Source organism: Raphanus sativus, chromosome 8 (assembly GCF_000801105.2).
Source record: "Raphanus sativus cultivar WK10039 chromosome 8, ASM80110v3, whole genome shotgun sequence".
Classification (NCBI taxonomy): domain Eukaryota; kingdom Viridiplantae; phylum Streptophyta; class Magnoliopsida; order Brassicales; family Brassicaceae; genus Raphanus; species Raphanus sativus.
Genome location: NC_079518.1, coordinates 25,270,599 through 25,339,885, shown reverse-complemented (window position 1 = coordinate 25,339,885; position 69,287 = coordinate 25,270,599). Strand labels below are relative to the sequence as shown.

General features: G+C 33.5%; 10 protein-coding genes and 1 long non-coding RNA gene across 17 annotated transcripts; 7 read left to right on the top strand and 4 right to left on the bottom strand.

The window, feature by feature from the left end:
• Nucleotides 1-3,744: 3,744 nt before the first annotated feature.
• LOC108821395 (uncharacterized) lies at nt 3,745-4,893 on the top strand. The gene is made up of 3 exons (XR_001944540.2): nt 3,745-3,927; nt 4,027-4,112; nt 4,423-4,893. It is a non-coding gene; the product is annotated as an uncharacterized LOC108821395 (long non-coding RNA).
• A 15,504-nt stretch (nt 4,894-20,397) lies between these two features.
• Nucleotides 20,398-23,096, bottom strand: LOC108822857 (protein indeterminate-domain 7). 2 transcript variants are annotated; one of them, XM_018596044.2, is made up of 4 exons: nt 22,938-23,096; nt 22,245-22,479; nt 21,710-22,109; nt 20,398-21,239 (listed from the first exon to the last, which is right to left on the bottom strand). In XM_018596044.2, exons 2-4 carry the CDS (start codon nt 22,465-22,467, stop codon nt 20,498-20,500), a joined length of 1,365 nt encoding a protein of 454 aa, XP_018451546.1. In that variant the 5' UTR covers nt 22,468-22,479; nt 22,938-23,096; the 3' UTR covers nt 20,398-20,497. The 2 variants fall into 2 exon arrangements, with proteins under 2 accessions (XP_018451546.1, XP_056848676.1); XM_056992696.1 differs by having other exon boundaries at nt 22,245-22,428; nt 22,938-23,045.
• A 3,179-nt stretch (nt 23,097-26,275) lies between these two features.
• On the bottom strand, nt 26,276-28,458 carry LOC108819603 (uncharacterized). Of its 2 annotated transcripts, none has more exons than XM_018592661.2 (6): nt 28,223-28,458; nt 28,015-28,127; nt 27,048-27,137; nt 26,847-26,899; nt 26,628-26,730; nt 26,276-26,542 (listed from the first exon to the last, which is right to left on the bottom strand). In XM_018592661.2, exons 1-6 carry the CDS (start codon nt 28,428-28,430, stop codon nt 26,414-26,416), a joined length of 696 nt encoding a protein of 231 aa, XP_018448163.2. In that variant the 5' UTR covers nt 28,431-28,458; the 3' UTR covers nt 26,276-26,413. The 2 variants fall into 2 exon arrangements, with proteins under 2 accessions (XP_018448163.2, XP_018448162.2); XM_018592660.2 differs by having other exon boundaries at nt 26,315-26,542; nt 28,015-28,130; nt 28,223-28,456.
• Nucleotides 28,459-28,553: 95 nt separating this feature from the next.
• On the top strand, nt 28,554-31,845 carry LOC108818844 (DEAD-box ATP-dependent RNA helicase 20). The gene is made up of 10 exons (XM_018591789.2): nt 28,554-28,715; nt 28,842-29,098; nt 29,800-29,979; nt 30,055-30,216; nt 30,308-30,462; nt 30,555-30,647; nt 30,733-30,818; nt 30,917-31,143; nt 31,219-31,452; nt 31,580-31,845. The coding sequence occupies exons 1-10, from the start codon at nt 28,660-28,662 to the stop codon at nt 31,624-31,626; spliced, it is 1,497 nt and encodes a 498-aa protein (XP_018447291.1). The 5' UTR covers nt 28,554-28,659; the 3' UTR covers nt 31,627-31,845.
• Nucleotides 31,846-34,396: 2,551 nt separating this feature from the next.
• Nucleotides 34,397-36,024, top strand: LOC108819187 (uncharacterized). Its single transcript, XM_018592182.2, has 3 exons — nt 34,397-34,556; nt 34,634-34,834; nt 35,585-36,024. The coding sequence occupies exons 1-3, from the start codon at nt 34,505-34,507 to the stop codon at nt 35,896-35,898; spliced, it is 567 nt and encodes a 188-aa protein (XP_018447684.1). The 5' UTR covers nt 34,397-34,504; the 3' UTR covers nt 35,899-36,024.
• Nucleotides 36,025-40,223: 4,199 nt separating this feature from the next.
• Nucleotides 40,224-48,377, top strand: LOC108822104 (uncharacterized). 5 transcript variants are annotated; one of them, XM_056992598.1, is made up of 11 exons: nt 40,226-40,385; nt 40,501-40,599; nt 41,076-41,311; nt 41,931-42,262; nt 42,389-42,476; nt 42,610-42,674; nt 42,751-42,802; nt 45,774-45,811; nt 46,069-46,107; nt 47,816-47,889; nt 48,030-48,377. In XM_056992598.1, exons 4-10 carry the CDS (start codon nt 42,216-42,218, stop codon nt 47,817-47,819), a joined length of 333 nt encoding a protein of 110 aa, XP_056848578.1. In that variant the 5' UTR covers nt 40,226-40,385; nt 40,501-40,599; nt 41,076-41,311; nt 41,931-42,215; the 3' UTR covers nt 47,820-47,889; nt 48,030-48,377. The 5 variants fall into 5 exon arrangements, with proteins under 5 accessions (XP_056848581.1, XP_056848578.1, XP_056848577.1 ...); XM_056992597.1 differs by having other exon boundaries at nt 40,226-40,599; XM_056992599.1 differs by lacking the exons at nt 40,226-40,385; nt 40,501-40,599; nt 41,076-41,311 and adding an exon at nt 41,662-41,786.
• Nucleotides 48,378-48,916: 539 nt separating this feature from the next.
• LOC108822103 (PRA1 family protein F2) lies at nt 48,917-50,033 on the top strand. Its single transcript, XM_018595124.2, has one exon. The coding sequence runs from the start codon at nt 49,121-49,123 to the stop codon at nt 49,688-49,690; it is 570 nt and encodes a 189-aa protein (XP_018450626.2). The 5' UTR covers nt 48,917-49,120; the 3' UTR covers nt 49,691-50,033.
• A 154-nt stretch (nt 50,034-50,187) lies between these two features.
• LOC108822105 (inactive protein kinase SELMODRAFT_444075) lies at nt 50,188-53,371 on the bottom strand. The gene is made up of 9 exons (XM_018595125.2): nt 52,605-53,371; nt 52,368-52,522; nt 52,184-52,278; nt 51,329-52,101; nt 51,096-51,256; nt 50,943-51,019; nt 50,719-50,866; nt 50,492-50,641; nt 50,188-50,390 (listed from the first exon to the last, which is right to left on the bottom strand). Exons 1-9 carry the CDS (start codon nt 52,777-52,779, stop codon nt 50,301-50,303), a joined length of 1,824 nt encoding a protein of 607 aa, XP_018450627.2. The 5' UTR covers nt 52,780-53,371; the 3' UTR covers nt 50,188-50,300.
• A 2,916-nt stretch (nt 53,372-56,287) lies between these two features.
• LOC108822106 (protein NONRESPONDING TO OXYLIPINS 2, mitochondrial) lies at nt 56,288-57,547 on the top strand. Its single transcript, XM_018595126.2, has 3 exons — nt 56,288-56,513; nt 56,775-56,893; nt 57,295-57,547. The coding sequence occupies exons 1-3, from the start codon at nt 56,356-56,358 to the stop codon at nt 57,312-57,314; spliced, it is 297 nt and encodes a 98-aa protein (XP_018450628.1). The 5' UTR covers nt 56,288-56,355; the 3' UTR covers nt 57,315-57,547.
• A 1,455-nt stretch (nt 57,548-59,002) lies between these two features.
• LOC108822107 (dirigent protein 20-like) lies at nt 59,003-59,780 on the bottom strand. Its single transcript, XM_018595127.2, has one exon. The coding sequence runs from the start codon at nt 59,737-59,739 to the stop codon at nt 59,170-59,172; it is 570 nt and encodes a 189-aa protein (XP_018450629.2). The 5' UTR covers nt 59,740-59,780; the 3' UTR covers nt 59,003-59,169.
• Nucleotides 59,781-66,353: 6,573 nt separating this feature from the next.
• LOC108822108 (uncharacterized protein At1g65710) lies at nt 66,354-67,904 on the top strand. Its single transcript, XM_018595128.2, has one exon. It carries the CDS (start codon nt 66,475-66,477, stop codon nt 67,759-67,761), a length of 1,287 nt encoding a protein of 428 aa, XP_018450630.2. The 5' UTR covers nt 66,354-66,474; the 3' UTR covers nt 67,762-67,904.
• The last annotated feature ends 1,383 nt before the right edge of the window (nt 67,905-69,287 follow it).

The following is a 69,287-nucleotide window of genomic DNA, read 5'->3' as shown; positions in this document are numbered from 1 at the left end:
GAACCGTACCGAACCGAACCGTACCGAACCGAACCGAACCAAAATAGACAATGTGGTTTGGATTTGGTATATACCATACAAACCGAATGGATGTAATTTTCTAAAAACCGCAGGATTTGGATATGGTTTGGTATATAACCAATAAAATCGAATAAACCGAATAAAACCGATCAAAAATAGAAACATGTAAATATGTATATATTTTATAACGACGTATGAAAATCATAAGTTAATTTGTTTGCTAATGACTATTACCATATTTTTTACAGTAATAAAGAAGTAATGATTTGTAAAACATTTGAAGTATAATTAAATAACAATTCATCGCAACCGATGCTTCTTATTTTTTAGACTTCTTTTTGATTTTTTGCTTTATTTTAGCATTGACTAAATTGAAATAAAGATTATAAATCTGATGGACAATAATTAGTAGAAATTCTTCACAATTTTTTTTAATCTATAAATGAACAGAGATTCGTGTTCAATCGAAGAAACATGAATTTGATGAACGCTAAATATGGAAGAATAGAAAAACTTTCTTTAGTGCTTTGTGCTTCTGTTTTGTTTTTAGTTTTTTACTTTTATTCAAAATTTTGAGCTTTGATTTTAATTCTAGATTTGATTATTTTATTAGATGGTATAAGCTTTTTTTATTTTTTTTGTTCTTTTATTTAAACATATAATATTTTTTAATAAATGATTGTGTTGACAACATGACTCTAAAATTCATATAATATGATCACAAAAATAAAGAATTATGTTTTTTGGTATAAAACTGAATAAACCGAAAACCGACAGTATATAAACCGAACCGAACCGAAGTAAATATGGATTTAGAATGGTACTTGTATTTTACTAACCGAAATACCGAAAAACCGAAAAACCGAAAAAACCGAACCGAAACCGAACCGATATCCGGATTGAACACCCCTACTTTTATTAGTTGAAATCAAATGACTAGTAGTGGGCATATGTCTTCTCTCTCGTTAATTTTTTTTTTCAGATATTTTTTTCAATTGTAACTTCCCATGTCTGACTCCCATCTTTCCCTCTTTTTTTCCTTCGTCTTTTTTCTCTTTCATTCTCTATTTTTTTAGAAAATTTAAATCTGATTCTTAAATTTTTTTTCTCAAATTTTTTTTTATGAAATCGTTTTCTCCATCACTCGATCTATCTTTTGAGATCTGTGAAGGTGTATCTCCGATGTTGGTGTACACCTTATTTAATGTACACATGTTATTTTGTGTACGCTTTTGACATATAAACATATACATTCAAAATGAACCAATATATATGAAAAGTTGTACACATAAGGTAAACTGGTGGTTACTTACTAAAAAAATACCAAACTACATAACAATAGGTGTACATATGGTTTTGTGTGTTATTCATATCTAATGATTTTTAGCTTTGATTTTAGTTCATTTAATTTATTTTCAAATACATTTTATTAGCTTTGAAATTTTGGAGGTAAAAATGAAAGCAATAAAAATAAGGATCATCGTGTAATTATGAAGAAGTACTAGAATGAGTAATTAAGGAGTTTGTTGATTATTTTGTGTATACTGTGTGGCATGTACATGTGTACTTCGGAAATGGACCAATATATGTGAAGAAGTTGTACACGAGTAGGTGGATTGACGGTTGCTTACTAAAAAACCAAAATATAATAAAATAGATCAAGTCAAACTGAATATAGTGTACATGAAAATAGGTGTACACATGAGTTGTGCATTTTGTAAAACTTGTAATATAAAACCACCATTTTGATGTGCAATAAGCATGTTTCGAATATATGTGTACATAAATAATATATAATATTGTACATAACCGCGGTTGTACATATGTACATAACCACGGATGTACACGTGTACACGACCACGATTGTACACATTTACACATATGTTACATAGAGAAAGTAAAAAATATAATATCAATAGAGCTTGATTGAAATGGAAGAACGTGGTGGAAGAGCTGCCCAGAAAATTCCATGTTGACGAGACGCGACAAAGAGAAACAACCACCGGTGGACGACATCTAACATCGACGACATCTTATTTCTAAGTCAAAGTAGATCACCGACCTTTAATGTACACATGTACACTAACGAATGTACACAATTTTACAATATGTTGGACATCTAATATATATTTGAGAACTATACTTTCACAGATTTCAGAAGATAGATTGAATAATAAATATACTGATTATAAACTTATTTTCTGAAAAAAAAAGTTCTGGAAAAACAACATTCACTTTACAACGAGAGTTTTTTCTCTCTCCTCCAACTTTTATCCTTCGTAAACCAAAACGCCTCCTGCTGTAGCTCCGACGTCGGTACCGCGTGCGAGCGCGTGAAGACGTCGGAGGCGTCCGACTTTAGCATATCTCCATCTTTTCTTTGCTGCTACTCGATCCCCACCTTCTCTTCCGATATGCTTGCGTTCTCTGGATTTAGGGTTTTGCTATGGTGACCGCTCCGCTCGCGGTGAGGATCTCCGGTGGTGTCTCCTCCTCTTCTGGTATCGTGGCGAGGTTGTAGAGGTGATGATTCGTAGTGGTGGTCGGATTTTAGAGTTTTGTGAGGATATCGTTTTCTCGTTTGATCTCCTTAGTTTGTTTCGATGTTGGGGAGCAAGGTCTAGAAACAGTTTCTACCCTCTGTTTCTTCTCTGGTACAAGCAGTAGGGCCATTGAAGAGGGGTGCGTGAGGTTTAGCTGCGGATGTGGCTTGGCGTCTTGCTCGGGAGAGGGAGGGTTGCCTCTGTTCATTGGAGTCAACTCCCGTGGATGTTGATACTTGATGGTCAGAATCTTTTGCAATCTCAACCTTTGGTTTGAGAGGATCAGAAGGAGTTATTTGGTTATGGAAGCGTCTGCTTCATTGTTCGATTGCCGCCTATTTGATCGTGATAAGTTCTGGATTTGGAGTGGTTTTTATCCAGTTACCGGCTGTGAATAAGACGTGTTCGGGAAGCTGTTATAGGCTTCGCCGTGGGGTAATGGTGCGTATAAGGCGCATAGAGAACCCATTCAAGGTCCAATGGCGAGACTTAGTTGGGATTGAAGGGTGTGTTCAGCGACGGTTAAGGATTTCTAACCTCTTTCGGTTCAGTTTATGTTATGTTTTGGTGATGTTCGTGTACTTCTAGGCTCTCTCCTTGGTCTTCTTATCTGGTGCTATTTGTGGATGAGTTCCCGTTAGGTAAGCTCGTCTTTGAGTGCAAGGTTGAGCACTCCTCCTCTCTTGAAGTTTCTATCTTCTATTCTGCCTCTCGACGTTTTTATTTGTCTTTGTTAGCTTTAAAAGTTTGTGTTATGTCTGTTTCATGGCTCCTGGTGGTATATATTACCTCGCCGGCTCTTGGCTCTGTTTAGGGTATGCAAATCCGATGTGTAAAATGTTGTTGGATCTATTATTAATCTACCAGATGACAAAAAAACAACAACATTCACTTTACAAAAAGAAAAATAAAGAACTGAATAAGAAAAAAATGAAGAACAAAGTACATGAGATCCATTTTATTTTATTTAATATATATATGTGAATCATTGTCGCCAGAAATCAGATGTTAAATTGGTTAACAAATAATTAGTTGCAAACTGATTAGTTCATTTAGAAAAAAAAAGAGAAACACTTAGAAGAAACTACTTTGGTAGCATAAACCGTCTCGTTATAATGAAAAACTTAAAACTTTCATGTAATGAAAATAACTTTTTATTATTTTGCTAAGCCATATCATTAAGAACATTTATGTAAAACTGCCATTAATCCAATCATGTAACAGTTAGGTATAATCACAGTCAAGCAGGAGACTGAAATCGTCATTGACCTTCCCAATTTGTTAAAGCTTGAAAATTCCGCCGTTAACAAGCCGTTCAATTCAACCAACAAGAGATCTGGAAACTGTTATCTTAACCGCCGAGGTTCTAGCTTCATCAATTTTATAGTTATCCTATTCTCATTTATCATGTCTAAAGAACCTAACTTATACTTTCATTCGGTCTTATGTTGGTTTGTTTTAGGTTAATGAATTGGCTGAGAAGTATCTGAGAGTTTTGACTTTAAGGAGTGTTGTTTTGTCTCATGCGAGTTGGATGGCCATTGCTTGGTGAGTCTGGAAATTTTCTGCTTCTTTGATCTCTGTCTGCAAGTGTTATGGGCCTTGATCATGACGAACTCTTGAACTTTTGTGGCATGTTTAGTATCTGATATACCATATTCCATCTAGGAAAACAGATAAAGACTTATCAACATGTTTCTTAAGTTATTAGACGCTATCTTCAGCCTTCCAAGATATACAACATTTATGTTCTTGCCAAAAAAACTTACACCTAGATTGTAATGAATCTCTTAGCTTATAGACATTATCTTGGGTACAAACTTTTGAAACGTCTAGCTTTTGATGTTTGATGGATTAGGTAACTTGGTAGAAGGGGACAATGAGAATAACAACACTATGGAAGAAAAAAACATTGGGTTGTGATGATGAATCAGTGGTGTCCAAGAGACTCCCGTTGGCTCCTTTTGGCTTAGTTACCTACAAATGCAAGGAGGTTTGTGGGAGAAACAACATTATGTTGACCAGTAACAGTTAGTTTATCTTGGAAATGCAGCGAAGTCATGGCTGAAGCAGCTTAATGTACATGATCACCATGACTACAGCCTTTTCTCTGTGAACAAGAGCTTGTAGAGGTCCAAGTGACAAGACTCTGTTTTTGGCTCTGTTTTTAGTTGTTTTTTAGATACATATTGCAGAGGTTTCTTGCCCATGTGTTGCAGCCATGGAAAATAAAGAACATGGGTTTAGGTTTTGAGTTTACAAATGATGAGATAAACAATGGTCTTATTATTTGACCTTTGAGAGACATACACATAGAAATGAACCTTATGAGTGGTTTCACTTCTGTCTTCTGTCTAACGATTAAAACAAGCCTACAACAACTAATAAAATTTAACAATTTATGATAGTGCACAAGAATCTACAGTGAAAGAAGCTATCTCAAGAATCTTAGTCCACAAGATACTGTATAATCATAGTTTTTTTTTTTTATTTTATAAAACATTTGATCTTATATTTTTGTGGTACCTTAAGTTTGAAATTGATTTGTCTGCTTGTAAAATTTTAATTTTAAAAATACTTGGTCATGACTTTTTAAATATTATAATATCAACTATTCTTTCTGTTTCAAAAAATATTATCCACGTTTAAAAAGATTTATAAATAAGATTTTTATATTTTTAATACATACAATAATGATTAATTGTAGAATTTAAAAATAATAACTACATTTATTGAATTTTGTTGATAAAAATTGTAGAAAACAGCTAACCACAAAAAGTGCATATATATACAAAATTTAACATTTTTAATATGTGTGAAAATTCTAAAAGATATGATTAGCCTTTGAACTTTATATTGAACTTTAACATCTAATATGTATAGTATAATTTAATAAAATCCACAAATATACTTAAAACTCAGTTTTAATATATTAGATAATTAAAAATATATATAATAAGAAAAAACAAATTTTGATAAAAAAATATTTTCAAAATTATTTTATAATAAAAATAAAATTTAAAAATTATTTAATATAAATTTTCAAGAAAATTTATTTTTAAAAAAATCCTAAAGAAAATATTATTTGTAAAATAATTTATTTAATATCAAATTTTCTTTTCTATAATATTAAAGAAAATATATTGTAAAAGACTATTTGATAGTAGTTTTTCTCTTAAACCATTTATAAATGTTTAAAAATAATTTATCAAACATTTATAGAGATTTATAAACAAAATATCACCCCTAAAATAATAATTAAATTTTAAATCTAAATGATTGGGTATTTTAAATGACTGTATTTTTAAAAGTAGTAGTCAATTTATGGTATTTCAAAAAATTTCCCAATTTTAAATTATTAATTTCATAATTTTATTTTTGAACTCAAATGTTCATCCAATTTGGATCTTATAACATTTTCATCGATTAAACAACAATACTTATTTAATAAATATCTTATTTAACAATATTAAGTTTTTGAGAAATTGTTTGAAATATAGTAATTTGGATGTCAATTTTCAAAAATATATTCAATTAAAAATATACAAGATTTTAATCTCAATGTCCGTAGGGTATGTTTTAATTTTATAAAAATATAACTTTGATATTAGCATATACATTTTAAATAAATGATTCACATTTAGTACTATATACTGTGCAACTCTATAATCATATTGTATAGGTTACTTATTCGACATTATATTAATATATGGGAATTCGGTTAAAAAAATCCTCAACTTTTCAGGAATTGCCAAAAGAAATATGAACTTTAGGGCTAACAAAAAAAAAACACAAACTTTTCATTGACTTTATAATTAATTAACAATGTTTTCGTTGACTTGCCAATTTAGCACGCCGTCAGCAAATTTAACAGAAAAAAATAACATCGTTAAAAGTTGGCAAATTTAACAGAAAAAAATAACATCGTTAAAAGTTGGTGTTAAGTGAAACGACGTCGTTTTGAAATGAGATGAAACGACGTCGTTTTACATGATTTGAAAATAAAATAAAGTAGACCACTGGGTTCGAACCCAGGTTATTTAGATAAAATAGCAAGGTAAATTACCACTAGGCTAGTGGAACATTCATTGTATGTACTAACACATTTACTTTTATTTGGTACTGATTTTGAATATAAAAAAAATTATCTAAAAACTTAAAAAGATCTTTAAAATTTCTAAAATTGAAAAAATAATTCCAAAAAGGAAAATTTTCATTTTTTCGGATTATGAAAGAAATTAAAAAAAAATAAAAAAAAATCGAAAAAATATCCCAAAAAGTTATAAAATATTTCGAATCTGAAAACATATAATCAGAAGATATATATATATATATATATATATATATATATAATTTATTACTATTTTTAAATGTTTTTTATAGTTTCTGATTATATGTTTTCAAATTTGAAAATTTTTATCCCTTTTTCTTTGAAATTTTCTTTTTTCGAATTTTGTTTTTCAATTTTTCTTTTTATAATTTGAAAAATGAAAAATTTTCTTTTTTGGCATTTTTTATAAAAAAAATAAAAAAAAACTTTTAATAAATTCTGATTATTTTCAGATTCGAATTTTTATAACTTTTTGATATTTTTCGATTTTGTTTTATTTTTTCGATTTTTTGTCTGAAAAATGAAAATTTTCTTTTTTTTAAGGAAAATAAAATTTTATTTTTACTTTTAGTTTCAAAATTAATTTCATAAAAAATTTCTTTATTTTCATATTTTTGGAATTTTAAAGACCTTTTAAATTTTTAGAGATTTTTTATTGGCCAGGCAAGTGTATAGGATTCTTTTGGCAATTTCAGAAAAGTTCAGGATTTTTTTGGCAGAATTCCCATTAATATATAGTGATATGTTTTATACATTGTATATTTTTATTAATTGTTATTGCATACGATATTTTTTGCAAATCAATTAGTTATATTATAGAAAGGATACTTGCTTAGGATATTTTATACTTTTCATTTTGTGTTGAAGAATATAATTTAACATCTATTATTTTAGTTTTTTTGTAGGCTTTTATAAGCAAATAAATTGTTTTGCTTAAATAATAGTATAACCGTATTATTCTAGAAAATTTTAGACATACATGCATTGATCGTATTATTTTAGTAATTTATCAATATATGATATTATGAATGTTATGATATGAAGTTTTCTTATTTTTTATTAAATTCTGATTTCAAAATATTATTTTTACAATATTATTTGTTTTTAGTATTCCATTTCATAAAATTATACTTTAGCATGTATGATATTAAGAAAAATATTTAAAATTACACAGATATTTTGAGTTTACAAAATTAGATGACTTTTGAATATTTTGTTACTAAATTAATTCATTATTTTATAAAAAAATATTCAAATTTGTGGTAAATTTTAAATATTTTTCAACAGACTTTGTTTTAACTAAACTAAATATTAAATTTATAATTAAATTTGATTTGTCATTAATATATTTAATGAATTATTAAAATTTCAAAATTTTATAATAGCATATGTTTTAAAAATAATACATCAACTAGAGGTTAGTTATATAATATTAAATTTTGTATATAATAATTTTAGATAATACATTGTTGTGAGTTTTTTAAAAAAATACATAGATTGTAAATATAAAGTTTAATATATGTTAATAATTTAATGTTTTGTAGAAAAAATAATTTACCAATTTAATATAATTTTATCATATTTAATTCATATAGTATTCCTGTTTTAATATAAAAAATCACGAAATTTTCATTTTATATAACTTTGATAATCATATTACACTACTATTTACGAAAATAATTAATGCATTATTAGAAAAATAATTTAAAACTTTTAGTAGGAATTTGTTAATTTTTTCTTAACAGATTTTGATATAACTAAAAATAAAAATCAGATTTGTAATTAAGATATTTTGATTTATTATTATATACTTATTGATTAGCACATTTGTAGAAATGTTATATATTTTGAGATTTTATTGGATGAGTATTAGAATCTCATCAGTCACTTTTTCTTTATTAGCAACTAATCATCTTTTGAGAACCCCTCCTTATACTGTTGATGGAGTTGCTCTTATGACTTTTTAACAATACATAAAAATATTGATTCTATTTTAATAGAATAAATTAACATTTGTGTTTAGGATTTAGTGATTGTTTTTTATTAGTTAATATTTAATGGATGAAATTAGATTTATAAGCTTCTATATACAATTCTTAAACAAGTATAAATATTTTAAGAGGATTATTTTTTATTTTAAAATAAATTTAAGATATTTATAAAAAAATAATTATCATTTAAAGGTAAATTTTGGAGATGATATTAAATGTGATGTAAAGTTAGAATTTCCCTTTTTGAGAAAAAATAATACCATAACAAAACATTTAGAAGATTATCCTTTTGAGATCTGAACACAATCTAATTTTTTTTATAATTTGGCCAAATACACTGACCATGATTTAGATGAAATTCAAATTAATATAGTAAAATATAATACATATCTAAAATATGTAATTGCATCTTATAATTTCTCAAAATACTTATATTACATATAATAAATATTAGTGAGATAAAACTTCTTCTAAATATAAACTGTAAAATAATTTAAGATTATTTATTTAAATTATTCCATATTTTATTAAATTAATTTGAAATCCATGAAGTTTATGTACAGTATATAGTATACAATGTTTTGACCCATTAATTTAGAAAGAAATTTCAAGACAATGAACAAATTAGATACTAAACATGACCCATCTACTGCCTCTCTCGTGTACTTATAGGCATGTTCTTTTCTTTTACTTCCTTCACACCAAGAACCAAAAAATACTGAATCATATCATTGAAATTTTACATCATACCAACAAAATTGTATAACTAAAGAAAAATCTTTCTGAACACAATCTAATTTTTTTTTATAATTTGGCCAAATACACTGACCATGATTTAGATGAAATTCAAATTAATATAGTAAAATATAATACATATCTAAAATATGTAATTGCATCTTATAATTTCTCAAAATACTTATATTACATATAATAAATATTAGTGAGATAAAACTTCTTCTAAATATAAACTGTAAAATAATTTAAGATTATTTATTTAAATTATTCCATATTTTATTAAATTAATTTGAAATCCATGAAGTTTATGTACAGTATATAGTATACCATGTTTTGACCCATTAATTTAGAAAGAAATTTCAAGACAATGAACAAATTAGATACTAAACATGACCCATCCACTGCCTCTCTCGTGTACTTATAGGCATGTTCTTTTCTTTTACTTCCTTCACACCAAGAACCAAAAAATACTGAATCATATCATTGAAATTTTACATCATACCAACAAAATGGCATTATCAAAGCTTCAATCTGTAGTCATAATCGTTATATGTTCTCTCCTAGTGACTTCCCAGTCAAAAGGTATTACGTGTATATATATATATTCTAATCAAAAATCATATTTGAATTTTGTCGAATTTTTTTTAAAGTTTATTGTTTAACAATGGTAATTAACAGGTGTAAGAGAGAATGATGAGCATCGTTCAGATTGTGTTTACAAAGGTCCGTGTAAGAGCAATCAAGACTGCAAGCGTCAGTGTGGACCGCCTAACTTCCCACCAACGACCATTGGCTTATGTCAAGCCAGTCCTAGAGGTCACGGCAGCATTTGTTGTTGTGCCAAAGATTAATTTTCTCCCAACAACTATAAACCATATGTAATTTTCTTACCTGCTTCTATATAATTAAATGTTACAGAAGTTTACTAAATTTTTGGATTAAAAAATTCAAATATATATATATAAACTTAGTCTTATGTAAAGTGGATCTTTGTTATTCACTGTTCTATAAAATAATTGAGTTCTCAAGTGACTGTTATGAATGTTATAATGAAGTTAATCTAATAAGGGATATGGATTAAGATGGACAAATCCATGAACTGATAAACGGAATTTTGAGTTAACCATTAAAGACATTTTTAATAGTCTAACTGGTAACCATCGTAGAATCATCAGGAATGAGTAGGGAAAAAATACGCAGAGTAATAAAATTATATGAATGAAAAAAAATTATTTCTTATAAATTTTTGTGAGGAACAATTTTTTTTATATATTTATCTAAAATAACATGAATGAAAAAGAATGGAAAAGAAAAAAATATTTCTCACAAATGGTAAAATAAATTAGGAATAGTAAAAAAATGCATTATTTTCTTTCATTCTTTGGTCATCCGCTAGAACATTAAATGTAATTAGTATGTTTTTGGTAATTAGTATGTTAAATCTACAATTATTTTATAATTCGTTATACGAATGTTGAAAATAGATCATCTAATGAAATATTTTAATCATATATAAATTTTTGTATGAAACTTATATTTGCTTAAATATGTGAGAGAGTTACATAAAAGGACATATTGTGATTTTTCTTTTCATTCAAAGACACATTATAGACTTGAGACACTTTCTGTATACAGCTGCCTTTTTTTAGACAAAAATGACATTGACTTGTTTTAAGGAAGTAACTAGAATTATCTTTAGTCAAACATTTAAATGTTGTTAGCTTTAAATGCCTAACTAGGTGCGTGGATTAAATGGTCAAATACATCGAAATTTTATTATTGTACACACCGATTTAGTTTTTTTTTTAACTTTGTTTTTTTTCATGTGTTAATGGTGACTACTAGTCTTCGTTGATTTCTTTACCTATGTATTCACATCCACCACCACAGCATACACTAACACGGCATCCTCCACAATTTCTTTTTTCTAAATGTTTTTCATCTCTGTATCCACATCCACCACCACAACATCCACCACCATCTCCTCCTCCTCACGTCTTTCACTTTCATATCCACATCCACAACTACGGCATGCATCCACCACCTCTTTCTTCTCATGTCTTTCACCTCCGTATCCACATCCACCGCATCCTCCTCCTCTTCCTCATGTCTTCCACTTTCGTATCCACATCCATCATCATAGCTTCCACCATTATGGCATCCACCACCACCTTTTTCTCCTCACGTTTTTTACCTCCGTATCCACATTCACCACCATGCCCTACACCACCACATTTTTCTCTTCACATTTTTCATCTACGTATCCACATCCACCACCATGACTTCCACTACCACGGCATCCATCAAAAATGCCACCCGAGATCGTGTTACAGAGAAGAAAAATCAGGAAAAAGAGATTTATGTAGTAAATTGTGTTTCTACCTTTTGATCGAGGAGAAGAAAGAAAGCGAGAGATTAGGGTTAATGATTGTGGACAGAAGATGGGAAACAACAACGGCGGCAAGAAAATACGGTGGCGGAGGGGAACAGTAAACGAAACGGAACAAACCTTTCATTTGATGTTTGTTTGTCAGCGGTGGAGCGGAAAATAGAGCAGAGCAGAACGCGGTGTCGGTAATCGGAGGGCAAGACCAAATAGATGTCGGAGAAAATGACGATTTCAAGAGAATAGATTTGATTTTTCGGTGGATTCAGTTTCTGGATCTCGAAAATATCCGGGGGGGGGGGAGATATTAGGGTTTGTCACTTCGAAATTAAAAAAAAATAGAGAAAGAGGTCAGTTGTCGACTCACTATGAGATCTCTCCAACATAACTAAAAAAATATTAATTGTTTTATGGATAGTGCATTTAATCTGGTTTGGTCATTAGTTAGAGAAGTTGTCTATAAGTTATCTAGTTAGGAAATGTAAGAGTTTGGTTAGGAAAATTTCACAAACACTTTTACGACAAGAGTGAGGGTTATGCTGGACATTTCATTAAGAGAAAGTGTGTGATGAGACTAAAGTGTCTGTGAGCGTAATTGACAACTTGGAATCACTACAAGATTTCTGGTCTATAACATCGTTTAATTCGTGTCACTAATAGTACTGATGTCCTGATACGTCAGATATGAGCAAATGATGCCTTTCATATAGTTTAACGTCGTTTATTTTATATGATGCGATTTTCAATAATATATCATCGTTTTTCATCCATGTGATAGGAACATATCTTTTTTTTGTATCGAACCATGTAAACGATTCCATTTTTAATTATTTGTATCACATAAAAACCGACTTATTGTTATATCATTTTTCTAAGTGATGCCAAAAAATGTTTTTGATTTTTTAAACATAAAATACAATTTGGATCACTTATAAACTGATTTTGATTATCATCACTTGTTGTACTGATCCAAATTTATAATATGGGTATTTACTTATATTATTTGAAGCCCATAACACACATAAGCCCATATATTATCATCTGTAATGTACAGATTGAACCAAAAAAACACTCCTCCGCGTATAGCTCGAGCTCCTTCGCTAGCTCCACCGACAATCAAGTAGACCACCTGAAGTAATAAAAAAAAAATTCTGTTTGGTCGGTAAAAATTTACTGTTCTGATTGGTGTCTTTGAGTCGACAATGACAATTCGAGTGTCCATCAGTCCCAGTTTCATTCTTGTAAGCTTCGATCTATGGCCGAGTTTGAGCTTAATGGAGTCTTCTCAATCTGCCCAAGTTTCGGTCTTTATCACTCAGTATATGAAGATAAGTTCAACGCCTCCTTATGCTTTATATTGCAATTTGAAATTGGTGAAATGATGATTTATAATTTTTGCTCTGAAATCCCTAGGTGTAGTCAAATTGGGGGTTTTCTCCAATCGATGTTTCTGAGCTCAAATCCTCTCTGATATCATACTTCTGTAGCTTTGGAATCTTGGAACTGTGTTGCTTTGGAGATTGAGTATGAAGCTTCATTGTTTACGGTTCATTAGAAGACAATAAGCTAAGTATCACATATCCATCTAAATGATCTATATGATTCTTATAGTTAAATAATATTAGTAAATCATATATAGTATAGTAAAATGTTTTCGTAATTGAGTTACAAAGGGATAGAAATATTTCGGTTAAGTTGATCTTATATATGAATGTTATAATATATAGACCCAAAATATTGATTTTTTGTCAACTTACCTGTTTAGATCGTGTGTTAGATTTACTAAGTATCAAACGGTTATTTTATTTATATATATATTTGTTTTCCCGCAATTCCTATTCCCAAGCGGGATTGTTATCAAAATATTTACTACAGTTTATATATATATCAAGGGATTTTTTCATTGTAGGGTTTTTGCGTTCAAAGAAAGGAGGTTAAGGAAGCAAGCTATCGAGACTTACATCAATCATCATCTCCCCCAAAAGGTAAATACAATTATTGATGCTTGCTTGGCTATACCTCTTTCAGCGTTAGTTAGATCTAATCTAAATGATTCGAATATAAAGTCACGCATGATTGTTTGTGTAGTGTCGTTTGATCTTCAATTTTTTTTAAGTGTTTGAAACATAATTAGAAACTGAAACAATAATATGTCACAATATTTGTTAAATCTTACTTAGGTTGTAATGGATAAGTCTGGGATTTACAAACCACGGTTATCTGAAGCATATACTGACGGGGTCGATGCTTTCTTAGAGTTTGCTTTTGGTAACATTCAAGTGGAGAAGTTAAAATGTCCGTGTAACCGGTTCGCTCTACACACCTAGGACCAGAATAGAGATTAGGGATCATCTTATCTGTTATGGATTTATGAAATCATACACTAACTGGGTCCTACATGGTGAGGAAATTGAGCTACCTGAAATTAATAATCAACTCGGTGGTGAGATACACACCAATCCAATTTCAAGAGACGAGTCTATGACACATCTCTTGAATGACTTGTTCCCTAACATCACTAACCATTCTACCAATGGAAAAGTGCCACCAGTAGACGTAGATGAGCCTGTAAACAACAACACCTATGAGCCTGTAAACAACAACACCGATGAGCCTTCTACAGCTAATCATGGAGTAAAGTTTGATGAAAAGCTAGGTGAGTATTGTGAAGAACTTTACCCTGGGTGTACAAAGTTCACAAGGCTCTCATTTATCTTAAAGCTCTACCATATTAAGTGTCTTTGTGGGATCAGCGATAAGGGGATATCAATGGTGGTTGAGTTGATAAAAGAAGCTTTTCCAGTTGCGAAATTACCAGACACCTTCAGAGACATGAAGAAGGTCATTCATAACATAGGTCTATCATAACAGTCCATAGACGTTTGTCCAAACGTCCAAACCATTGTATGCTTTACTGGGAAGAGAATGCTAGTAGGGAGAAGTGTGATGTGTGTCAGTTGTCAAGATGGAAAGAAAGTACAACAGGAAAAAAGGCTGGAGGTGATGTACCAGATACTTCAGGAGTACCAGCTGGAGGTGATGTACCAGAGTCATCTGCATCAGTTAGTCAGAAAAAGGAGAAGAAAAAGAGAAAGATACCAGCAATGATCTTAAGATATTTTCCTTTGAAGCCACGTTTGCAACAACTTTTTATGTCCTCCAAGACCGCTTCTGACATGACTTGGCATTCAACGGCTGCTAATACTGATGGTAAAATTAGGCATCCTAAGGATGGAAAGGCTTGGAAGTCATTTGATTCACGCTTTCCTGATTTCGCAGCAGATCCTAGAAATGTCAGACTAGGATTAGCATCAGATGGTTTCAATCCCTTCGGTTCTATGAGTTCAAGTTACAGTATATGGCCAGTAGTCTTGTTCGCTTAGAATCTTCCTCCTTGGATATCAGTGAACCAGACCTCTATGATTATGTCCATGCTAATTCCTGGAAAAAGGTCCTGGGAATGATATAGATGTCTTTTTACAACCTCTCATCAAGGAGTTGAAAGAGTTATGGTCTGATGGAGTCAGCACTTTAGGCGCTTCAACGAAAGAAACATTTAATATGCGTGCTGCTGTGATGTGGACTGTGAATGATTTCCCGGCGTTTGGAGCATTGTCTGGCTGGAATACGTACACCACTTTGGCATGCCCCTCCTGTAACTACGACTCAGTAGAACATAGGTTACGATTTGGTGGGAAAAATTGTTTCATGGGCCATCGGAGATATTTGCCATTAAGTCATAGATTCCGCCAAAGTAAAGAAGCATTCGACGGAACAGTGGAAACTAGAACTCCACCACCTACACCATCGGGATCTACCATTAAAAGACAACAAGAAAATGTTAATGTTACATTCGGGAAGAAAGTAGATGCAGCTGGAAAAAAAAGAAGCAGAGCTGAGATGGAAAACTCAAATGATCAACAATGGAAGAAGAAAAGCATTTTTTTGAGTTGCCTTATTGGGAGTTTCATCACCTGCGTCACAATTTGGACGTAATGGACATTGAGAAGAATGTGTTTGACAATATTGTCTACACATTACTAGATGATAAGGATAGGTCGAAAGACAATTTGAAGGCTAGAAAAGATCTCCGTGAAATGGGTATACGAGCAGAGCAATGGCCTGATGCTGACGGCAAGTATGCAGCTGGAAGGTTCACTTTTGACAACAAGGGAAAAACATTGTTCTTAAGTGTTTTTAAAAATGTAAAGCTCCCAGATGGTTATGCGTCTAATGTATCAAGGTGTATCAATGTGCAGACGCGAAAGATATCAGGACTTAAAAGTCATGACAGTCGTGTCATAATGAGAGATTTGTTGCCAATAGATGTTCGTAATTTGTTGCCAGAGGATGTAGTATCTGCAATCATTGACCTTTGTAGATTTTTCCGAGATATATCCTAAAGAGTTCTTGATGACAGTGAGCTAGATAAGTTGCAAGAGTCGATTGTACTGACTTTGTGCCAGTTGGAGATGATTTTTCCTCCTTCCTTTTTCACGGTTATAGTGCATCTAACTGTCCATCTCGTTGAAGAAGCAAGAGAAGGTGGGCCTGTCGTTTATCGTTGGATGTATCCTATAGAAAGGCCAGTATCGTATAACCATAGATGAACTTTAGTACATAGTTTTAGTAGTGGGAAATCTTTGTTTGAATTATGTGCAGAACATTAGGATATTTCAAGTCCTATGTGAGGAACCGAGCCAAACCAGAAGGGTCGATATGTGAGCAATATTTGGCCGACGAGTGTGTGACATTTTGTTCTATGTATCTTGAAGACATAGAGACCAGATTTAATAGAGTTGGACGAGTAGATGATCGTCCTACAGTGGATGAGAACAAGAGACCAGACTCAGAACTACAAAGGAGTTTCCCACTAATAGGTAGATTTGTTGGTGATGGTGATGTTAGGACATTATCTCCTGTTGAAAGGGTACAAGCACATAGGTTCATTTTGATGAACTGTAGCCTACTAGACAATCTCAGAGAGTAAGTTTAAATACAAGTTTAAACACAATATAGGGTATGACTAAACTAGTAATCATCTAACACTAGTTTTTTATTTGTTTAGACGGTACAGAAATGAGCTATCCAGGAGACAAAATCGCCAAAGAAAAAGAAATATAATTCTTGATATTGACAGAGAGATGCATCTCAACTTTGGGAAATGGTTTAAGGAGAAAGTAGACAAGAATGACATTGTAGGAGTCACTGATGATTTAAGATGCTTAGCCGTAGGTCCATCAAATAGAGTAGTTAAGTACTCAGCCTACAATGTAAATGGAAACAAGTTTAGAGCAGTAGCCAGAGATGATGATAGGAAAACACAAAACAGTGGTGTTTATGTTTCAGCTGATACTATTAGTTATGCTAGTAGTCGTGACCAGAACCCAATATCAGGCGAGTTGGCTTACTATGGCAAGTTAGTAGAAGTTCTTGAGGTTAACTACTATGATAGGTTTAAAGCTGTTCTTTTCAAATGTCAATGGGCTGATACTAGGTATAACAGAGGGTTCAAACAAGATAGATATGGTCACAGCTTGGTGAATTTTTCTCGTCTGTTACACACTGGTCTTGATGAAGAAGATGAACCTTACATCTTGGCTTCTCAAGCGGAAATGGTTTACTATGTAGAAGATCAATGCGAGAATGGATGGCATGTTGCTGTAAAAGTCAAACCTAGAGACTTATATGAAATGGGTGAACAGAATGTATAGAAAATGAGATATTTGGTCGAATTAGTTACATGTATAGAACATATGTTTTATTTATCTATATTTCTGTACATTTTGTAATTTTTGGTTAAACTAATAATTTATTTTCTTCTTTTACAGAGTGATGGACATGACATTTGACTCAGATGAAACTCAATATCCAGATGACATATTACATCCAAATTTTGATCCAGCATGGCAGACAACTCCAGAACTTGCACCTGAATGTAACAGTTACAAATGGAAAATTAAGGTCATAGGTAAGTAATATTCCAGAGGGTTGTTATTTGTTTAGAATATGAACTAATGATATATGTTACATACCTGATAGATGGCTCTGGAGAAATACTTGATCAAACGATGACAACCAAAGATGTGTGGAAGTTACAAAACCGCAAGGTCATTGTACATTTTGATGAAGAAACTGGCCAACCAGATGTTGGTTCTGCAGGGCTGTTTGGCTCTTGGTTGGGGCAACTGAGCACGGACGTGGGTCTTCTGCCAATCGACTACACAGACTGGAGGGTCTATCCAAATCACCGTAAAGAAGCTGCTTGGAATCTCATTAAGGTAAGCATGTCTATGAGAATGTACATTCATTTAAACAGTGGTATTATACTATCATTAGTACTTGCTTTGTTGTCATTGAAATGCAGAAAAAAATCAGCTTTGATGACCCAGAGAAAAGAAGGAAATATGCGATAAGTGTCTTAGATAGCAGATGCAAGGATCTTAAAGTCCGGATTTGGAAGACATGCAAGCGATCAAGTAGAAATGAAACTCTAGCAAACCGTCCCTCCACCATTCCTCATGATCAGTGGCAAAACTTTGTGAATGACAGATATGGAGAGAAATGGAAGGTAAGTGATCATACGATTTCTGTTTTTGTGGCCACAAAACACTGATTCACTATCACTTCTTCATGATAGAAACTTCAAGAACAGAACATAAAGAATCAGAAAAAGAATGTGTTGCCACATTCATGTGGAAGAAAGAGCTTCGCAAGAAAGCAAAAGGATATTGTAAGTTTTTTATATTATACTTTCTTCATTTTGTTTATGAGTTCATTGATGTTACATTGAACTTTGCCTGTAGTTTAAAGAAACTGGGAAGAAGTTTAGTAGAGCTGAGTTTTTCATTCAGAGTTGCAAGAAACAAGATGGTACTTTTGTCAATGAAGAGGCAAAAGAACGAGATGTAAGTTTAGTAAAAATTATATTATATGTTGCTTTGTTTCTCTGAACTTATACAACTCTAATAATTTCAAAAATCATTACTGGAAATGACAGGAACAACTCACTGAGTTGATAAGTCAGAATCCAACGAGTAGAAGTGCAAACATTGCTGCAACATTAGATGATGACATTGCTACGGTTTTTGGACCGGAAAGATCCGGACGAATCCGGTGTCTTGGACGAGGACCTACTGCTTCACAATTGCAGAAACATTCTCCTAGTCAGTTCCAAATACAAGAACAGGATAATGCAGTTGTGGATCAGCTGAGGTCTCAAGTTACAGGGTTAACGTCACAAGTTCAAATTTTGACTGGTATTGTTCAACAGTTTCTTGGTGGTACTACAGTTCAGGTAACTCTTTCATACATACACATAGTACTGTGTTTAGAGTCTGATTTAATATGCGTGTGGACTTTTTATTTAGCCAAATGCACTCATCAACAATTTGGGAGCTCTTGGTACAATTTTCCCAACTACTCTGCCAAGTCTTGGAGCTCCAGCTGCAACTCTATCCACGCTGCCAAACTTTACAGCAATGTTGTCAACTCTGCCAAATTTGGGAGCTTTCAGTGCATACGACCAGGTAATGACTATCATCATTTGAAGAAAATTGAAATGCATGTCTAATTCCAAATAACTTAAACATCATTGTAGGCTCTACAGGATAGTCAAAATGGAGCTCATCATGAAGGCAGTCCTCATTCTTAAGCTTGGGCATTAAGTTATTTGTTTTCGTATCTCAAACTGTAGGAACTATACTTTGGTATTCTATCTTGGATGAATTTATCTACATTTGCTTCATATACAATTTGTATTTTTTACATTTTAAGATTTTCAGTTTATATTAAATATTTATTTCATTTAAATATTTAAAATGAATTTATAATGATATTTAACATAAAGAATCGATTACTATAAGTGATACTAATTCTTTATTTATTTTTTTAAAAACCGACATTAATGTTTAAATCACCTATTTTAATGATACAAACATGCATTTAAATTATGCAAATCATTGCATCGATTGTGCGAGATGATGGAAAGATACTATCATTTAAACAAAACTGATGGAAATATAGTGTCAGTTAAACTATATGATGTCAATATATTGGTGTCGCTTAAAACATCTGATGGCAAATATTGTCCCGTTTAGCTAACCGATAGAAAATGATACCATCACTTATAATGAACGACTTTAGATGCACGTCGATTATTAGGAACGATTCCAATTTGCATCATTTACCCAAACCGATGATAATATTATTATCACTTATATTAAGTGACACAATGCTTTGCATCAGACATAGTTACATCACATAATCTATTGATGGTAAGTCATTTGCATCAGTCAATAACCGAGCCAAACATGAGTAAAAAACGATGCTTTACATCCGAATTTTTGTAGTGAATGTGTTCGTGGGAGTAATATTCTCTAAGTATAAGTATGTGAATACCAAAAAAAAATCATTTCAACTCAATAATATTACGATGAAGTATTCCTATACGTGGCCTCCTTTGGTGCGGACTGCGGAGGGGCGAGAAATAATATGTTGACTTCACTTTGACCATTTTATTCACCAATCACCATATAATACGCAGAGTTCTCTGATGTATTTTTGCATGTGTAACCACACTCATTAATTAACAGTCAGACGATCATGAAATAGAATTATAAAAACCTTATATGAAAATTATATTTCGAGAACACTAATAAATTTTTAAAACTATATAAATATCTCTATACATATGCTAGCGACCTAGTACCTAATCTTGATGGCTGAATCGCTGTTGCTGCTCTGAAGCAGAAGTGTTGATACAGTTACCAAGATTATTAGCGAAACTTAGAATCTCATTATGAGACATTAACGATCTTAACCCCAAGAAATCTCTAGTCTCTCCTCCACCGTCGTCCCCCACATCGTTCTTCTCGTCTCCGGCGATAAAACCACCGTTGAAAGCTTCTCCAACGCCGTGGTGATGATGAGGATGATGATTCATCATATAGTAGTCTTGAAACCCGAATCCATGTTCTGATGGTGACGTCATCATCGATGCAGCCATTGTTGTTGTAGTCATCAACGACGCTGCCCTCTCTTCTTCTTCCTCTGGTGTAGTTGTTGGCTTTGAGTGACCCATTTGAGCTGCTTTCTGGAGCAAAGCTGTGGCTGACATTGCCGGAGATGAGTGGTGGAAGCTTGCAGAAGAAGAAGCAAGCGGGAAGTAATTAGCGTTATTGCCACTAGGGTTAGGGTTTGATGAGATGAGCCAAGGAGGGATGTTGTGGAACTGATGATGTGGCTCTTCTTGCTTCGTAGGAAGTTCATGAGCATGGATATTGTTGTTGTTGCTGGTGATGTTTTGCGAGGAAGAAGAGAAGTTGATGTTGTGTTGAGTTTGATGATCATGAGGAGATGAAGATTGGATGAGAATAGGGTTTGGTATGGCTCTTGCACTCTCTTCTGCTAAGGCATCACAGAATGCTCTATGAGTTATGAAGCTATCCCTCCTGCACATATTCCACAATAAAAAAAAATTAAAACTAAAATTACTTACAAATTATTCAAATAAACAATACGACTTTGAAAGTCATGTAGGTCCATGTAAAGTTGTTGTATTATTTGTGTGTCACGTGTGAATAATAGGATGATAGAACAATAGGCGATAAATGTAAAAACCGTATGAAGATTTTTTTCATGAATATAATAAAGTTAAATAAATAATAAGTACCACAGTAATAAATAGTTGTTTAAATGAGATTCTTTGAGCTACTTAAGTTAATTATTACGTTTGTCCTGTTCAAAATTAAATGAAACTACTCATATACTATGTGTCACTCATTTTCACATTACACCACACATCTTTGTCTTCTTCCTTGTAGATAACCTTAGACTTAAATATGAATGCACAAGTTTCATCAAATGCATCTTTGATAAAATAAGAAAAAACATATGAAATTAAATGTTGGTTTAATTTTACCTAGAAAAGAGAGTACCACAGTCGCATTTGTATTCTTTAGTGCCACAAGTCTTAGCATGAGCCTTCCAATCTGATTGCACCGCATACTTCTTCGAACACTTATCGCATTTCCATTTTTTCTCGCCATGTTTTCTGAAAAAATGCTTCTTGATTCCTGTTAAGTCTCCTAGAGCTCTTGATGGATGATGATGGACACAGCTTGGCTCAGGACACACATAGACTTTCTTCCTTATAACGTCTTTGTTTGATCTTTGTTTAAGCTTCCATGGTAGATTGTGTCCTCTCTTGTGAAGCTGCAAGTTCTGGTCTCTTTGGAACCCTTTGTTACAGATTTCGCATATGAATCTGTTTGTTGCCATTAGTGTTTTTGGTGATAAAGCCATCACTTCTGCATCTGGGTCTGATTAAAAAAAAATCAAAAAATTAACACCACCGAAAATGAATTATTGAACGAGAAAGAAAACAAAATTCAAAAGGGTACAAAGAATATACTTTTCTTTTTGTTAAATTTATAGAGTAAATACAAAAAAACTACCTGGATTGCCAGGTTGGTTTCTCTTCTTCTTTTGTGGAGCAGGACACTGTTCTTCTTGTTGCTGATTTGGATTAATGTTGTACTGAAAGTTGGAGCCACTAGTTTCAGTTCTGTTTCCTGAGGACACACTTGCTTGATCTCCTGAAGCTGATGTTAGATTGGACATGTTTTCCTCCACTTGTTGCTGTTGATGATGAAATAACATATCTTTGTTCATCATCATCAGTATGAAAGCCTTAACAAATATTAAAAACAAAACTTTTCAGATCTATGTGTATGTATTAAGTAAAAAGCAGACAAAGAGTAGTGGGAAAACTAGCAAAAAGAAGACTCGAGCAGAAACATCCAAGAAATTCTTGAAACCCATGTATAGAGTTATATAACTATTTAAATTAAGCTTTCTTGGTTGGCTTCGACCCAAGAGACAAGCTTTTGCTTATGGGAAAATCAAAAATAATAATAAGACCCGAAGTCCAAGATATGTCAAGAGAGAAAGTTTGTTTGAAAGCTGAACATTAGAACCAGACTTTTGTTCTTGTTCGTTTCAAACATGAACAAGAAAGCTTTTAAGGCTTTGCTTTTTACTAACAACACTCCAAAAGAACATTAACAAACAACAAGAGCACACAACAATCAATAACAAAATAAGAAGAAAAAGAAAAAAGAAGGAAGAAGGAAGTAAATCCACAGTACCTAGAAGAAGAGGGGAGAGAGGTTGTGGACAAGAGAAGAAGAAACTCTACTATCTTTCTCTCTTTGTGTGATATTTGAAGCTTATAAATTCAGAATTTAAAAGAAAGTAAAGTAATAATAATAATGAAAAACAAGAAAAATATAAATAATAATTTATAACTTACACAGAAGCACAGAGCAGTCTGTCCTTTTAAATTATTATCACCGTTTTTCATACAATATGTTTTTTATAATCTTTTTTGTTTTGTTTTGATAAACAAATGTGGGCCAAATTTTAAATACTTTCGCACAGTTGTGTGAAAAGCTTGCAGAAAGAGGAGATTATAAGTTTGTACGTTTCTCGAGATAGTGAGAAGCCATGTTTGAATTCGCTTTCGTGCATGCACTCACTATTAATAAATTTTTATTATTTCAGTTTTCATAATTGTACTGTATTTTGTTTGATCAGAATCTGTAATTTATTGGTTTCTACTTTTGTGACAACATTGTCAAATCTAAATTATAATCAACAGAGTATGTTTTGAATTTTATAATCAACAAATTAAAGTGTGTTGTAGAAAATGACGAGCAAAATTTTCACTCCTATGCTTAAATATATATTTTATCAACTGGACAATACTTGAAAATACTATCTCTGTTTCGAAAATTATATATATTTTAAGTTGTTAAAAATTGTTATTTAGCAATATAAAATATTTATAGTAATTTTATTTTATTTTTATTATATGTGAATTTGAAAATATTATGAATTTAAAATATAAAGAGTAAATAATATGCAAAGTAAACTTTAGACCCTTTGCTATAACCCACGGAAAAGACTTTTTTTTTTGTAAATTACAGTACTATACATGATTGATTCATTGATTAAAAGGGATAAAGCTTCACTTTTCATTCTTTGAATTGGGTTTTGAGGCTTTTCATGTTAAAGAGAAAAGATTAACTATGGTTCAGTGGACGAAAAAATATTATCAGTGACACATGCCCTAACCTACTTTATATACATCGAGCTATGGACAAATCATTGACATTTTTTGCATTTAAAAAAAAAAATATAAACTATAATTCATGCGTAGACCATGGTCGGTCCAAGGGCGTAGACTAGACACCACTACACTCCTTATCTTATCGACATTTTAAATGAAAACAAATACTGATCAATTTCTTCAAAAAAAAAAAACAAATACTGATCAAAACTTATTGATTATCATTAATCAATGCTGTTATGGTGTCCTTATACGAACCTCGTTTGTCAACCATTTTACGAATTTGGTTCATCTTTTATACACGGTTGTTAATGTCATAAGTGAGCTATATATAGAAAATGAAATCAAATTCGTTTTCTTGATGTAAGAAGCGGCATTCTATTTCGTGACAACTATGCATCCATAATTATGCGAACTTCTGATCATATGTCTAATTCTATTTGTAAATTGTAATTAGACATTATACATAAGAGGTTGACAAAAAGAGAAGTTATACATAAGAGATCGATTTGAAAACAATATACAGAGATTAAAATATACCATCATTTTAACAAGATTTTTTTTTGTTTGCATTAGACAAAATAATATATTACATCGCTTTTGTTTCCAAACTTCGCTTTAGATCGTATTTTTATAAGAAAGGTCCAGAGTACTTATGTTAGTTATCTATAAAATGTGTGTTTTAGTTATATATTATCTATAACATGCATGCTTTTGTACCAATATAATGTTGTTAACCAACATGGAATGGAAATTTCCAAACTCCTTTTTTTTAGCAACAAATGTCCAAACTCCAAACATTCATATAAGGTGGTATTGAACCCAATACCGAAATATGCAAAGTCATCGATAAAACATGGTTTATTTATTCACAAAACACAATTTTTTTCAATTTCACGAAACACAATTCACTAGTACTAACCAAAAGGTTCATCAATATCGAGGCATGATTAATCAAGATTCGAAAATCCATAGGTCAAAAAGGATTTACAAGTCAATGTCTCCACGTCAACAACGCGTGGCTCCGCATTTTAAAATCTTGACATCTCGACCTATGAAGAAAACTATACATTATAAAACAAAACCTAAATTTTTTTATTTTATTTTCTTAAATCAAGAAAACCCATCATGTTGGTTTATAACAAATGTAGGTTATCTTTATATAATCACTTGGGGTTTGATAAATAATTACGGTTAAAATGTTTATCAAATTCAAAAGGTATGTGAGAAATAGGGCCTATTGAGAAATAAGAATAGGTAAATAATACACAAGCTTATATAGCTAGGAAGACAGAGTGGACCCCCGCACATGCAACGGAAGTAAAATTATAGGTCCTTTTAATTTATCAAATTAAACTTCATAATTAACTTTAAAAACTATTTTTATTTTTTCCATAGCGCCTAATTTTTCTTCGACGTCATTTTCGGCCTTTAATCATAGACTTATAATAGTCATAATAATTATTCTGAAGTTTGAATTCCTTTTTCTTTTTCCCTAGTGATAATTTTGAATTTTGATTAAGACAAATGGAAAACTAAGGTACACATGTTAATAATGTTATATACTTCTACTTTTTAATGATATTTTCTCTTTTATATTTTTATATATTTATAAATAATACGTTTAAGTTCTGATATATGTTGACAAAAAAAAAGTTCTGATATACTATAATTATAGTAATGTGAATACAAAATTCTTACTTGTAATGGTATGACATGATTCACTGCAACCATGGAGAGGAATCTCATCATACAGACATAAGTGAAAGCGACAGGTCGGTGAAGCCGTAGAAGACCAAAAGGACACTTGTCACTTTGTAATTGGATTGTACCCGTTAAGCAAAGAGTCATGATTGGCTTTGACTCTTCTCTTCTAATTCACACAAGCGGTCAGGCGACCTTTCGGACACCCGTTCCCAATGTTTCTGTTTCTGGTCTTCGCTCTTGGTCCCACTACCATAACCGGTTTTAGTAACCCGAAAATTACCGGTATGCATATGGTGATATATCGGACCGGGATTTTTGGATTATGGGGGGGGGGGGGTACCTAAAATTAAACACTATCGACAATCAAACACATAGATGAGTTTAGAGTTTGTGCACAATAAATTAGAGAGAAGACTCTAAATATTGATGGGCTTCAGTCTCTCTTCAAACCCATATATAGGCCCAGGTAGAGAAAGGTGTGATGGACTTTTGGCATCACCGTCTCTCTCTCTACCCAAAATTGGCGTCGTTTTTATTGACCCAACAGAAGGATGTGACTGTCCGAGTTGGACCGAGTGAGATATATACTTTAGGATGTTACATTGGTTAAGTTCGGTTTAGGGCAATCTACGTGGTCTTTTAGGACCCTTCTCACCAAAACACTCTCTCTTAGGACTTAGTTAAAAGTTAAAACAAAACATCACCAAAACTCGGTAACGTTTTTGATGAAGTCGAATCAATGTTTTTGAACATTTTCAACGATACAGCTATATACGTATAAAAGTTTTATTTTAAAGCTGATAGTTTGTGCTTGGCCTCCTTGACCATTATCTCTGTTGAAGAACCACTTGAGAATCCCAGCTTCTGCATTATTTCTTCTAATCTCTTGCCGTTTGCTAGATACAAATAGCCAATCTGAGAAGTTCAACAGAGTTTTAGAAGGTTAAATCTGTAACCACACTTAATTGAGTTTCAGGTTATGAACAACAACAAAACTTACAAGTGTTTCCAGTGATGAGGCCTTGTTATAGACCGCAACACCAGCACGCCTAGTTGACCTTGTTTTAACCGAGCCAACGTTTTTTCCCCACCGAAGTATCTCTCTGCGCCAAAACGTTTTCATCAGATCGATTTAATAGACAGTGTAGCCAGAGAACTTAGTGTAGCATGTGATTCAAACACAAAAAACCCCTTTTAGTGACGGTGTTTTGCAACTGACCTTTCATCTTTAGTTAAGAAATCCTCATCAAGGAGCTTGTGAAGCAAAGCATACTGAAGAGGAAAATGCACAGAACAGTTTAGGTTGAACAAGAACAATGACAACGATACTAATGCTGTGAGAAGATGCATGCTAAAAAATTACATTTCAGGCTTAAAGTATTTTGCAAACCGATAGTCAGAAGAGAAAATAAAAACATACTTGTGCTTCACATCGGACGACTGCTCGAACACGGTCGTTGTATTCTTCGATACTAAGTGGAGGGAAAAGAAAATGGCGACGAGCATATATCTTCACAAAGCCAATAGAAAATGGTTTAATACCTCGGAAGGATGAATTAGCAGAGTGACTGTCCTAACTTTTGTAAACACTATCATTTTGACAAGTACAAAAACTAGTCTAAAATCACCAAAGCACAAGCTCATAGTTGACTATCTTAATGCCATAAACACTAGAAAACTAACATATTCCTTTGATACTCTTGCATCCTAAACAAGGATCAAGCATAAAAACTTGTCTAAAATCACCAAAGAACAAGCTCATAGTTGCTATCTCTTAACGCTATAAACAGTAGTAACATATTTATCAGTTGATAAAATTGCAATCTAAACAAGGGATTAAGTTACAAACTTGTCTAAAATCAGAGTAACTATGAACATGAACATGATTATATCCTAAAAAAAAAACAAAGATTATACACAAGCTCACAGTGACTATCTTAGTGGTAGAAAGACTAGCATGATCATTATTCGGCATTATTGTATCCTAAAAACAAGGATTAAGTAGAAAGAACTTGTCTAAAATCCAGAAAGTGACTGTTTTAAACTCTGAATGCTGTAAACACTATCATTCTTCTGACATTCTTGCATCCTAAAAACAACAAGGATTAAGTACAAGAGCTTGTCTAAAATCACCTAAACACAAGCTCATAGAGACTATTATAGTGCTATAAACACTAGCATGGTCATCACTCAACATTCTTGCATCCTAAAAAAGGATTAAGTACAAAACTCTTGTCTAAAAATCCAGATAGTGATTTGTCTTAAACTCTCAACACTATCATTCTTCTGACATTCTTGCATCCTAAAACAACAAGACGGATTAAATTGTCTTAAAAATCACCTAAAACACAAACTCATAGGTGGAGTGGAGTTAGAAGAAGAGTAACCTCGTAGATGGAATCGCCAATGTAAGCAAGGGAGGCAGCATTGAAGACGGATCTAGGCTTCTTCACTTTCGGTGGACTTGGAAACCATTTCTCATAATCATCACCAACCTCTTCTTCTTCATAATATAAGCAGACAACCATTTAAGTAACAAGATAGATATATCAGTAACACTTGTTCATCCAAGTTCAACAACCCCAAAGTCGTTACCTTTGCTTGGGGGACGTTTGAGCAAATCAGAAACGGAGGAGACGCTTCTTCCCGTTGTTGTTAAGACTGTCGACGACGGTGGAGGTGAGGTAGAATTAGGGTTTCTGTTGACGTTACGCGGCGCATTGGGATTGTATCTGAGGAGGAGCTTAGGCTTCGTATCTAAAGCAGCTCTCACCAGACTAGCGCTTACTGATAGAATCGCCATTTTTTTTTTTCTAATTCTATTCTATCTCTGTTCTGCTCCCCCCTTTGTTTAGAGGCGGTGACATTCAGTTGTACACGTGGCGGACTATAATTTGTCTTTTATATAAAGTTTAATCCAAGCCTCCCGTAACTTTAGCAATACGAGCATTCTCTCTCTCTCTCTCGTCCTGATTTGTATAAACCCTAACGACTACTAGATTTCCGGCTCCTTTAATCGGAGAAATTGGATCATGAGTCGTTACGATAGCCGGACCGGTGACTCCACCTCCTACCGTGACCGTCGAAGGTAACTGTTGCTCGCTTTTGTTTCAGCCTTATCTCCACTCGATTCGATTGATTATTTTAATCAAGCTCGTACCTTTGAGCAAAACGAGTTTGATTCATTTTCAAGTTTTGGCTATTCTTCTCGTAGTGACTCGGGGTTTGGTGGAGCTTCAGCGTACGGAAGCTCAGCTAGTAGTAAAAGGGAGACTAGTGTTGAGTCTCCAAAGAAGCAGCCAGATTTGGATGGTTTGACTCCTTTCGAGAAGAACTTCTATGTCGAGTCACCCTCTGTTGCAGCTATGACGGAGGCTCAAGTGGAGGAGTATCGAAGGATGAGGGAGATCACTGTTGAAGGTCGTGATATTCCTAAACCTGTCAAAAGCTTTCGTGATGTTGGCTTTCCTGGTATGTCCTGCCCTGTTCATCCCTAGATAGTCTTAGGTGTATCCATGGATGTTGTGTTCGTTTCTGATTAGAGTTTCATGATGTTGGGTTTACTGCTAAGTTCTGTTCAGTACTAAAGATTCTTAGGTGTCTCATGGATGTTCTGTTCTGTTTGTAATAAGAGTTTCGTAGATGTTGAGTTTCCTGGTAAGTTTTGTTCTGCTCATCCGTAAATAGTCTTAGGTGTACGATGGATGTTGTTTTTGTTTGTTATAAGAGTTTCGTAGATGTTGAGTGTCCTGGTAAGTTTTGTTCTGTTCATCTGTGAAGAGTCTTAGGTAGTCTGTTCGCTTGTAATAAGAGTTTCGTTATGTTGGGGGTTTCCTGGCAAGTTCTGTTATACTTTACTAAAGAGTCTTAGCTGTTCTATCTTTTGTAATAAGAGTTTCTTGATATCTTGATGAGTTTGTAATAAGATTTCGTGATGTTGCGTTTCCTGGTAAGTTCTGTTCTGTTCTGTTCATCCCTAAATAGTCTTAGCTGTATAATGGGTGTTTTGTTCGTTTGTAATAAGGAGATGTTCTGTTGTTGGATTTTCTGGTTAGTTCTGTGCTGTTTGTAATAAGAGTTTCTTGACTGTCCCAGATTACACCTAGAGAGACTAGCTGAGCTTAGGTGTATCATGTATGTCTACTGATAAGAGTTTCTTGATTTTATCCCAGATTATGTTTTGGAAGAGGTTAAGAAGGCTGGTTTTACTGAGCCTACCCCCATACAATCTCAGGGGTGGCCAATGGCGTTGAAGGGACGTGATCTCATTGGCATTGCTGAAACTGGCTCTGGGAAGACTCTTTCTTACTTGCTACCTGCCATAGTCCATGTGAATGCTCAACCAATTTTAGGTAACGCCTCATGATCGACTTGTCGACTTTTCTTTTTGTTCTTGTTTGATGTGAAGTTTGTAATTTTTATACCAGCTCCTGGGGATGGTCCAATCGTCTTGGTTCTTGCTCCGACACGTGAACTGGCTGTGCAGATACAGCAAGAAGCGTCTAAGTTCGGTTCATCGTCAAAAATCAAGAGCACTTGCATTTACGGTGGTGTCCCAAAAGGGCCTCAAGTGCGTGATCTCCAGAAAGGTAAATTGTTAATTTTTTGGGTGTAATTTCTCAAACTATTAGCTTTTCTTGGTCATTATAACATCATTCTGATGTGTGATTATGAATATAGGTGTGGAAATTGTTATAGCTACTCCTGGGAGGTTAATAGACATGATGGAGTCTAACAACACAAACCTACGGAGGGTTACTTATCTTGTTTTGGATGAGGCTGATCGAATGCTGGATATGGGGTTTGACCCTCAGATCAGAAAAATTGTTTCACATGTTCGTTTACTTACCTCTGTTTCAGCCAGCCTAATATGTGTTTATTCTAGTTGCTTTGTCTTTTACAATCTTTTGAAAACCTGTGAGTGCAGATTCGGCCAGATCGTCAAACTTTGTACTGGAGTGCTACTTGGCCTAAGGAGGTGGAACAGCTCTCTAAGAAGTTTCTTTATAACCCATACAAAGTAAGAGACACTCTCTGTTTTCTTCTTTTCATATGTGCTTAGCTGTCAACAGAAACTTAGCAGGCTTCGTTGGTCTTAAGTGCAGGTTATAATAGGATCTTCTGATTTAAAAGCTAACCGTGCAATCCGTCAGATTGTTGATGTCATTTCCGAAAGCCAAAAGTATAACAAGTACGTCTCCTTACCTACCTATATACTCTCTCTCTCTCTCTCATCTCACTAGTCATGGACATTGTTGTAAACGTAAACTGTTGTGGCGTTTTGTACAGGTTGGTGAAGTTGCTTGAAGACATAATGGATGGAAGCAGAATTCTTGTCTTCCTTGACACCAAAAAGGGCTGTGACCAAATCACTCGGCAGCTTCGCATGGATGGTTGGCCTGCTTTGTCAATACATGGTGATAAAAGTCAAGCCGAGAGAGATTGGGTACTCTCGGAGTTTAGATCAGGGAAAAGTCCTATAATGACTGCTACAGACGTCGCAGCTCGTGGACTAGGTACTAATGCTTTCTCCTCTGTGTGCAGCATCAACTCTCTTTAGTTAATAAACCTCTTTTGTTTTTGAACAACAGATGTTAAGGATGTGAAGTATGTGATAAACTATGACTTCCCTGGATCACTGGAGGATTATGTTCACAGGATTGGACGAACTGGTAGAGCTGGGGCGAAAGGAACAGCTTACAGTTTCTTCACAGCTGCAAATGCGAGGTTCGCCAAAGAGCTTATCAGCATACTAGAAGAAGCTGGACAGAAAGTGAGCCACGAATTAGCATCAATGGGTCGCAGCACAGCTCCTCCTCCTCCAGGTCAGTATCACTAGAAAGAAAAAAAGACGAGCAAAGATCTTCGCTTTAGTATATTCACAGTTAATGTGTTCTGGTTTCACTAGATGATACAAAGGTTTCTAATCTCTGGTATGTGGTTTTTGAACAGGGCTTGGAGGATTTAGGGACCGTGGAAGCAGAAGAGCTTGGAGTTGATATCTGTTTTATGTGTATGTGTTATTGGCTTTTAGGGCTCAGTGGTCTTTTTCTTCTTTCCATTTACTCTTTTATTTGATGCCTCGCTCTCTTCCTGAAACATAACATTTTACATTGGCATCAAAACGTTAAACATGTAAGATAACATTTGATCCGATGGTATGATTTGGTTTTAAGAACAAAACCAAAGATGTCGTAATTTAAACTTCGACAATCAAACTACGGGAATTCTACAAAAAAAATCCTGAACATTTCTGGAATTGCCAAAAGAATCATGTACACTTACCTGGTCAATAAAAACCTAAACTTTTGTTGACTTATTTAAATAATTTAGTCGTTTCGTTTTACACGATTTGAAAATAAAAATAAGAAGAGAAAGGGTTTCGAACCCAGGTTGTTTGGATAAAATGGCAATGAATTTTACCACTAGACTAGTGGTACATTCAATGTATATACTAACACATTTACTTTTATTTGTTACTGATTTTGAATATAAAAAAAATACTCTAAAAATTTAAAAGGTCTTTAAAATTCCAAAAATATGAAAATAAAGAAATTTTTTATAAAATTAATTTTGAAACTAAAAATATAATTTCAAAAAAAGTTATAAAATATTTTGAATCTGAAAATATATAATCAGAACAAAAAAAAATATATATACATATATAAAATTATTACTATTTATTTAAATTTTTTATAGTTTCTGATTATATGTTTTCAGATTTGAAAATTTTTATAACTTTTTTGGAATATTTTTTCGAATTTTTTTTATTTTTCAAATTTTTTTAATAATCCGAAAAAATGAAATTTTTTTTTGGAATTATTTTTTCAATTTTAGAAATTTTAAAGATCTTTTAAAGTTTTAAGATAATTTTTTTTATATTCAAAATCAGTACCATATAAAAGTAAATGTGTTAGTACTTACAATGAATGTACCACTACTTGATTTTATTTTCAACCAGGGTTCGAACCCAATGGTCTACTTGATTTTATTTTCAAATCATGTAAAACGACGTCGTTTCATCTCATTTCAAAACGACGTCGTTTCACTTAACACCAACTTTTAACGATGTTATTTTTTTCTATTAAATTTGTTGATGGCGTGCTAAATTGGTAAGTTAACGAAAACATTGTTAATATATTCTAAAATCAATGAAAAGTTCGTGTTTTTATTGGTCAACGCTAAAGTTCATGTTTCTTTTGGCAATTCTAGAAAATTTCAGGATTGTTTTGGCCGAATTCCCATTATTAATTCTAGCAAACTATTGATAATTGAGTTTGCTTCCTTTTTCTAATTTGCTTAATCAGATTAGCAAAGTAGCAACGGCAAAAAACTCTTCCAAGATTCTTAAGCTATATATAGTGACTTGACATTCAGATAATAAGCACCAGTACAAAAATGCCACCTGTAACAAAACTTTTTCTCTTTCATTTTTCTTTACTTTGTATTGTTGTTCATTATTTTATTTTGAGAGACTTGCTGCGGTACTAGTAGGCCTTGGCATTCGGGTCGTCTGGTCGGGTTTGGGCCGGGTCTTTTCGGATCCGGGTCTTTCGGGTCTAGGAATTTAAGATCCGATAGAGTAATTTCAAATTTTCGGTTTCGGGTCGGTTCGGGTCGTACCGGGTCTAGGTCGGGTCGGATCTTATACAGTTGGACCCATTCAGATAATTAAAATTTATCGGTTCGGTTCTGGATCGGGTTCGGATCGGATTCGGTTCGGGTTCAACCTAAAAAATACCTAAAAATACAAAAAAATCTGAAAATATTAATATATCCGAAAATATTTGACATTTTATTTAAAATTTGTGTTTTTATTATATTAAAATGTGTATATATACTAAACTATGTGAGATAGAACAATAATTGATTGTCTCCTAATGGTTGACCCCTTTGCTCTGTAGACAAATAACTCGTCTTCGACTCCCCATTGATTCATTTTATTTAATTTATATTATTAATTCGGGTATTCGCCGGGTTTCGGATTCGGGTCGGGTCAGGTCCAAGACCCGCGGGTCCTCTACAACAGGACCCGATAGAGTAATTTGATCGGATTGGTTCTTATCCGGACCGGATTTTTTCGGGTCGGGTCTTCGGTCTGGGTAAAATGCCCAAGCCTTAAGTACTAGTATGCAGTGGACATTGCCCTGATAATCAAATTTACGGCATGAGTTATAATTTTTTTTTTTAGAATTTAATTGATTCATTCATCTTCATACTTCATAGTCCAATTTACACGACTGATAGCTAACTCTAACCTTGCTATTTTTTTCAAATTTACGTCATGTTTATAACTTATAACAATAACAAAAGTGCCATTTTTACATAAATGTTTTTGTAATGTAATGTAGTTCATCTTTAGCAAAAAAATATTGTAATGTAATTCTGAAACTGCGCCTAAATGTGTTACAAAATATGAATTATAAATTTAACACCGAAAATTTTAAAAATATGAAAGGAAAAGTTTTTACATTTTTTCTTTCTCTGGTTGTATATAAAAGGATCCAATTGATCAAAACATATTTTTTACTAGAGCAAATTTTTGGTGGTAGAAATGATTAGAGTAATCCATAAAAATGCTAGAAATAGATTGACAATTGTGAATTTTAAAACGAAATTCATTTCTATGTTCCTAGATTTATATCTACTGAAATTAATAATGACTTTGTAAGTTCAACTTAATATTAATAAATAAAGTGTTATAAAGAAAAACGAAACAGGAGAATAAAGTAAAAAAATAAAGAAAATGTGTGAAAGTCACAAAGTAAAGTAAATTCATTTGAGTGGAGAGGAAGAAAAACATAAACATTAGCGAAGAAGAAGTCTCTTTTTTTTTGTTTTGTTTTGATCGGAGCCTCGTAGGAATCGAAAATCGCGATGAGTGAAGAAGGAGGTCCCAAGCTTTTCACCAACAAACCCAAAAAGAAGGGTAACTGATTCAAAAAACCCTAATCATGATCTCACTCATATGATTTGACTTACTGATCTCACTTTCGATTGATTCAGATATCATCGCTCAGCTGAGGCACGTCGAAGCCAACGGAGCCGCCGCTGTTCCTCCGTCGAATCCCGCTGCAGCAGCGGCGGCTTCGTATACGATGGGCGGTGGTTCTGCTCCTCCACCTCTTCCGCCTCCCAAGGAATCATTCGCTCGGAGGTACAAATATATGTGGCCGCTTCTTCTCACCGTCAATCTCGCCGTCGGAGGTAAATCATCCCTCCAAAATTAGGGTTTTAAGATTTTAGGGCTTAGAGATTGATAAAGCACAAAGCTTCATTAAACCTTTGGTTAGCTGTTGATTGATAGATCGCTGTACTAACCAATGGACCATCTTTGATTGGAGATTTTTCTGCAAGTTCGCATTGTTGTTTGAAGTTAGAGCTTATATTAGTGATAAAGCACAAAGCTTTCTTGAACTTTCTGGTGTGATCTGCTTCAGATTCCATCTGTTTGAGCTTTTACTTGATAGAACCTTGTGGTCTTACATTCCATCTGTTTACTGACTGTATCTAGTAGTGATACATACACTTCGACTCTAAGGTTTAACAAGGCTTATGATGATGATGATGATGATGATGTGATGTAAATGTAATGTAATGATAAACCTTGTTTACTCTCTCTAGTTAGTGATACACTCTTCTCCCACATCTGATTAATGGAGGCATAGATGATGATGTAATGTAGGCATGTAAGATTGTTACATCGATACCTCTGGCCATCAAGGTGTTTGCTTTTTGAATCGCGTTTTGATTCATAATCATGGAAATACAAGTTTTATTTTACTCGTCCATGGAAATCTTTGTGTGCTGTGTGATAAGCTGTCCATATCTGTGTAACATAGTTTTTACATGAGCGTTGAAGTTACAATCATTGCATTTTATGGTGGAAGATACCTTACACATAGACTTTCATTACTTAGTTTTATTGGTTGTTCTTTGCCCTTATTGCTTTTGCAGGTTACCTTTTCTTTAGGACTAAGAAGAAGGACATAGAGCCTGCAAGTGAAGAGATTGCTGCTAAATCAGATTCAGTCTCGGCTCCTGTTACCATTGAAAAGCCTGTGTCTTCTGCAATGGTTGCAGTTGCTGAGCCAGTGGTGGTCAAGGCACGTGAGCCAATACCGGAGAAGCAGCAACGTGAGCTCTTCAAATGGATGTTGGAGGAGAAAAGGAAAGTAAAACCGCAAAACGCTGAAGAGAAGAAGAGGATTGATGAAGAAAAAGCGATTCTGAAACAATTCATAGCATCCAAAACCATTCCTACACTCTGATTAAATTTCAGTCTCTGTTGATTTTGGTTTTAGTTATTTTTGTGGATGTTTTGCTTTTTTTGGAGGAAAAGAATGATCAGTTTGAATATTTAAACCAGTAACTTTTGAATCTCATCCTTTTCATTATTCCAGTGTTAGGTCGTGTGTTTATGTGGATAATAACAAAAGATGACTGGTGGAAATATAGCCATTCGTCAAATCCTTTTTTTTTTGTTTCTTCTAAATGAGTGGTAAATTAGCCTCTGATTGTTTCGTGAGAGTATGCTCATCATTCCATAATTAAACCTTTTTAGAGTAAAGTCTGTTATAGCCATTTTATATTTTTGACTTTATAATGGATTAAAATTACTTTAATATTTGAACTATATTTATTATTCTGGATTTTTTTCTTTTCTTTTTCGGAACACCATTTATTATTTTACTTCGTAAAAGAAATGGAATAAAAATAGATTAAAATGGGGGAGAATTCCAATTTTCCAATATTTTGGTAATACTTTATATTTACCTTTAAAAATAATATTTTAAATTTGTGACTGAAAAAGATTAAACTAAACATTATAAATCATTTATAAATATTTAAGAATTATTTAAATAAGTTTATAAACCTAATCCACCTTATAAATACTAATCTCTAAAAATAATCAATAAACTTTAAACTCAAATGTTTAAATTTTTTTTGCATGAAGATATGTTTGAAAGCGGTATCCAATTTATAGTATTTCAAGCAATTTTCGATCACAATTGAGTTCTATTTTCGACATTATCGACATCGTTTCAGCAAAGCCGCATACGTACCAACAAAGGCGTAAACTTGAGGGGGATGTTCGTGCGTTGGAGTCTTACAAGAAGGAGGCTTTAAGTGGAGATGTTCAGATACTTAGGAAAGATTTGGTGAAGTTGCAGTCGGATGATAAGCAGATTCCTGGTTTGAGTGGTGAGGTTGAAGACATGAAGAAAGAGCTTATGCACATTAGGTATATAAGATTTAACCTTTTGCTACTCATCCTATCGGTTTTTGTTAATATTCAAAAAAAAAACAAATTGCTGCCTTAGAGAGGATTATTGATTAGACAGGCACCTAGACTGATTTAAAAAAAAACAAAATCAGTATAGAAAAATTGTTTCGTTAGATGGCCTTTACCGTGATTCTTGTGGAGGAACCGATGGTTTAGTGGTACTCATGCGTGTATCATTGTGTAGTTTTATCTTATTCCTTTTAGACTTGTACTTTGACAGGCATGTATTATTTTTTCATGTTTCTTAGAGCATTCACAATGTGAGTTCTTAAGAGAAAATCTTTAACATTAAATTATTATAATAATCTGTGGGGTTTATCAAAAATTAAGGATTCAATCCTAAAAATTCTTAACTAAGGATCAGTCATTAATAAGTGGTGGTTCGAGATTGGTTGATATTTTTTATTTTTTTATTTTTATTAATCTGAAAAAAAAAATAATTTAAAATTTATTTTTAAGGACTCTAATGGGTAACACCATTACTTATAGCTATGGAAAGGAGTCAATATTACAACTATGGGTATGGCGAACAGAAGAAACCTCGCTTGAATTTATACATGATGATCTGTGGAAAACAAAGAATGAGGTGAGTCTAAATAGTTCACTTCGAAACGCTCATCTTGTTGTTTATGTCTATGCATCTACTGTTTATGCCTATGCATCTACTCAAAATCTAAATACTGTGCTCTCAATAAGGAATTTTTAATTATGCAAGTTAGATTGCTAAACTATGTCGTATGTTTCTATAATTTGTTTTTTCCTGTTGGATTGGATATCAGCTATCTCCTATTATCCTTATGTTCCCATTCAGTAAGAAGTTATAGAAACATATTGACACGAACAATATATATATGACATCATTCCTCTCCTTGTGCTTCAAGTCCACACTCTTTCCTTGTCTTGTATTTGAGGAGTTTATAAATTCATGGTGAGATAACCCCTTTCTAAGGGATTAGATGCTTTAAGTACTTGGGCTAAAGAGAGATTTGAGCGAAAGTGTGTTTGATTGTGGCCACGTTTCTGGAGAAATTCAAGAGTCGCAATTGCTTATTTATGGGAAGCTAAAAAAAGAGATGGCATTGCCACGGGTCATGTTTTTTTTGTGTGTATGTTTCTACTAAATTTTAAGGTATATATTAGAAATTCAGTTAAGATGAAGCGGAAACATTGGAAGGCCATCCATTTGTAGTGCCCAATGCTGATTTATTGGGGGTTGGGAGAGCACAATGCCCTGTTTGAGGACACAGAGACATGGGGATGGCTTAAGTGGCCTCTCCAAGGTAACCGAATTCACTTACACCTCTCAAAGTTAAACCCTCGAAACAAATTCAAGATAGAAGCTAAAAGCATGAGAATTTTTGAGACTTGAGATTTCATTAAGACAAACAAGCTAGTAGTAACATGTGTGGTTATGCTAATGCATGCTGAGGAGAGGCACATCGACATCTTGGGCCGCCTTCTTTACAAGCCAAACAAGAAGGCCTAGATGACAGGTTTCAGAATTGTTATCAATGATGGTCCACAAGGCTTGTATGTAGCTCTATACAAAAAAAGAACGAAGGGACTGTCGTTTATTGATGCTAACTGCCTTCGTGTGGGGTATTGCAAGTCAATTAGTGTATCACATTCATGTCCATCTTATTGGAGGATGCCAAATGAACTGGCCTCTTGGCTAATGATTGTTTTCCTGCTTACAAGAGGAACTGTCTTGAGTTTGCCATTGCTTTATATATAAATAGATAAAAATTTGAGACATAACTTTGTATCATTTTTATGCTATAAAAACCTTGTTTTATATTTTGAAGAGAATATATGACTGTTCCCTTGAAACTTTGAGCAACCAGAGAGAGCCGTGTTTATATATTGTTGACTTTTTTGTTGCCTGCAACTAAAGATTTGTTTCTTTTCATTTCCACTTGGAGAGACTAGAAACGCCGGAGAAGATGATTAAAATACTTCTTTGACACTTCCTAAAAAGAGAGAATAAATAATTAATGTTAGGTTCCCTAAAAACTAGAAATGTTTTAGTAATATTTTAAAAATTTATATAGTACTATTTGTCAATTTCTTTTATATAATACACCTAGGGCTATTAATTTTCTAAAAAAATGAATTTTGTACTAAAAATATAATAGTAAGATATCAATATATATCAAAAAAGAAGAAAAACTATTTACCTGATAACCGATCTTACTCCTTCAGTAAATTGGTAGAAGCTTTAAGTGGATTGCTTAGGATATCAATATAATTAAATTAGGATCCCTTTTATAGAATTACCCTTGATTCTCCTTGGCATATTACTTTTTGTGCCATCAGTTTTACTTTAGAAATTAAATTCATTAAGGGTAAAAAAGGGTAAGAAAAAGAGACCATAACTACCTAATAACATGTCTATAGTTATATTTATTTCCCCTAATTATATACTAACTAATTCAACTAATATTAGTCAGAACCTACGTTAAAAATACAACAACTTAATCTACCCCATCTACGATTACATCAACCAAATGAAAGACCATGCATATATAATTTATAAATTGTAAAGCCAATGCACCCACAAAATAAAAAAACCTCAAAATATACCAACAATACATTATACAAAATATATTCTATTTCTAATAAAATTAAAATATTATTAATAAATGGTCGATGGCAAAATTTAAAAAACCTAATTTCTTTACTAAAAGTTATATAAAACAGATTTTAAAAACATAACTAAAAACTAAAATAAAAAAGTAGAAGTTATCTGTTAGTCACTAATTGGGTTCCAAGTTTTAGTGATTTTTGACTTTTAAAATATTATTTTTCATAAAACTTAAGTTGGATTTATCTTGGATCACCGGGTTTACCGGTTCAATCTTGGATCCGGGTCGGGTTTCAAAACACTGAATATAAGACTTTAATTTTTAGATCGATTCTGGGTCAGATTTTTTTTAATACGAATATTTTTGACTAATTATATTTGGTAACTACTAAAAATATAATATATTGTAAACTTTAGAAATAAAGTTTAAATTAATTTTTGAAATGCATATAGCACAAGTGTATAGTTGCGTACTTGACATATTTAATATAGTCACCAAAATTATATCAAATTAAACTAATAATTACAAATATAGTTACAAAAATATAAAAATAAAAATAAAAAAAATTTCCAAAAAAAATTAAAACAAAAAATATACCCGCCCTTTCAAAGGGCGGGTCAAAATCTAGTTTTGTAATTAAAAGAAAAGGAAAAAGGGTAATTATTTAAGTAACGGCTCCTAATTAAGGGTTTAAAGAACCACTCTTGCTTAACACGTGTAGGAAGGGGATTGGAGTTGTGATTTTGGGAGAAGAAGTAAAGACGAGAAGACGAGAAGTCTTTCGAAGAGTCTCTCCTCGATGTTTCCGTCCTCTCGTCGGTGCTCGCTTCGTTGACGAAGTCCCTCGGTGATCTCGGTGGGTCTCCTCCACGAAGAGAATCGAAAGGTAATTTTCGATTTATTTTTGATTTCATGATTTGTTCGTTACCGACATAGATGTTGAGATAGTGTTGCATTGTTTGGTTGTCTGACATAAATGATCCTTGTTTGCATTGTTTGAGGGGACGGCGGTAGTGCCTGATGGATAGTGGTGCGAGGAGAGGGAGGAATGATTTTCCTACGGGAGATAGTTGAGGATGAGCTCATGAAGAGTTGATCAGGTTAAATCTACTATTTACTCTTCATTGGATGTTATTCTTTTCTTTTGGTGCAAGCCAAGAACTTGGGATCTGTCTCTAGGCTCTGTTTTGGTGAATCAAAAGCACTTTTCTTCCATTTAGATAGCTTAAAGGATGATGATGACTGTTTGAGAAACCCTGAAATTTGACCCTAATAGGCAGATAGAACATTTGTAAATAATCTCCTATAATGAGTATTGACTAGGTTTGCTTACTTCTAAAGTCACTCTTCCTGGAGTTATCTGTAATTGCTCTGATTATGTGAATTTGGTGGGTGATATGAGTATTTGGTAAAAGCCTGAAAGTTTTTTTTTTTTTTTTTGTCTTATTTTGGTGGCTTCCATTGTCAAGTTTATGTCCTTCTGGACAACTTATTGGTCAGGAATTATAGGAAGAGCGAGCTGCTTGAATTCTTTGTATTGCCTCTTAACGCTTTTTTGTTTACATTTGTCTTACAGCCTGGGTCATCTTCATCTAAGGGGAAAGTGTCAAAGCTTCACAAGAGAAAGCAACAAAATTTTCTGAACTACCATTCTAGAGTCTCTGATGCAAAAGCACATGCATCTAATGTGGCTAAGCTTGCGTCCATCAAAAGAGAGAAAGGCTCGCTCGTTATATAATGGAACTCCAGAAGAAAGTCCAGACCTTGCAAACTGAAGCTACTACCCTCTCTGCACAACTGTCTTTGTTCCAGGTTTCTTATTACATACTTTAAGAACCCTTAACTTAAGAACTAGCATTGGAGGTCCCAAATTATAGGTGTTTCTTAGCATTAAATCTCAACTTAATTTTAATACTAAAATATTGACTAAGAACCCACTTAGGGGTTATTATTGCATTAAACATGCTCTAATCCTCTTGTAAAAAGTAAGTAGTAAACTAACGTTCAATATACTTGAGAAATTCTAAAGAAACAAAAATTAGCCGTTGTAAGACACTCTTGTTGCGACAATTAAAACGGCTGTATGTAAAGCTATTGACCATTAGAGTCAAGTTACACGCGTCGTTTTAAACGCCGCCTAACCAAATATTTTATTTTAAAAAATTCTTCGTCTTCTAGATCATAAATAATATTATTTTCTCTCGACTCTTTTTTTTCTTTTTTCTTTCCGGAGGAGACGATCACCGAATCATCTAATCATCATCGTCTCTAGCTTTTGAATCCGCATGTATCGCGATCCTTAATTTGAATTTTTTTCCGATGGATCTTCTTCAAAATCACAATCTTGTTGCCTATTTTAGGGTTTCTGATTTCAAATTTTTGGTGAATCCACATATATGGCGATCCTTAATTTGAATTTTTTTTCATGCAGGAGTCGTCTTCTTCAATCCGCATATCCTATCCGACGAGGATGAACCAGACCTCATTGCGACTCGAGCTTGTTCTGCGGGATCTCGACTCTATCCTCATCCTCGAAATCCACTTGCAGCGACAGGTTCATCCCCTGCAGATCTTCCTCGAGGCTCCACGCTTTCGATCTGCAGGACAAGGTGGTGGTGCTTCTTCTCCAATGAGTCCGTGTAACTCCTAACATGCTGAGATTCAAGACGGATCGTTATTCGAGTCCTTGTTCTCCCTTCTCTCCTCGGCAACGACAATGGTCTCTCTAGTGACTCCTCTCCTCCTAAAACGCCTCCTCGCAAGGTATAATAACAATCTTTCGTATTTGAACTGATGATATAGTTACAACCAACGTGTCCTATTTATATATTAGAGATGTGTAAATGAATTATTTTATTTTATTTGTATGTTTGATTTGATTTGTCTTAGGTCTTGGATGCACCTTCTTTGCAAGATGACTTCTACTGGAACGTTGCGGACTGGAGGAGCTCACAGAATGTTCTTGCTGTGGGGCTTGGTACGTGTGTCTATCTCTGGACTGCTTCTAATAGCAAAGTGAGTTTTTTTTTTCAACCTTGACTACTACTTCTTATGCGTAGAGGTTATATGGTGTGGAGGCACTGATGAACTGTGTGGTTTTGATGTGTCAGGTGATGAAGCTTTTTGACTTGGGTCCTAATGATAGCGTGTGCTCGCTTCACTGGACACGGGAGGGAAGTTTGATTCTTGATTTTGAATTTATCTTTTATTGCCTTGTTTTATTCTAAGGATTCATGGTGATCGTTGCAGGGCTCTGCTGCTGTGTCAGTCTCTATTCTATCTCACAACACCTTTCTTCCCCAGGTACTTCCTCTTTCTTTAAACTTTAGAAATTAAAACAAGAATAATCGGTTGTCTTTGTAGTATTCACCACTCTATAGATAGTTTGTTTTCTGTTAACATGTCTTTTCTTTATCTTATCAACTTCAGTTTTACTCGTTTCATTTTCTTTTTTCTTTTCCTTTCAAATTCGCTTTGTTTTCTCTGTCTTTAGCGTGGAGTTTTATTTTATTTTATCTATACTCAAAACTTGTCCCTGATGCCATTTGAGTTTGTCCCATGGTTTCTTATAGTTGCCAGAGCTATAAGTAAATGACTCATAACGAGGTAATCTTAATTACCTCTCTACAATGTCCCTGATGCCATAATGTAAATTGAGTTTGTCCCACGGTTTCTTAGCTGCCCAGCTATAAGCAAATGACTCATAACGAGGTAATCTTAATTACCTCTCTAAAATGTCCCTGATGCCATTGAGTTTGTCCCATGTTTTCTTATAGTTGCCAGAGCTATAAGTAAATGACTCATAACGAGGTAATCTTAATTACTTCTCTAAAATGTCCCTGATGCCATAATGTGAATTGTTGTCCCACGGTTTCTTAGTTGCACGAGCTATAAGCATAACGAGGTAATTTTAATTACCTCTGTAAAATGTCCCTAATGTCGGAACAAAGAGAAGGTTGTCCCGTTTGAACAAAACAAAGAGCTTGTCCCGTGGTTAACTAGTCACAAATGCCTCGTATTACAGATTACCTCTTTGAAGTGTCCCATGGTTCAAAGAGCTTGTCCCACGGTTCTATTAACAAATGCCTCGTCTTAGGATCAAGGTAGTCATTACCTTGAAATGTCCCTGATGTTGTAACACAAATGAGCTTGTCCCATGGTTCAAAGAGCTTGCCCTGTGGTTAACAAATAGTCACAAATGCCTCGTACTGCAGGTAATTTTAATTACCTCTTTGAAGTGTCCCATGGTTCAAAGAACAGCTTGTCCCACGGTTCTCTGTAACAAGGTAATCTTAATTACCTTTCAGTGTCCATAATGATAGGACTGAGAGCTTGCCCCGCTGTTTCCTAGTCACAATACAGTCCTGAAAGTCTTTGGCTCTATATCACAATAGAGCTAGTCCAATAAACAAATGCCTCTAGCGAGGTAATCTTAATTACCTCTTTGAAATGTCCCTGATGCCAGAACGAAGATGAGGTTGTCCCGCAAGTTTGTAAAACTCGTTTCATAGTTTCAGAGCTACAATGAAATTCTATGAAACAAGGTAATTTTAATTACCTTTCTGAAATGTCCCTGAAGATAAAACACAGAGCTTGCCTTGGTGGAGAATGTCTGTGATCCATAACACAAATGAGCTGGTCTCTGAAATGTCCATGATGGCAAAACACAAGCGAGCTTGTCATGTGGTAGAGTCATGTTGCCAAATGACTTGTAACGAGGTAAACTCAGTTACCTCTCTAAAACGTCCCTGATGCCAGAACCCAAATGAGGTTGTCCCGCCTCTTTATAGAACTCGTTTCCTAGTCTCAGAGATATAATCAAATGCTCTGAAACAAGGTAATCTTAATTACCTTTCTGAAGTGTCCCTTAAGATGACAGAACACAAGTGAGCATCTCTCGCTTGCTTGTCCCTTCAAGATTGACCAAAGAGCTTGTCCTGTGGTTAACTGGTCACAAAGATAAACGAGCGAGCTTGTCATGTGGTAGAGTCATGTTGCCAAATGACTTGTAACGAGGTAAACTCAGTTACCACTCTAAAACGTCCCTGATGCCAGAACCCAAATGAGGTTGTCCCTTAAGATGACAGAACACAAGTGAGCATCTCTCGCTTGCTTGTCCCTTCATGATTGACCAAAGAGTCATGTTGCCAAATGACTTGTAACGAGGTAAACTCAGTTACCACTCTAAAACGTCCCTGATGCCAGAACCCAAATGAGGTTTCCCGCCTCTTTATAGAACTCGTTTCCTAGTCTCAGAGATGTAATCAAATGCTCTGAAACAAGGTAATCTTAGTTACCTTTCTGAAGTGTCCCTTAAGATGACAGAACACAAGTGAGCATCTCTCGCTTGCTTGTCCCTTCATGATTGACCAAAGAGCTTGTCCTGTGGTTAACTGGTCACAAAGATAAACAAATGCCTCGTACTACAGGTAATTTTAATTACCTTTCTGAAATGTTCCGGATGACAGAACACATGTGGGCTTGTCCTGCTTCCATGCATAACTCAGTTTTCCTAGTCACTCGAGCTTTAAACAAATGCCTCGCAACAAGGTAATCTTAATTACCTCTCTGAAACGTCCCTACTAGTTACCTGAGTTAAACACTTGGAGTTGCTTGAGATCCTAGTCACTCAAGTGAAATTTAAAGCCAAACGAAAGTCCCATGATGCTGAAATGCAAATGAGGCTGTCACACCTCATTAATTACTCTATCCTCTGGAATTGCTTGAGATCCTAGTCACTCAAGCTAAATGAAAGCCAAAAGACTAAAGGATACAAAAGATGAGGTTGAGTCACCTCTTTGGACTACTCGGATTTCTGGTCACTTAAGTTAAACACAAAAGGCCACGCCCCAGGTCTAATGCAAATGCTCAAACAAAATAGAAAAAAAACAAAAGAATGACCGAGTTTCTAGAATGAAAATGAGATTTGGCTGCCTCTGTTCCTTGTCATCAACACAATCTTCCTAGTGTTGAGAGATGAGGTAAGTATTTATCCTTCTTCTGTTTCAGTTATGCGTAGTTCTAATTCTTTCTGTATATGATGCTTTTTTTCCTTGATCTAGTTTAGACATACATTCGACTCTTAAGCTTAATCATTTTTTGTTTATGCAGGTTGACTTCAGTAGTACAAATTCATTGTGCTTACACACTGTCGAGAATTAGTTACCAAACATACAGAAGATCAATACAAGAATTTCATGTTATTTTTCCATTTGAACAAGCTTACCATGACGTCTACTAACTCCATCTTTCTATCTTTTTTTTTTGCATGTAGCTCTCCTGTGGGTTTCAAAGATCACGCCAAGAGTTCAGGTTATTTTCTTTCCACTTTGTTAATATTTTTGGTTTGTTCTTCTCCTCGGAGTTCTATTTTCGGAATCGTAATTGGTCTTTAATAGATGTGCTATGTCTTTTGCCTTCAGTTTCTTTAGTTCTATAAGTAATCACTGTCGAGAATTAGTTACCAAACATACAGAAGATCAATACAAGAATTTCATGTTATTTTTTTCCATTTGAACAAGCGTACCATGTCGTCTAACTCCATCTTTCTATCTTTTTTTTGCATGTAGTTCTCCTCTGGGTTTCAAAGGTCACGCCAAGAGTTTCAGGTTATTTTATTTCCACATTTTTAATATTTTTGGTTTGTTCTTCTCCTCAGAGTTCTATTTCCGGAATCGTAATTGGTTTTTAATAGATGTGCTATGTGTCTTTTGCCTTCAGTTTCTTTAGTTCTATAAGTAATTACGTATATATTACTAGTGTGTTAATCAATTTGCAGAAGTTTGATATCCATGTTGCTTGAGTTAATGTTAAGTACCCTTTAAAAAAAAGTTTATGCATCTCTGTTTTTCCGAATCTTTATTTAGGTTCTACCTTATTATTTGTTTCTCTATGCTGAATTGATCTCTTAAACTTTGTATTATTCTTTAGCACTGAATCACTTGGTTTATTAAGATTTATTTTCTCTCTTTTAAAGTGTTTTATCATATTGTAATGCTGTATGTAAAGGTATAAAATTTATAACACAAGTCAAAATGTTTAGCTTAATAGATTTCATTGGCTCTTGGGTGATACTCAGATATCGTGTTATAATGCATAATCAGGTACTTTCCACAGGATTAATTTTTTTTTTGTTCTGCAGATCTTTTGGCCTATGTTCTACAGTATGTCCATGTTTCATATGCTTCTAGTTGTTACATTTGGTGATTTTGTTGATATGTTTAATGTTTTCTTTACTTGCTAGTTGCTATACTACATTTGTTTGTTTGGAGAACTGAGTTGGTGAGAGTAGGAAGTATTGGTTTATTGTTTTTAAAATTTTAAGTGACTCAAAGTTACTTGCGATTCAGCCATACTTAGATGTTGTTATTCATGTTACCTCCACACCATGCATTTTTTCTTTAATCTCACATCTCTTTCATTTTTCATATGTTTGTGCTGATAAACTAGGAAACCATGTAGCAGTAAACTCCGGTATCGTACAGTTTTCTGGTGCTCGCGTTTTCTTATATGGTTAGATTATATTGGTGTTGGCATTTTAGAGAAGTCATGTCTTCTCTGACTTGTATGAATGATATCTTCGTATTAGTTTATGCAAGCTTATGTGTATGTGTGCGTTAGATAGGTGATTGTCTTGATGCCCACTCATTTGCTTATCATCAGTCTTTGATATTTGCTTCGCGACTCTTTGAAACATTGTCAGTATTTTATCTTTTTGTAGTTGTCGTTTTGTTATAATTTGCTTTTATGTTCTTGGTCTGTTGGGACTTTTGATGAAATGGTTTTAAAAATTTCTCTGTTTTTTTTAAAAAGTTTAGTTATGTTTGTGTTTATCATGTGTGTTGAAATCGTTTAGAGATCTGATATACTCCATTTCACCAAGTTTCATGAAGTAGTTTGGATTAGGAAAAAAACAAATCAAATGGGGACCAAACTTTTACCAAATCGATCTGCGACATTGCACAATGATTTTGTTTTTGGGAAATGACGATCCTTAATTTTGAAATTATGCTTATCATTTGACCAAAAACAATAAAGTGTGCTTAAATATGGTTAAGAGTTGATGTAGTTAAAGATTCATTCAATATACATATATGGGTGGGCTTTGGGCCGCACTAAGCACAAAAGTAACACTTAATTTGATCAAAAATGAGATTCAGACAAAAATTATGGTAAATAACCTTTTGTTTTATGTTAAGAGATGATTTGGCTGTTTCATTCAGTGGTAAAAACCCATCGATTTGCATAGAAAGTTCCACTATTGAAAGCTGCTTTGTTTCTATTTATAGATTTTGATGACACTTCTCCTTGTTGCAGGTAAGAAAGCTTGAAAAGAACAGCTCGAGACCATTCATCTACTTGTTGGAACATGGAAACTGACAAAAGAACCAGTAAGTGTGTTAGTTACTGAAAACAATCCTCTCATAAGCATTATTTATATGCACTTATCATCATAATCAACAAGTTAAAGTGTACATGTATTGGAAGTTATAATATAATGAATAGTTCTTACTGTGAAACTTTCTTTCAGGTTGTTGAAACCTAGGCAACATCTTGAACCTTTACCCTCTGGAACGCATTCAAGACTCTTTGGCTCTGACAATAACTCATCTACTGTGATCTTTCCACCGGTATGCTCATACCAGAGCGACAACTAGTAAGGTGGGATTTCATTGGTGCTGGTTGTTTCAATTAGCAACCTGTTGCAATCTCGATGTCTCGACAACCCTCCATTGATCTCTTGGTTTTTATTGGCCGATCCTATCAAAACGTACGCGGTGTCCACTACAGCCACACACAACATCTTTGTTCTTAATGAACAATCTTCAGTGACGTGTATCTTAGCTGCAATCTTTTATGCTATTTGAATTGTTTTCAAGTTCGTGCATCCGCTGCATTTTCTAAATTATAACATAGAAAAAATGAAAACAAACCACTTCAGAAAACAAACCAATAATCTTCACAGACTGTTACGGTTTTATATCTTCGTTAGATTTTATTAGGTTTACACAACACTAAAATACGCATCCAGAAGTAGAAGCCCATGAAGCATGTGCTTGAGGCCGATAAAAAAATATATTTGTAGGGTCAAATTAACAGAAATATCTATGTAACTTAGCTGGTAAACAGCTATTGAGACTTCTCTATAAACCAGGGTTGGAAAACATATATCTACCATTTTTTTAATTTAAATTTGATTTTTAAAAATAAAAAGGGCCAAAAAGTTATTTTGGTTTACGGGCCACTATTTAACAGGCCCGGCAATCGTTCCAGTTACTGAATTTAGTATCATTGGTAAAAAGGCGGATTCATAGTTTTAGGTGAAAACATATACGACACAAATGTATATTGCTAAAACGTTTAACAGTTGTGAACTGTCTAATATTTTGAAAAATTATATATGGAACCTTTTTTTTCTTTCTTGGATTCATAGTTTCTTTTGGATGGAAGAGAGTTAGTTAGCATTTATGAATTAGTTTGGATATGTTATCATCTACTTTTTATGATATTTATCAATATATATATGACATAAATGCCTGCACCATTACCTAATCCATTAGGGGGACGAGACTGAGCAATTAAAGCATTTTCTTCTTTTTTTTTGGAGCGCGTGAACGAAAAATGACGAACTACGGCACCATTCCGACGTCGTCTCATCCATCTCCCCCGATCGATCTCGAGTACATCTCACGCGCCAAACACCGCATCAAATCAGGTCTCGCCACGCGCCGCCCATGGAAACTAATGTTCGATCGCGAGTCCATGACCTTCCCCCACGGCTTCTTCGACGCGATCTCGAGGATCAAAACCAACCTCGCCTACTTCAGAGCCAACTACGCCGTCGCCGTCCTCGTCGTCCTCTTCCTGAGCCTCATCTACCACCCGACGTCGCTCCTCGTCTTGGCCGTCCTCGTCGTCTTCTGGATCTTCCTCTACTTCCTCCGCGACGAGCCTCTCGTGGTTTTTAACCATCAGATCGACGATCGGACGGTCATGATCTGTCTCTCGGTGCTGACCGTCGTTACGCTTTTGTTCACGCACGCGACGGCGAATATTCTCGGAGCGGTGTTGACCGCCGCCGTGTTGGTTTTGATCCACGCGGCGGTTAGGAGGAGTGATAATCTGTTCTTAGACGAGGATGCTGTGGCGGCGAGTGAATATTCGGGGCTGACGTCATACCCTTCGTCATAAAAACCAAACACGAACTTCTTGTTCTTCTTTTGTAGTATGTTTTACTGTCTGAAACACGAGAACGTTTTTCTGCTCTGTTCAGTTTGTTGGCAATGTGTTTTTGTCGGTTAATTACTTTATTGTAGTGATTAATACATCATCAGTACGTAACCATCTCACTAATCTCTGAGGCTAACTTCTCTACCGGTAATAACTCGAGTAGTTTTGTGATTGAGAAACATAAGTACAATTTGTTAGCAATGTGTTTGATTGGTTAATTACTTTATCTAGTCATAGTATCATCATCTGACTGATTTCTGACTTCAATCGATAATAACATGACTACATGAGTGGTTTTGTGTGATTGAGAAACATAAAGAACCGTTTGTGGCCAATGTGTTTGGTTGGTTAAACTACTTTATTTTAGTCGTTAATATTATCATTAGTAGTTAATTATCTCACCAATCTCTAAATTCTCTCTCATAATCTTCCAATAGACGATATGTTTAAGAGATTAATGGAAACGCAAAACATAAGTAATTTTGTGTTATTGAGAAACATAAGGATAGTTCGTTGACAATGTGTTTTGTTTGGTTAATTACTTTATTTTGATATCATCATTAGTACATGACTATCTCACTAATCTTTGACTTCTCTCAGTCGATAATCTTGCACTAAACCTCTCATTCACTACCAAATCTCCTTCCAGTAAACGCAACACCTTCAACAAACATACAAAACAAAAACAGATATTCTGTCTGAGAAAGAACGTTTTGGGTTAAAAATGAACATGTCTCAAGAGTGTGTTTTCATTTGCTTTACCTGAGACATACGAGGACGCAAATGTGGATCTCTGCGTATGCACAATGAAGCTGTATGAATCATACAAATGATTTCTGTTTCTGAGTATCTCTTCTCTAGCCTCGGATCAACCAGCTCTTCGACAGCATACACTTCTAATCTAGATCTAGCCTGCTTACCAAACCCTAAAATGAGCTTAAAAGAAACTTGAGAAAGAAGTAACCGTTTTTTAGGTTTGCAGTTTTTACCCATTCAGTTAAACACTGTTGTCCTTTTGGTCTGGAGATATCCATGGCTTTACGACCCGTGATTAGCTCGATTAGTACAACCCCAAATGAGTATACATCAGCCTTCTCTGTGATCTGTCCACTTTGAGTATACTCTGGAGCTAAGTAACTGAACAAACCAAACAAAGTAAGTAATGTAGGACTTGTAGAACTCTCAAGATAGTGAATGTTGATTCAGCTTTTACCCGAATGTTCCTATTATGCGTGTGTCTACACCGAGCTCTCCATCAGGCTGCCACCGCGCTAAACCAAAATCTCCAACCTGACAGGCAAAAAGAGACTAGAATCAAGCAACTATATGAAACTCAAGTGTTAACTTTGTAGTTGTTGTAGCATACCAGTGGTTCATAATCATGAGTGATTAGTATATTGTTAGGCCTTAAGTCTCTGTGAACAATGCAGCCAACTCTACACTCTTCATGAAGATATCTAAGACCACGAGCCGCTCCAACCGCTATTTTCTGCCTTGCAGGCCACTCCAAAGTGTCTTTGTGACGACCTGAATGAGCATAAGTGAGTTAAGATTTTTTCAAGTTAAATAGCTCTTGGAAATTTAATTAAGAGGTTTTACCATATAGATGAGCGTCTAATGATCCATTGCATATGTATTCATAGACCAAGAGTCTTCTGCCTTGTTCAATGCAGAAACCTATTAACATAACCACGTTTCTGTGCTGAGCACAGCTCAAAACCTCTACTTCAGAGCAAAACTCTACATCTCCTTGAGTACTAGCTAGTTTGTGTTGCTTTACTGCTACAACCTGGCCTTCTGGTAACACACCTCTATGAACAGATCCAAACCCTCCTTCTGCTAAGAAGTTAGACTGTGAAAACCCTTTTGTTGCAAGCTCTAGCTCTTTGTAAGAGAAGAACCTCGGTGGTTTTCCAAATACAGGTGCTTTGTGCTGACAGATAGAGCAGAGAGGAGGTGGAACAGGAGGAGCGTTTCGTGCTCCTCTTATCTCCTCCAAGCCACTCCTAAAAATCTTGGTTTCTTCTCCATCAAGCAAAGCCATGTTGGTAGATACTTGAGAGGCATTAGCACCATCCTTTTCCACTTCCACTGTGCAAATAGGCGATGATGTTCCGAGGTCAGAGCTAGCCACTGATGAAGTCCCAGCTTCTGTGCCTGTGAATGGTGTGCCAACCTCAGGACTGCTCAAAGGAGTTGTAACTAAAGCTCCAACAGAACCTGACGACTTGGTTTTGTTCTCTTTCACTGCATCTTTTCTTGTTGGTGAACCGACCAAGTTCAACCGCAGTACTTTTGCCTGAGAACGTTTTATGGCCACAATGTTACATTGTAGCTCATCAATGCACCGTTTCACTTCATGCTTAAGGTGCCTGTAAAAGAACCATTTCAACCACACAAAGAGAGAGTAGACACTAGATAACTAAAGAATGAAATTATTATTTATATACTTACTTATCAAGAACTACCCAAGTTGCTTGCGACTCCTTGGCCTCAGATGCAACAGCTCCACATGGTGATGCAGAAACAATCTTGATCCTGACATTAACCTTTCAAAGAAACAAACTTGTTTTGGATCATAACTCTTTTGATGTTTGATAACATCATTGTTTTGATAGAATTGGGATAAGTTAGTAACCTTGTTTTGGTCATAGACATCATGTAGCTGGAGAATCATTTGGGAACAAGTATCAGTGAGATCACTTTTTAACTCGGGGATTGCATCAGGATGTGATTTCCTATGACCATTTGCACAATCTCCAGCAAACCCTGGGAGAGTCCAAAGTTTTCGACCTAAACAAACAACACAATGGATTAGAACAGAGCTAAGTAATTAAATCTCCATGACTTAATACCAAAGAAGAGAAAGTAGTACCAGCATTGTGAGAAGTGACAACAACAACAAGAGTTATGCAATCTCCAGGATGAACAATGTGAGTCAAAGCCCAAACCAATGCTGTCTTTGAAATCTCTCTAGATGCTTTAACAGCAACAAGAACCTTCTCAGTCCCATTAGAACCTGGTCTCTTCTCCTGTTTTCCTCTGATCATTTTAAGACTCAAATGCAAGAACTATTCTCTAGATTCCTCTCTCTCTCCCTTCCCAAGAGGATTGGTTTTCAACTGAATCTTCAGAGATTTGGTAATGATGATTGCATTATTAAGGCAAGTTGGACATCAAGACAAGACCAAACCAAACACACAGCCTGAGTTGCAGATGGATACAAAACTTATAGACATGACAAGACCTCTCACTCACCACTCTTTTCTCTTTGAATCACATAAACTTCAAAACATAAAACACAAAGGTCTCAGCCAAAAACACGCTCTTTTGAGATTCCACACCAGCTTTTTGGAGCTATATGAATCCAAAACTACTTGTAGGCTTTCAATAATTTAGACTGAAAATCTCCAAATGATCCAAAGAGATACACTATAATCTCTCTCTCCAATAACTCCTAACCTATCCTTCCTTTTGTCAAATCACTGAGTCAATGTTTCACAAGAAACAAGACAGAGGAAATGAAACCTCTTCCTTCTTTTGGATCTAACCCTTTCCACAAGAGAAAGGGCAACAAAAAAAAATCAAATATCTCTGCTTCAGTCTACTTTCAACAGAATCTGCCAAATCTTCAAGGTCACACCTACAGTAAGAGAATGAAATGAATGATTTTTTTTTTGAAACAGAATATTTAAATAAACTGCCAAAAACTATAGTTTACACTAGATTTTGCAAAAAAATATATTAAATTAAATCCTGCATCACAAAAACACTATTATCTATCGTTTCGAAAGTGTTTCAAAAAAAAGAAGAGTTTATTGTTTCGAAATTTCTCACCAAGCTAAGCATTCATATTTTTCACCGCCATGCGTGTTTGTTCCACTATGTTTATTAATTATCTCACAGCTTGAAGAAGACAGAAGATTATTAATTGGTATCTTAGTTGAAGCATTGATGTTGCTATGTTTTGTCTGACTTGAAAGTTTTCTGCTTTTAACATCAGAAGCACTTTTATAGAGATGGCAACAAGACAGTGTAGAAAATTTAGAGAGTAGGCAGCATAAATGCTGCTCAGGTAGAAACAAGAAGAAAAAGCTCGAAAATGTGAAATCAGCTTTTATGGTTTCTTCTTTATTTGTCAACAGTCAGTGATTCAAAAACATCCTTGATCTAGGGTTAAAGAAATACATTCAAATAACACCAAAACATCATTTTATTATAAAAATAACGGAAACAATTCTCAAAATATTATTTAATAAAGATTTATATAATATTTAGATTTAGTGTTTAATTATTAGATTTTATTATTAATATTTATAAGGTTGAGTTAGAGTAATGTTTAAAATTTGGAGTGTTATACAAAAAAATATCAATTTAGAATTAATAAAATTTCTACCTATTTAATTTATATATAAATTACAAAATATTTTAATTTTATAAATAATTTTATTTACCTCCTTTAATAAGTAGATTTATTGAAAACATAAATGCATTTTAATCACTTTTATTCTATGTAAAAAAATCAAAATTACAATTTTATGAAAGAGAAAATACTAATTTAGAAAAAATTCATTTAAATATCATTAAGTGTAAAACAATAATCCATATGTTTCAAAAATAATTTACTAAGGTTTTTGCACATTGATTAAATAGATACAAATTTTTATTCAGTTTATTTCCCCTAAAACAATAATAATTATAGTTAATTTAAACAATAAAAAAGAACATGGATCTTTTAGAAATGGAGGGAGTAGTTTTTTGCAAAAAAAAAACAACAGTTTCTCCTTCTTTTTTAAAATTTAAATTTTGGCTATATTTATGCATTGATACATAAAAAGAATAAAAAATAATTACTGTAAACAAATCAGTTCTAGTGACTTTTTTTGTTTAATAATATAATACAAAAATGATTTCTATTAAAACCATTTAAAAAAATTCTCAATAAAATAAAAATTGTTATTTAGATTTATTTTTATTCAAAGTTTATATGTTTTTTATAATCTACTTTTTCTTAAGAAAAAGTAAAAAAAAAAATCTAAATTCTATTGATTTTCTCCTATGACCAAAATTGATTTTTTTTTTTAAATCAAATAATTTTAGTTATATTTTTATGACATAAATATTTTAGAAATTAATTAAAGATTTAAGTATATATATTGTACACAATATCTTTCCCATATCTTTTTATAATATTTTAATTATTTAATTAATTTGAAAACAATAAACCTGCTCGGTAATCAGATCATGCTTGCAACAATACAAGATAGAGAAGCCGAAAGGTTAATCAGATCATAGCCCTGACACTAAACAGAGAATTGAAGCAATCACAATTTTTTTCTAAAAAGCACGTAAATTGAAGAATTCCATGCATGAATGATTCATTGAACAACAAGTTATGAAACTAACATTTGTCGTAGTTAACCAACTGGAGACGAGAGTGCAACTTGTGGCGAAAGAAAAATCAATTATGAATCAAATAAAAGAACTTATGAAACTTCACGCACAAGGTATGTTTTTAAAAAACAGGTGAATTAACTTTTGTGAAATATGAAACAACAAAATTGTGAATCAAAAATTATGAAACTTCAGTAGCAAGTTCTTTTTTTCTCTTTTTCTCTTCTCTCTCTTTCTCACTTTGCGTACTACTTAGCAGCTAAGTAGCATAAAGTTTCGCTGCTTCTCTTTCTTCCATTACTCCTCCATTTCTGGGGTTTCTGGATCTCTCTCTGTATCTTTGTATGTTCCTTTCAATGTTGCATTTCTGATCTTTGTTAACTAACCTTAACTTATCACTGTCGTGAGTTTTGTTTCAAATAGGAACCTTTGAGACAGCTTATACTTGAGGTTTAGGGTAGGAGTTAGTGTTGGCTTCGAGAGGAGATCCTGACGAAGGACCGTCCCAGCCTCAGCAGCAACGGATCATACGGACTCAAACAGCTGGTTTATTAATTTCGAATATTAGTTTATGAATTACGAATTTATATATAAATTATTTACATTTCTAATTTGGATAAAAACGTCAATTCACAATTAAAAAAGTGTATTTTTCAAAAATCAAAATAGAAAATGCATTTATCAAAAATCAAACTGTTATTGGAGTAATTTGCAAATTATCCCAATTAAAAATATATTAATATTTTACAGACAATAAAAAATTATGAATCATAATCCAATTAGAACTATCTGAATAGTTACAAAAGTAATATAAATATAATAAATAATTACAAAAGTTCTTTATAATTATTTAATAAAATAAGTATTAAACTAATGATATGTTAACTAACTATCAGAATATAAATATTTTTTTACATTTTATTCTGAAGAAAATAATGAAAATAATTATTTTATTATTTAATATTTTTATGTATAATATTGTATTGTTACTAAATAATTTATTCTAAAAGTTAATTTTTATTTTTTGGAAAAAAAATTGTTGATTTTTATTTGTGCCAAAAAAAGTCCATTTGTTGATACGACATCGTTTCATCAAATCAGCCTTATATTGGATAGTTCATCAACCGGGTTGCCCCGACCCGTAATAATCCCCAGCAATCTTAAACCCTAAAAAAAAAAGTCAAGTCCGATCGCAATCTGATTTGTTTTGGCTCCTCACTCCCTCCTTTCCGATGGCGTCGTCCTCTAAAGTGTGCAGATTATCAACAAAGTTACACTCTTTAACCCAGAGGCTTAGCAAGACGAATCTTCACGCCTCCTCCGTACCCTCTCCCATCAAATCTTCGTTACCATCCTCACCCACTCCCCGTATCAATCCATCTTTTACTAGGTCAGTGTTAATGGACAAAAGTGTCAACCTTTTCGAAATGTAACGGTGTGTTCCATGCAGTTAAAACTCTGGTTTGGTCGTTATCTTAGTTAATTTGGATTTGGTTATAAATGCAATCAGTAAGCTTTCTTTAGTTTCGTTGGTTTTAGTACAAAAGGGTCAACCTTTTGTAAATGATCCATGAAGTTAAACTCTGGGGTTTTGTCATAATCTTAGTTCAGCTGCGAATTTATGTGTTTGATTTGATTTTTTTTGTGACAGATTACCAGTGGAGCTGAGTAGCTGTGTGTCGCTGTTTCCGCTACACAGTGCTGTAGCATCTGCTAGATTGGTATCAAGTTTGTCTGTTGAGTCTATGAGCTGGGGTTTAGTTCCTCAAGGTTAGTTCTATGTATCTTATCTCTCTGTCTATATATATTGATGTTCCTATTGCATTTAAAGAGTGATGAACTGTTACATTTTGGGTGTATGAAGAAGATACACATTCTCTTGTGTATTGTGTTCTCACCACTGCAGCACCTGATATATAGGGAGAGTACATAGTGTTCTCAGTTGCACCTGATAGATTATGTTTGGCTTTGCTTATATCGTATTTTCAAGTGTATTTGGATGAACTTGGCTGAATGATTTAGTAGCAGCATTAGCTTCATGACTTACTCCCTGTTTGCTAGCACTTTGGCATACTCATAGTAATTAGTATTTGGACGCTTTATTTGGTATGGACATTTTGTTTCCTAAGCTCAATGTCTTCTTCATAACATTTTATTTTATAAAACTGCAGGTATCTCAATGCCTTTATGACAGTCTTTCATCTTACAACAAGTTTCACCAGGATGATAAAAGACATGAGAACAAAACTCTGGGATGTAGCATTTCTTTCTTATAATCTCTTATTGAATCCGAAAGATCCTGAATTTTTGTTACTATGCTTTAAGTCTCGAGCTATCTTTTTCGCCTAATATACAATTCATGGTTATAACAATTAAGTGTATTCAGTGTCATTTTGTTTGGCAAGATCCTAGTTTTCATGCAAATGTCTGATCTTAGTCATACGAGTCGGGTAAGTCAAATTTTCTGAAGATGCAAAGGATTGTTCATGGAAATGGAAACCAAATGATCTTATGAGAGGGGAGGGGAAGCTTCTTCTTCCACTTCTTCCGGCATCATTGGAGATCAAAGCGCGAGTAAATGAGATGAAACTAGAGAGTTGGAAGCTAAAAGATATATTATCAGAAACGCTTATAAAACATTTCATTTTATAAATGATTTAAACAATACAAGAAAAAAAAACATAATAAAAAAAATAAATAGCATAAAATTTAATAAAAATTACATTGAGATTTGAAATGTTTAATTTGAAACAATATTTTAAATACTTTAGAAGAACTAAATATAATTGACTGATTATATTAATTTATTATGATATAATATTTCAATACTTTAAAAGAATTTAATATGATTTAGTTATAAATTAAACTTGAAAACTTTGAAGAACTAAATCATCTGGAAATAAACTTTAGTGGAGTTTTATTTGAACATTTCTTAATTCTCTAATTCAAATTTTTATATCATACGATACTATTTTTATTAAGAAAATTTCTTTAAAATATTTAAACTAAATTTTGTTAAGTTTATTAATAATCAAAATCTTTTTGTATCCAGTTTCATACCTAAACTAATTATTTTGCTTATTTTAATACACTAATTTTTAAAACTATGCTCATTTTAGTTAAAAATATTAATAAACTTTAAACAAAAATTAAAAAATCTATAAAATTCAAAATAAAAGAATTTTTAAAAAAAATTATTTTCAGTTTTAAGAATAAAATTAACTAAATATTTAAAAAGAATTTATAGAAAATTAGTTATGAATATAATTAAATAAGTTACTTTAAAACTTTAAAAAACAAACTAAATTTGAGATGAAAATTAAAAATAATAATATTTTATTATCGTCCAAATTTTAGTTGCTTTTATTTTTAAAAGCTAATATAAAATTTGAAATCTTTAAGATTTGTTTTTGAATTTTAGATTTTTCTAAGTTTTGCTTCAAACTTATTATTAAAATAAACATTATTCGGATATTAAAATGAACATATTTTAAAAAGTAAATATATTAAAACGAACGAAATAATTAGTTCGGATACTAAAATGGACATCAGAAAATTTGGATATTAAAAATATTAACGAAATTTAGTTGGAGTATTTTTATGATTTTTTCTTTTTCTCAGACTTTTAGATTATATATCAGCAGTATAAATTATTTTTTCACTTGGTTTATTATGCCAAATCATAATGTCTCCTTGGATCTCTTTATTGACCACATCAGATTGTCGGTCCGAAACCATAATCAACACATAATTAAAATTAAATATTTTAGTTGGGCAGAATTTAAATTATAGTCATCATTTTCTTTCCAAAACAACCCTGGAGATAAGTTTCAAAAAAAAAAGAAAAAACAACCGTGGAGATTCTTTTGCCAAATAGAATAAAACTCCTTGCAAAAGAATAATTATGATTGCATCGTTAAGTTGAAATAAGCGACAAACATAATCCAACAAATCCACCACACACACGGACATGGGACACCACATCCAAAAGTAGAATTATTACGTCGTCAAATTAAATATAAAATTGGACACAAACATCATTAACATCAATAATGCAAAACATAACAACTGTACTCAACAATAGCATCACCGTTCTTTAGGTTAAGCAATTTTGTACGAGCCTCAACATACCCTCTAGCAAACCGGAAAAGCCCAGTTCCTCCGACGATAGGCATTTCTCTTACCTCTGACAACACAGGGTTCCGACCAAGAATCGTGATCGTGCTTCCATTATATTTCCCTGTCTTAAAAGAAAAGTTCATCCCCACTAGAAAACTAAACTCTTTTTGAGCAGCTCCGGCGTAAAACCCTTGGGCCTGGCCCAACAACGTGGAGTTTATCTCAACTTTCTCCGTCAAAGCGTTGTCGAACATCGTGACTCCTCCGAAGTAGGAGGTGGAGGTTTTAACCGGTGGCTTGATTCTGATGGAGCTTGGTTTTGGACCGCTTAAGATGTCGTGCCAATACACTTTGAAATGCGTTAGTTTCTCTTTCTTGTGGAGACCGAGGAGTTTACGGTCTATGGTTCCGGTGAAGTTTTCCCCATCGTCTTCGGCGGATGATACGGCAGCGAGAAGGAGGATTTGGACGCCAAGAAAGAAAATGAGCTTAGCCATGTGCTTTGTTTTTGTTATGGTGTATAAAAGAAGAAGGTGTGTGTTGTTATTTATATATGCTGAGTTTTAGAGATGTTTCGAGAGTAATGATTTCATATTACTTTATTTGTGGATTTGTTTTAATGAACAACTAGGTGATCATCCGCGCCTTGCGCGGGATGAGAATATTTTAAGAGATAATCACATTTTATTAAAAGAAATATGATTTTAAATGCATAAAAATTAAAACTACACATATTTTTTACGTACATTGTGGTTTCGTTTAATTATTTATTTCGATCATATATCATATAATTGAATTAATAAGAATAAACAAATAATAATATAATTTCTTATGATGTGAATATAATATAAGTCCAAATTTGTTTTCATTTAAAAAATAAATATAAGTTAAAAGAAACATATGAAATAGAAAAATAAAACCATGCATAAAAATATAAGAAATGATCATGTTGATCAGCAAGTTCTTAGAAAAGAACGTGAATAGTGCCGTGAATAATGTCACCAGTTGAAATCTTCGTTCGCAATCCAATAGTAAGGAATTAAATAAAATATCACATTGCGAAATTTAAAACATTAATTAAAAAAATATGTGAAAAATATATTACCTCAGTCTGAGAGCATCGATTTCTGGAACATTATTGGGCTCATATAAACATGTGTATCATAAGACTTACCTAAATCCGGTATTCTGATAGAAATTTCCTAATTTTTTTCTTAATTCTATTTTGTAAATGGACTATGCATTGATAATAAATGATACATAAATATTTATTATGAAATCAAAATTTCTTATGTGAAACAATCACAATATTTGATAAAGACTACTAACCATAATCGTCTTATTGAAAATGTGCATAAATTAATATCATTAGGCAATTAATGTTGATTGCCTTTGGTTACTAAAATCGTGTACAAATGTGCCTAAATTAATTCAAATGTTCAAACCGCATATCATCAGGCAATTAATGTTGATTGCCTTTGTTACTAAAATCTTGTTTAACAAAATATAGAAAAGTCGGTAAACATTAATGTTTTATCAATCACGATATCATATGACCTTGATTGATACATTTTTTTAATGCCAATACTAATACAAAGAACTTTAATAAGGAATTTGATTGAGATACAAATGAAATTAGAGCCTACATTAACTATGAACGTGTGAACGTATATAACATTTATATAGAGACGACACTAAATCAACTTTTAAAAAAAGTTGGACTCATACAAAACGAATGCATTATAATTGTTATAACCATTAGAAATTTTAACACTTTTATAGTAAAAAGGAAAAAATATATTTTGAACTGATATAGAGACGACATTATATTTACAGATCAAAAATTTGGACTCATATAAATAAGAATGCAATATATTTTTTTAACACGTTTATTGTAATGCATTATTTTTTTTTACTTTCATAGTTTAAAGATCATAGAATTATCAACCTTGATTTCGAGATAACATTATAATCACAGATCAAAAAGATGTATTCATACAAAAATAATGCATTATCGTTTCATCATTTTCATAGTAATGCATTATATTTTTTGTTATTATTAAGAAAGCTTTTATAATATGATATATGATATATATGTAAATGTAAATGTATGAGAAAAATGTAAATGGAACTATAAAAGTATATAACATTAGCGGTGGTCACATGTGTTATATAAAAATATATATGTATGTACGTATTATATAAATATTATTTCCATCACTAAAATATCGACAATCATATAGCATTGACTATCAACGTTTTTTTGTTTGGTTAGAAAATATCAACGAATCATATATTATAGTTAATGTTATAATGTGATGGATGATGGCAAACACTGTAATTATTCTAGTTAATAAAGAGTCTTTAGATTTAAGTGGTGAAAGTGCATGTGGAGTTGTCAAGTGTAAATGACACTCATGTAAATCACACATGAAGAGAAGGTTATTTTTTATTAGTGCTCCTAAAATAATATATAAGCGATGATTCTAGTAAATGGACGAACTATATATTATTTTATTTACAACAATTAAATGTAAAATATATGTAGGAAGGTTATGTGTGAACTGTAAAGTATATTTTTTTTATTTACAACAATTATATACAGTGTGAACTGTGAGGTACTTATCATAATCATTGCGTCAACGAGTCGTATGATTTAAGGAAAAAAATTGCTAGAAAAAATTGCTACAAAATCGTCATCTAGTCAAAAGATTCACGGGTTCAACTGTATATAACAAAATGCTACAGAAAGAAAAAAAACTGTATATAACAAATCATGGTTTCAATTTGTGTTGAACACGTTGGTTTTCTATTTTCTTGTTCGGTAACAACTTCAACGCATATATAACAAATCATGGTTCTCTAACAAATCATGGTTTTCTAACAAATGATAATATGATGATAATAACACATGTAGAACAAGTTCAACACATATATAACAAATCATGGTTTTCTATTTTCTTATAACAAATCATGGTTATATATACACTATATGAATCTAAAAATTAGTTCTACATATGATATGTTATTTTTTTATTAACTAGAAAATAAACAATAATCATAAGTCTAGGTATATACAATAAAAAGTGAATACCATGTAAATTAATATTGATAAAAATCAAATGATTAATCGTTCAAATTATCGTTTTTATTTATTCTTACAAATAAAGTCTCAAATTTTATGAATATAGCAAAATGAGAAGTATATAAGAGTTAAAATAGATTTTTTTATATTTTTTCTTAAGAAAATGGAATTAAATAAAAAACCAATTAGATCGTGAAAGTTAAACATTGATTATATGTTGACTTTTTAAAACCGGGTTTTGAATTTAATCTGGATCACTGGTTTTACCGGTTTTTAGCCGGGTTTACTGGTTTTTCTCAGATCCGGGGTTTAACTGAACCAGCCTCGATTCTTCAACGAGTCTCTGTTATTGAGAGAATATGTCTCTATTTATTAACAAAGCTAAAAATATCCACAATAATTAATAGCAATATATTCTTTTTAAAAATATTTCCCTTTTTTTGTAAGAAAAATAGGGATGGGCATTCAGTTTCGGTTTGGGTTTATTCGGATTTTGATTTTTTGGAGTTAGAATTTTTAGTCACCCATTCTGGTTTTTAAAAACTTTGATTCAGATTCGGTTCAAATCTTTGTAGATTTAGTTCGGGTCCGAATAATCTGTTTAAATTATTTTAAAAAATTTAAAATTCATTATATACTTTAAATTTATCAAAATATAAATAAAATAAAATATTACATATACTTCTGAATAATGTATGCCAAAATACACAAATATATAAATAAAATAAAATACATAGCTATTTTAGATATTTACTTTGAAATATTTGTATATATTTTTCAAGTATTATGGACAGTTTCAAAATATCCTATATATTTTAGATTTTATATGTTAAATTAAAATAATTAATATATTTAGGTACATAAAATCTATTCGGATACATTGAGGTACCCAAAATATTTTGGTTTGCGTCGGGTTTCGTTTTGTTTCACTAGATACCAAATTTTGAACCCATTAGAATATTTAACTAATTTTGGTTCAGATTCGGTACTAATTTTTTGGATCAAATAAGGTTCGAATTTTCGAATTCAGATTTTTACCTAGCTCTAAAAAAAACATTTTCTGTTTTTTTTTGCCGACATCAAATGGCTATTATATTACTCAAACTAGAGATGGCTTGGTAACCAGACCGGAATAGAACAACCAATAATATAAAGATCCCTATGAGAAGACCTCCCGGTCTTAGCTAAAGAGTCTGAAATCTGATTATGCGCTCATGGGATATGTGTAATCTTGAAGTCCGAAAAACATATATGCAAATTCTCTATCTTCTCGAGTTATGTTGCAAAGTTTGGCTATGCATGAGAGTATCTCCAACCCTACTGAATAATTTTCTGCAAAATGGAGTGGAAATCCAGTTCTGAATGCAAGGAGTACTCTCGTTGTATGTAGTTTTGTGTCTCCATAAGTTGTATCTTCTCCAAGCTGTCTATCTAGACCCATCCACATCCGTTGAACTTTGCAGTGGATGTCCATTATCCATCTATCATGCAAATATTACTCAAGCTTAAGACTTGAGGTTCCATCATACTTTATTCTTGTGGCTCGTTTGTATTAAACGAGGCTTGACACTCACTCTCAGCATAGCGAATTAGCTCTAATGGGTCCCTGTCAATTCCTCTAAATAGCTTATCATTTCTAGTCTTACAGATATTACCAAATTATCTAGGAATAAGGATCTATGTCTAGTTCAGGTTCAATAATGGTATTTTTCCTCGAGAAAATATAATCTATATTTGCATACAGACTCAGAATTGGGAAGATGTTTGGGCTTGTTGGAGTTGGTGATAAGGACCAGGCTTGTAGAGCTGGCGGTCATTCAGAGATTGCATGTGTGACAGATTATTCTGGTTCTCCGCATCGTGGACAATACTTATCACATCTCATGTTTTGTTGTATGATATTCCTCGTTACTGCTACATGACCTGTTAGCAGTTGCTACATAAGATGACAGATCTTTTGAGACGCCTTTATTTTTCAAAGAAAGACTTGAATTTTGGTTATATTAGGTTCCAGGACCTCCTTTTCTTCTTCATCCTTCAGTAAGTTACAAGCAACTCAATATCATGACTTAACAGTATACTGTCCATTTTTGGTATAGTTCCAACATAATGTATCGTGGCGATGAGTTGTGCTTGTGGTCAAACTCTTTATGAGAGGTATATCAGCAGAGTCAATATAATTCTCTAGTATCCAACATCCCACTTCTTTGATTCTCCATTAATGAAGTCACTAACTTTCATGTTGGGATGCAAAGCCAGGGCTATATGTTGAGCCAGTCTATCCATTAATGAAGTCACTAACTTTCATGTTGGGATGCAAAGCCAGGGCTATATGTTGAGCCAGTCTATATGGTGTTGTAGGAATTCAAGGATCCCCCCATAGTTTAGTCTCATATTCTGAATGTATTTTCTGTCTAATTCTCAAAATCAGTAGCCTTTGTGCCGCTGAAATGCTGGTCCACACATAAGATGAACTGTTTACTGAGATTGTTCGTAAAGTCGACTCAATCTGTAATATCTACCCCTCAAAACTCGAGCAACTAAAGTGTTAAGATACTGAACTAGTCTTCATAGTTATTTTGCTAGTAAAGCCAAGTTATATTCATATTATGTGAAATCCAATTCCTTCCTCTTTTGTTGATAAGCAAAGTTTTTTTCTCCATTTTGTCTAATGACCTCTGTTTTTTTAAACTGTAGATATACTAACATTTTATATATGGACTAAATGATTAATACTAATAGAAATTTTTAATGGATCTAAACGAGTTTGAGATTAAAAGAGATCTATAAAAAAAGGGACCAGTTTAAATATGACAATTTATCTATTTTAACATTCGTTATAAAGTAACATATATATTTTTCGAATTTTCACAACATAAAATATCCCGTGTTTTTGAAAACGCGGAACAAAAGCTAGTATTACACTTAAACTCTAAATCTATATTTTTGTAAAAAAAATATTCTAAATATTACATTTAAATCCCAAATAGTGATGTGGAAGCATCATGGTCTATTATTCAAGGTTTAAAGGTTTCTACACCTAGATCTGGGATTCGAATCATAGGCAACACAATTTCTACACCAAGAGATTTGAGTTTCAATTCCCGGAGAATACGAATTTTGCAGAAAATTAAAATTAGAAGAAAGACTTAAAAAAGATCTTCAGTATAACACAAGGAATACCGTCACGAATGGATTTTCAAAGGGCAGTTTAGGCCTTAGGGTGATGCAGTCAGACGTGAATTTTCATAAGACAGATAAAATTATCGACCGTAATATCATTTATATAATATTTCTCATAGTTTATAATATCATAATTAACTAGACAAAAGAAATCTCAAATAGTGGCTCTTCTAAATTTTATCTAATGGGGTCCATTTGGGTTGTTTATTTGAGTTGTTTATTGGGCTTTATTTATTTTCAGTTGTAACAAAAAAACATTAATGAAACTCAAAAAAAAAAAATTCCAAATCCAAACTACATACTTCATACGGTTAAACCATATACTTCAAAACCCTAAATCTTAAATAAAAACTCAAACTTATCCTATATCATAAACATTAAAAATAATTTTTTTTCTCACCATAAACATTAAAAATAAACTTCAAATAAAAAATATAATTACTATAGTTTACCAAAAACTAACATCTAGCACTTATTAAAACAAATTTAGACCTCTTATAAAACCTTAACCGAATACCTTATATTTAAATCTCCCTCTCTATACATTTTCTAAATTCTAAACATCAAATCAAATTTTTTTTTTGTAGAAAAAGATATCAAGTATATGAAATTAAATTCTTAATCATACATTTTAAAGAAATTGATACCCTAGAATCTTTTCATTACCTAACAAAACCCAATAAAGAACATGTATGTAAATAGCCGTTGGAATTGGAAACCGCAATAACAAAACTTAAAAAAGAAAGAAAGAAAAGGATTCTAATTTGAAAAAGAGAATAAAGGAGTCAGAGATGAAACGACATTGACTGCAGTGCTTCTCTTTCATATATATCCAACGGCTCTATTGCCTCTACGTTGGAAATTTTTTAAAATTGCTGTCTCACGATCCATATTTTTAATAAAAATAAATTAACTCCAGTTTGAATTTAAATAAATCACTCTGGTCCAGACTGATCTTTAGCAAATGGGTTGTTGTATCAGCAAGAAACCTTCTTCGATCCCTCCCTCCAGTGGCACCACTTGTGATGTTAAATCCCCAGATCCAGTCAAACCCGATGTTAATAAACCCACTAAACCGGTGACTGAGCTGCCGGTTAAACCGGTGATTGAGCTTCAGGAGACAGTGGAAGAAGCCAAACCAATTATACCCGAGAAGGTAGAGAAAGAAGAAGAAGAAGAGATAAAACATAGGAGAAGCCATGAGGAGGCTTCAGCTTCTGTAGCGGTGGAGAAACCAGTGGTGAGGACGTCAAGCTGTACCAAAGAAGAAGTTGACGCGATACTGATACAATGCGGGAAGTTAAGTCGGAGCGATGACTCCGCCGCCGCTAAAACCAGAAGATACTCTGGCTCAAAAAGAAGCTTCGACTTTGATCAGAACGAGAGGAACCGAGGAGGAGGAGATGTGGAGGAAGGGAGGAAGACGCCTCAAAGGAATCGAGTAGAGAGAGTGAATGGTTCGCCTCGTGAACGGAGAAGACGAACTCCAAGCAGAGAAAGAGAAAGAGGAGGAAGCAGAGGGGTGAGCAGATCTCCCGCAAAAGGATCCGAGGCGACTAATCCTAGGGGCAGTTTGGTAAATTCGAGCAACACTAAGTTTGTTAGGGGCAGTTTGGTAAGCAACACTAAGTTTGTTACAGTTCCGGCGAGGGACAAGAACGGAGACCCGTCGTTGAGTAAACGAGTTACTACTAGTGTTGTTAAGAGAAGCATCGGAGAAGCTTGTAGTAATGTTCAACCTCCTCATCCTCGGGAGCAATCACAATCACCGTACAGGAGGAGAAAGCCACTTGGAGAAATCGATCAGAACGCGACAAAAGGAGACAAGAAGAAGAGAGAAAACGAATGTGCGAAACCTCAAGGGATAAGCAGAAGCCGATCGTTGAGGAAATCACGTGACTTCCAAACGTTGTTGTTGCCATCAAGCGAAGAAGAGGACAAGAGCAGTTACACGGCGCTGTTGCTGAAAGACATCAAGAATTTCCATGTGGGGAAGAGTAGTAGTCATGAGGAGGAGGAGGATCCTTTGAGTCTTCTTCCATCTTGTGTTACAAAAGCTTGCTCCATTGTTGATGCAGTGGCCCATCTTAACTCCACCTCTGATTCCAACCAGTTTAGATTCACATCTACTATGACTGTGAAGAAAGCGGATTTGATGGAACCGAGCTTTGAAAAGTATGTGACTGTGAACAGAGGTTGTTGTTCCTTGGAGGAGCAAGAATCATCATGTGCCAGCAACAATCTTACCTGACCCGGGTTCGATTCCTCTCAAGCAACAACTCTCTGTGTTGTTGCAGTTTCTTCAACTTTAGTTTTAATTGTTTCTGTTTATTGTATTCCCCCCATGTTTTCTATTCACTTCAATCGAATCTTCTTCTCTTCAACATTATGTTATTTTTGTTGAGATACTAACATAAATAACTTAGTGTGAACAAAACACAAGAGTAGAAAACACAAACCAGTTCATCATACATACCAAGTTGTTGCCCTATGAACCTTGGAAGCACTACGGCTTCAGGCTGCTTTTGAAAGTTTCAATACTCAGTCTTTTTAGTGTAGGAGCAAAGGCGGAGCTGCAGAGCTCATCATCCTTGGACACAGTTAACTTGAAGAATTTGTGGTTTCTCTGCTTGCCATGGCATTTGGCTACCGCCTTTGTGCATACTTCTGCCTTCCGCTTCGTTATTTGATGCATTGAATCCTAAGCGGAACAATTGCTTTATCTCATTTCTCCTGTTGGGGATTCGAGCTGTATTCTGACTCCTGATCCTTGCTTCGAGGATGCTCTACCGACGTGGAGTTCCCATTTTTTGGTCTTTGACTTCGCGCCGATATCTTTGGCCAGTACTTGTATCTTCGAACTCATTCAGGGCTTATATTCAGTGTCGTATTGGTTAAGCTCGATTACCAATTTTGCTAGCCTTCCGGGTTGGGATGTCATGACGATAATGGAGCGAGACTGGAAATATGGTCTTAATTTTCGTGCGGCTGTGACAACCCCAACACTAATTTCTCCATGACAGGATATCTCATCTCAGCGTCAATCAACGACATGCTTACATATTAGATAGGCTTTTGCTCGTTGTACTCTTCACGAATTAGCATTATGCGTACTGCACATTCAGAAGTCGCAACATAGAGGTTACTTGATTTCGCCTTCGATAGGCTTCAAGAGTATGGGAGGTTTACTTATATAGGCTTTTAGTTCTTTTAGGGCAGTATCACATTCCTCGCTCCACTCGATTTCTTGTTCCCTTTCAATAGTTTGTAGAACGGGAGGCATCTATCGGTTGATCTTGAAATAAAGCGGTTCAGTGCTGCTATTTTGCCGGTGAGCCATGGCGTGTCGATGAGTGCCACAATTTGTTTTGGATTAGCTTCAATTCTCCTTTCGGTAACAAGGTACAATTTTGAAATGCTTCGGTATTATTTAGTCCGAAAGGCATTACTTTGTAACTGTAGGTGCCGCGTTCGGTGATGAAACTTGTTTTTTTCTTGATCTTGGTGATTCATTAAGATTTGGTTGTAGCCGGCGAAAGCGTCCATGAACGAGATACTCTCGTGTTCTGCAGTGGCTTTTACCAATCAATCAATATGTGGCAGTGGAAAACTGTCTTTCGAACATGCTTTATTGCGGTCGGTGAAATCGATGTACACTCTTCACTTCCCATTTTTTTACTACGACCGGGTTGGCGAGCCAGTTTGGGTATTGTAATTTCACTTGCTCGGATCCTAGTTTTTTCGTTTTTTCTTCACCGGTTTGAACGTTGGATCAAC

Bases quoted from the DNA above. Each gene is read 5' to 3' on its own strand.
- LOC108822104 (XM_056992598.1), top strand. From the start codon at position 42,216: ATGGTCTCTCTAGTGACTCCTCTCCTCCTAAAACGCCTCCTCGCAAG. The intron at 42,675-42,750 runs AAGTTTGATTCT...ATCGTTGCAGGG, and splicing joins CTTCACTGGACACGGGAGGG to CTCTGCTGCTGTGTCAGTCT. The intron at 45,812-46,068 runs GTTATTTTCTTT...TTTTGCATGTAG, and splicing joins AGATCACGCCAAGAGTTCAG to TTCTCCTCTGGGTTTCAAAG.
- LOC108822105 (XM_018595125.2), bottom strand. From the start codon at position 52,779: ATGATCAGAGGAAAACAGGAGAAGAGACCAGGTTCTAATGGGACTGAG. The intron at 50,867-50,942 runs GTAAAAGCTGAA...TGGTTTGTTCAG, and splicing joins CGCATAATAGGAACATTCGG to TTACTTAGCTCCAGAGTATA. The intron at 50,391-50,491 runs GTAAAGCAAATG...TGTTTGTTGAAG, and splicing joins TGCGTCCTCGTATGTCTCAG to GTGTTGCGTTTACTGGAAGG.
- LOC108822107 (XM_018595127.2), bottom strand. From the start codon at position 59,739: ATGGCTAAGCTCATTTTCTTTCTTGGCGTCCAAATCCTCCTTCTCGCT.
- LOC108822106 (XM_018595126.2), top strand. From the start codon at position 56,356: ATGGCGTCGTCCTCTAAAGTGTGCAGATTATCAACAAAGTTACACTCT. The intron at 56,514-56,774 runs GTCAGTGTTAAT...TTTTTGTGACAG, and splicing joins ATCAATCCATCTTTTACTAG to ATTACCAGTGGAGCTGAGTA. The intron at 56,894-57,294 runs GTTAGTTCTATG...ATAAAACTGCAG, and splicing joins CTGGGGTTTAGTTCCTCAAG to GTATCTCAATGCCTTTATGA.
- LOC108818844 (XM_018591789.2), top strand. From the start codon at position 28,660: ATGAGTCGTTACGATAGCCGGACCGGTGACTCCACCTCCTACCGTGAC. The intron at 30,217-30,307 runs GTAAATTGTTAA...TTATGAATATAG, and splicing joins AGTGCGTGATCTCCAGAAAG to GTGTGGAAATTGTTATAGCT. The intron at 30,648-30,732 runs GTAAGAGACACT...TCTTAAGTGCAG, and splicing joins TTCTTTATAACCCATACAAA to GTTATAATAGGATCTTCTGA.
- LOC108822857 (XM_018596044.2), bottom strand. From the start codon at position 22,467: ATGATGATGAACAAAGATATGTTATTTCATCATCAACAGCAACAAGTG. The intron at 22,110-22,244 runs GTAGTTTTTTTG...TTTTTTAATCAG, and splicing joins AAACCAACCTGGCAATCCAG to ACCCAGATGCAGAAGTGATG. The intron at 21,240-21,709 runs GTAAAATTAAAC...GAATATGTGCAG, and splicing joins TGTGGTACTCTCTTTTCTAG to GAGGGATAGCTTCATAACTC.
- LOC108822108 (XM_018595128.2), top strand. From the start codon at position 66,475: ATGGGTTGTTGTATCAGCAAGAAACCTTCTTCGATCCCTCCCTCCAGT.
- LOC108822103 (XM_018595124.2), top strand. From the start codon at position 49,121: ATGACGAACTACGGCACCATTCCGACGTCGTCTCATCCATCTCCCCCG.
- LOC108819187 (XM_018592182.2), top strand. From the start codon at position 34,505: ATGAGTGAAGAAGGAGGTCCCAAGCTTTTCACCAACAAACCCAAAAAG. The intron at 34,557-34,633 runs GTAACTGATTCA...CGATTGATTCAG, and splicing joins CAACAAACCCAAAAAGAAGG to ATATCATCGCTCAGCTGAGG. The intron at 34,835-35,584 runs GTAAATCATCCC...TTGCTTTTGCAG, and splicing joins CGTCAATCTCGCCGTCGGAG to GTTACCTTTTCTTTAGGACT.
- LOC108819603 (XM_018592660.2), bottom strand. From the start codon at position 28,430: ATGGCGATTCTATCAGTAAGCGCTAGTCTGGTGAGAGCTGCTTTAGAT. The intron at 26,900-27,047 runs GTATGTTTTTAT...TTTCCTCTTCAG, and splicing joins TCGTCCGATGTGAAGCACAA to TATGCTTTGCTTCACAAGCT. The intron at 26,543-26,627 runs GTAAGTTTTGTT...TGAACTTCTCAG, and splicing joins CCTCATCACTGGAAACACTT to ATTGGCTATTTGTATCTAGC.